The sequence below is a fragment of the Sturnus vulgaris genome, chromosome 10, assembly GCF_052056855.1.
Source record: "Sturnus vulgaris isolate bStuVul1 chromosome 10, bStuVul1.hap1, whole genome shotgun sequence".
Taxonomy (NCBI): domain Eukaryota; kingdom Metazoa; phylum Chordata; class Aves; order Passeriformes; family Sturnidae; genus Sturnus; species Sturnus vulgaris.
In genome coordinates, this window is record NC_142252.1 from 25,051,176 (window position 1) to 25,120,598 (window position 69,423).

Consider the following 69,423-nt stretch of genomic DNA (forward strand, 5'->3'; position numbering starts at 1 on the left):
AAAATCAGACCAAAGGCATTACTGAGCAAAACCCCAAAGCCCAACTTCCTCAGGAACACTAGGAACACTGTTAATGAATTCCAAAGTGGGATGAATAAAACTGCAGTGGAGCTGCCTGTGCAGCAGGCAGGAGCCCAGGCTGTGGGTGAGGGCTGGGATGTGCTGGCAGTGCTGCAGGGAGACCCAAACAATGACTACAAACACTCTGGGATTGAGCACAGGAGCATCCAGAGTGTGCAAAGGTGCAAAGAGAGACCTGCTGAGCCACTGCTGCCTCCCTGCTGGACAGCCCCAGCCCAGCAGCACCCCCTGCACATCAGCAGAGGGAGCAGAGCTGACTGCTGGGGCTGTCTGCACAGCCACACTGCCTCTGCTTCCCCATGAACGGGACACCTGAGAGACAGAACACATTGCACCGGAATCTAAAACAAGTTTAATGTTGATATTCAGCTTAATAAAGATGGAAAACAGCAATCATCCCATTCCACCTGAACAGGTTGCACACATTTGGGAAAAATAACCCAGATTAATTGAAGATTCAGTACCTTTTATGCAAAAGAAAAGCAGGATACATGATGTACCTGCCCAGTGTTTGATTTGCTTAAACTAACAGCCAACCCCTGCATTCATGGTTCAGTCAAAAATTTGAGGGTTTATATTTAACACACAAAACACTCACACAGAGGTTATTTGTTCCATACAGCCAGTTGAACTATGTTTCTTTATCAAGCCTATAAAGCAACCCAGCAAATTCTACTTTTAAGAAATCATACGTAAAATCTGATAAACATTTTTAAGGACAATTAGAACACCCAGTACATGACTTAACAGATAAGCAGAGCACAAACCATGCAGCAGTAAAGCTGGGACCTTCACAGCTTCCTTTTTCCAGTGAATATCCAGTGCTGGTTTGTTTCACTATTTCCTGCTATTTCAAGGATTAAAGAAAGGAAGTAGGAGCAAGATACATGCTTTAAACCCCCCCCAAACAACACAACGAAAAAACCCCGAATAAACAAAACCCCCAAACAAAGCCGAAAACACTTGCTCTATTTTAGGCATCCCCCTGGGCTTCCAGGTGCTCCCCTGGAGCTGTGCAGGGCAGGAGCAGTGGCCCAGCCCAGGCTGCCCCAGCCTCCTGCGGCCTCCCGGAGCTTCTGCTCACCCCATCACCCCAGCAGGGCCCTGCTGCCACATCCCAGAGCCACAGGGCACGTCCTGTGTGCCCACAGTGACCTGGCCCTTGGGCACACAGCCCGGTCTGGAGATGTTGTGATAGGAAGAAAGAAGCATCAGCAGAGATGAGACAGCAAACCCCGGAGGCTGCAGGGCCCGAAGAGGAGCCCCAGGGCAGTGCTGGCAGGTCTGAGGTTCGTATGGCAGCACTGGGGGGACGGTGGGGTGGGATCAGACTGATTTCCTGCAGAGAAGACGGGAAATGCTCCAGCCCCAACACTGCAGAGTTTCAAAGGAGAGGCAATCATGGCCCAAATCCAGCACAGCCCCCACGCCCCAGCCCAGGTGGGGGACGGGAGGGCGGCGAGCAGAGCCCCACGCTCCCTCACAGGTTCTCCTGCAGCCAGCCCAGGCACGTGTTGAGCAGGCGGTGGCCCAGGGCCAGCTCCAGTGGCCAGGACAGGAAGGTGATGGCGCCGTGGAAGGCGTCCTTGGCGTGGTGGTGCGTGACGGGGACGCCGGCGGCGCGCAGCCGGGCCACGTACATGAGCCCGTCGTCCCTCAGCACGTCGTGCTCGCAGGTCAGCACGAAGGCCGGGGGCAGGCGGCGCAGCCGGGCCTCGCCGGCCAGCAGCGGCGACGCGCGCGGGTCCAGCAGGCCGGGATGGCGCCGGGCCAGCTCCTCGTCGCCCCAGGCCGGCCTGCCGGGCCTGTGACCCCTCGTCACGTCCTCGGGCAGCCACACGCTCCAGTTCACAAAGTGCCACAGCTCGCCGGCCTGGGCCGGGACGTGGCTGTTGGAGGCCATGGCCTCCCTGAGCGCGGGCTCCGAGCTGAAGTACTCGCTCCAGAAGCGGACCATGAGCGAGCGCGGCAGGATGGGCTTGTGGGCATTGTCCCGGTAGGACGGCAGGTCCAGGTCCAGCGCCTGCAGCGCGGGGTAGAGCAGAACCTGCGCTCTCAGCTGCGTCTGCACCTCAGGGTCCTCCGAGAGCTGTACGAAAACACCAGAAACCATCGCAAAGCGTCAGTAAAGGTGCCGACCCTCCCACACCGACACATCTTCTGAGGTAAAGAATTCAGGCACGCATTCGGCGATGTGAGCAAAATAGGATTATCTATAAATAAATGGTTTTATTGATATTCTGATATAATCTGAATTTTGAAACTCAGATTTCAAAAGAAATTCCGAATCTATAGGTGGGTCATCTAAAACAGCATGCTGTAATAAAAATTGCCAAACATCAAATATAATTTCATTTTTTTTTCTTATACTGAAGGATAATGATTTTTTTGAAATACTCTGTTTAAAATTTTGGTGCTTTCTGAAGTATTGACAGAAGATTTTCTATAGCTACAGAAAATTTCTATTCTTACATCATTAAACTTTAAGGTTTCTGGGTCTCCTTATCATTCCACATAATTCAGAGCATGTTCATCTGTTTGGTTTTTAACCCTGAGATGTTACAACTCAAGCAATTGCAATTCTGTGCATTTTAGAGATGTAACAAATAAAATGTGATGAACATTGACGTTTCTTATACGTCATCCTTTTCCCCTCTTCACTAATCAATTTTCCATTTTCTCCCTCACCTTCTGCCTTCAGCATCTGCAGCAAATTTGCCACCATTCCCAATGTTTCATTACAGTCCAAACAACTCCTCGAGAGAGCAACAACATCCTGCTGACTTTATTTAATAAAGCTGAAGGAGAAGTGCAAAAGGCACCAAACTGTATGATCAGACACTGCAACGTTTAGTGAGGGTTTTTCCTTTGTTTTCCCTTCTATTTAGATCTTTATGAGTCATGTAGTAAAAATTCTCTTTTCAAACATCATACCTAAACCACTCAATGTGACGTTAGAGTGATGCATGCCCCAGCTGGAGGGCAGAGAGCCTATTTTAGGGGACAGAGGTGTGGATGGCCCTAATGCTGCACCAGTGTCACCGAGTGGCTCAGGCACAGCCTCCTGCCTGGTCCCCGGAGCCCTGTGACATCCTGTGTGCCCAGACCACCAGAGCAGCATGTGCTGTGAGCTGAGCCTCTGTTAGTGGTGGTGAAACTACAGAAATTCTGCTTTAGAGCTTGCAGACCGTTTTTACTGTACCTGCTGTGCCACAGCTGCAGCCAGGTTGCCCCCGGCGCTGTCCCCGGCCACGCAGACCCGAGCAGGGTCCACCCCGTACTGGGACAGGACCTTGCTCTGCAGGAAGAACTTGGTCACCGAGTACACATCCTCAAACTGCACGGGGAAATGGTGTGGAGGGGCCAGCCTGTAGCTGGTGGGGGCAAGAGAAGTGTGTTAGTACCTGCTGTTGATACAGGGAAGAGCTTGCCCACATCTCCCTGTTGGGAGACGTTTATGTCTGTGCCCAGGGAAGCGGGAACTGTCTGTCCCACAGGATTCACTTTATTGCCCACCCGTCTTCAAAAAGCCAAAATAGCCCCCAACTACAACTCTCCACTGCAACCCTGGCAGCCTCTGCTCACAAATGTTCATAAGTCAGCAGAAAAGCACATGAGACCAAATACAGAAACATTGAAAAATCAGAACAATTGAAACAGATTAATTTACTCCAAACCCTCGTGCCACCTGAAGGAGAATGTCTTACTTGACTGACACCACGACAGCGTTGAGCTCGTTTGAAATGCGCCGTGCCAAGACATCGTAGCTGTGCATGCCTGGAATGAGAGCCCAGGGCGTGTGAGGATGGACACACACACAGAACTGCCTGCTCCTCCTGGCACCAGATCCCAGCTGACTTCCCAAACCTCCCCCTGATCTAACTGTGCCACACCAGTCCCCTGCCCCTCCCCGTGGCAGCACTGGACAGGTGAGATCTCTGCCCCAGACCCGGTGTGGGATTCAGCAGAGCTCACCTGCGTCCCCCAGGCACCATCCTCCTCCGTGGAAGTAGAGCATGGCCCTCCTGAGCCCGCCAGGTGCCCTCCTGGGCAGGAACAGGCGGACAGGGACGCTGCTGAACTCTGTGTCTGTCACAGTGATGTTTTCATCAGACGTGGCAGGGACGACCTCCACAACCGTGAACAGCCTCAACACCTCCATGTAGTGCATGAGCCCCAGCACATCAGCTGCCTCGGACTAAAGCACACGACAAGGGGAAACTCTCTCAAGTGCAACCGTATTTACTCTCAGATTAAATTCCCGTGGAGCCATTGATGCTCTGTACAAAGGTGTGAAGTTGCTGTAGCAGTCAGTGCAACAGGCAGAGAGCACCCATGTGAACTTGGCAGTCACCAAACACTGTGACACAGCCCACACTGCCACCAGCTGCCCAGCAGGGCCAGAGCCCAGCCCACAGCCAGGGCTGCTGCTTTGTGCCACACTCACACTCTTGCTCGGTGTTTATGTGGGTCAGCTCCAGAGCCAGTGTCCAGCTCAGTGACCCACCAGCACCAGCATGGGCATCGTGCCACAGAGAGCCACCCACAGCTCTTGGCCTGGGCACAGCCCAGGGAACACACAAAGAGCCACCCACAGTCCCCCACAGCTCCTGGCACCAGCCCCAGCAATGGGACATGACCCTCTTCCCACCCCAGCCTCATCACATCACAATTAAAACAGTAAGAAATAAACCCAAGTTCTCACATATTATCTGAAGGTGAAAACCGATGAAATTCAGAGCAGGTTTGAGTTTTAAAAGAAAGAAAACAGCCAAGCCTGGTGCACGACCTGTTTGAAGTCTGGCTTGCAAGAGATGCTTAATTGTCCCCAGGAAAATGAAACCCCCCCACTGTGACTGATACCTGCTGCCAGGTGTAACCTCCAGCCTTCAGACTGTGACTGTGGGCAGTCATACAGCCTGACCCTGCTTGGTGTACTTTTTTTTCTTCAGGTTGTATTTAAATCAACTGTTTAATCATCATCTACATATAACCAGGTTTTGAGCAACCTGGTCTAGTAGAAGGTGTCCCTGACCTTGGCAGGAGGGTGGAATGAGATGAAATTTAAGATCTTTTCCAACCCAAGCCAGTCTGGGATTCTGGGATTCCATGATATAGCCTTATTTTTCAGGAGCTGGCATAGCACACAGCTCAGCCCTTGCTGGCAGCCTCTGGCAGTGATTGTCACCACGTTTTTGAGTCACCTCTCTCAGAAGGCTCGGAGCGGGTGATGCCAGGAGGAGCCCTGCCAATCCCAGTGTGTTGGAATTGGGATGGAGATGAGTGGGCAGACCCTGGCACACTGAAAAAGGAAACACAGGTCCTTGCCATCAGCTCCATGAAAACAAACAAACACACACACGCCAGAGCTGCCGTTTTAGCCACAACACTGACACAGTTTACATAAACATTTCTCAGTTGTTGCTTTTCCCCCTAGGATTAACATCTTGAGAAAACAAATATCTCACTCAAAGTGAGTCCTGCTGTGACTCCGATGAGCTTGTGAAAGCCTCATGGTGGGAGGAATTCCCTGAGCCCTAGCACTGAGGATTTCCAGTGCCCTTAGAGCTGTGTTTTCCACATCTGGACAATTCACATTGTGGAAAACCACTGGGCTGCTGCCTGCGGTTTCCAGGCCATCATCAATAAAAGGAAATGGTGCCCTCATCTGAAAACCCCTCATTGTCCCAGTGTGAGCTTATTGGGTGTTTGGAGTACCAGGAAAGCCAGCCACTTTGGGGTTTGGGATCCTTGTGCTTTGGAAAGCATTTCCCCAGTCCCTTCCTCCCTCTAGCACAGAGGAGCACTACAGCAAGGACAGACCCCCAAAAGCTGTGGAGGGGAAAGGAGCCTGGCTGTGCCTGGGCAAGGGCAGTGCCCACAGGGCTTCTAGTAGCCCAGCTTTCCAGAGGGGCAGAGCTGGGATGAGGCACCCTGGGGGATGCTCCCCATCAGCCCCACACGGGCAGAGGGGGGGCTGGGAAGGACCCGAGTCTGGGTTTCAGAGGAGGGAGCTTTGGGGGGATGTCACACAAAGACAGCCAGAACGTTCTGCTGTGTTTTGTACTTTCTTCAGGTGTTTCAGACCAAGGGCGTGGGGCACTTCCTGAAATGCCTGAAGGATTTTGGGCCCAAACACCACCTCAAGGGGCAGGTTTGTTCTCAGTGGCTGCTCCCAGCCTGGCAGCACATGGACACAGGACATGAACATCAACAGGCAAGGGGGACATTCCCACCTCCCTGCTGCAGAAAAGGGGGCACCAAGAGACTCAGCACACCCAGCAGGGCTCCCCAGGACCTGGCACAACAGAGGGGATGGGGATGTGCCATGCCATGGTGCTCTTGGCACACCCTGTTGGGAGCTCAGAGAGGATTCTACTGCCCAGGAACCCTCGAGGGTGGCTTTGTTCCCTTGGTTCACACCAACACCAGGGACTCAGACTGGAATAGGGTCCCCCCTGCAAACACAGCCCTGCCCTAAGTGACCACAAGTCCCTACCCTGTAACTGGATGGCCATCCAGAATCTATTTAGGACAATTTAGAGCCACTTAAATCTAATCTGCACTAGTGCAGCTCCAGGGAGGCTGTGGCTGTGTCCATCCCTTGGGGTTATGGTTTCACAGGAGATGAGAGCTCAGTTACAAACTGCCTGCCCACAGCCCTGCTGCTCCCAGGCTGGCAGGACAGCGGGCACCACGGACACAGCTGCGTCTTCCAGGGATCCTGGCACAGAGAGGATGCTTCTGCTGCTGGCAGGGCCACGCTGAGGTGACAGAGGTGACAGCGAGCCCCAGCAGGCTCCAGGCATGCCTGGGCAAGGAGCTGCCCGTGCCCGCCCTGCCTGCAGGCTCCCTCCAGCAGGGGATTGAGCAGGGGAAGCAGCAAGGCAGCACACCAAAGCTACAGACTACAATTTCTTCCTTCTCACCATTGCCATCTTCCATCACCTCAGCCCCTAAAATCTAAACAGGAGTCCTTGACACACATCAAAAACCTCCTCATCCTCCCTCCCCCTGCAGACTCGACAGCCCTGGAAAGGAACCCCCTGCCAGCAAGGGCTGTCTCACACAGAGATGTTGTTTTGTGTGGTTTCCAGGCCTGTTCTGTCAGTGGATTTCTATGAAACCACAAAAATCAATAGAATGTGAGAGCTGCTCTGTCTCCCCTCCCCTGACACCCGGCTGTGAGGGAGCTGAGTACACACGAGCCAGGAGTGATTCAAGCAGCAGTGCTTTATCTGCACAGGGCCACAAAGCAAGAGAAATCTGTCTTTGCTTGTCCATCCAGTCACATCCCACACCTCGTTCGTTGCCTCTTCTCAAGGCTGCAAGATCAAATCTTTTCTACCTTTCTGTATATCATAGTCACAGTCACTTCAGGGTTTCCTTTCACCTACTCCTGTCCTTCAGCGAGTGCAGCACCGTACCTACACAACACCTGCAGCACAGCACACCTGCAGCATGGGGCACACACCTGCACTGCCCTGAGCCCCAGGGCCACAGAACCCCCCTGCCCCGCAGCTCTGCCCTCCCAGCCCCCTCCACCTCACCACGTGTGCCAGGGTTCTCAAGGCAGCCGAGACGAGCACCACGGACCAGGGCTGGCCCAGCTCCTCGGGCAGCGGGCTGTAGATGTAGTAGCCGAGGAGGGCAGTGAGGAGGCACAGGCACAGCAGCCTGGCCCCCATCCTTGCAGGCTGTGCTCTGAGCTGGTGGGAGCCGCTCTCGCCGCTTCCCAACACCCACGAGTCAGTACAGGGCAAAGTTAATTCCGTGTTTGGCTTGGGCCCCGGCCAGGCGGTGATTTCTTGTCTGGTCGGGACAGAGGTTACTCCTCTGTGCAGCTTCCAAAACAACAGGTTTGTCCAGCAGGGCGGGCAGCTCCACTGCCAGCCCCGAACCGACCCCCGAACTCAGAGCAAATCAGTGCAGCCTCGTGCTCTCTCAGGCTGAGCATCCTTTGGAGGAACAGAGCAGGAAACACCACAGAAAGCTGAAAGCTGGGCCATGTGCCACCAGCACAAACACAGATAAATATTGGCCCTTAGTCAAACTTTCGGACTGGGCATCTCCAAACTATTCAAGAATTTTAAAAATCCACCTGTGCTCTCTCTCAGTCCTGTAGCACAGCAGCCAGGGAAAGCCCAATGTTCCAGACCCTGTTCCAGCAAAACCAAGAGAGAACACAGATCCACTCCAGCTGCCCTGGACACCAGTGCCAGTGCTGGGCAGGGGACAGGTGAGCCCATTCTGGCTCAGGTGAGGGTGGGCTGGCCCTGGTCCCAGCACAGTCACACAGGTACACGCAGGGCTGGGCACAGACCAGCACACCCATCTCCTCTTTTGTACAGCTCAGGTGTTTTAGCAGAGGCTGAGAGGTAAAACACGGATAAAGAAGCCACATTTCAGGTGGCATGGGAAGATAAGGCACAGCTGAGTGATGGGGAGTGCAGGACAAAAACCTCTCCTGCCCTGTCCCTCCCCAGGACAGCTCTGGCACAGGCAAACAGCATGGACAAAATGAGGCCACATCTGGAAGCACCACAGAACTGGTGTTTTATTTGGTTGCACTTCAGGAAGGTTTCCCACTCTCCTTCCCTGCTGATCTCCAGATGGAAGCGTGGCTGTGCAGCCACAGCCTGGGCTCTGCTCCTGCCCTGAGCTTGGCTTAGGCAGGAGCTCACAGTGCTTAACCTTGAAAGATCAACCTCTTACCTCAGTGCTAGGGCCACTCCTCTGCCCTCCAGTGAACCATCCCAGCAATCTCCCTGAACCCACAGCAATCCCAGATAAAGTAAATCATAAAATGATTTACCCAAAGGAACCACACAGCATCAACTGCAATATGAAAATGCCCATGTGCCAATTTTAGTAGAGCCCTTTCAGTCAAAGGGACCAGTGGGGACAGCACAAGAACTCTCTCAGACAGGGGATGAGGTGCCAAAATAAGCACGTGGATGTTAAAATCCATCTCAATCCCATGCAGTGATTGCCCTTTGTGCCTCACCCCAGCACCAGACCCTGCACTGCCCCTGCTTTCCAGAGCCTGCACAGCACCCACCACTGCTGGTTTGCTGTGCATCACCTGCTCCCCACCACTCACAGCTTTCTAAAGCAAACAAACATTTGGGTTACTCTTTTTCCTCCTTATTTATTTCATTCACTAAGAATGGATGGAGCTTGGAGCACCTGCTCTAGTGGAAGGTGTTCCTGCCCATGGCATGTGGGTAGAATGACACAATTTTAAGCCATCCCCCCCAGTCCAAAGCATTCTGTATTTATATAAAGATGAAACCTCATTTTGCTGCTTTTCCTGGACACAGTGTACCCAGAGCCATGCAGCATGCTCTGCAAATGCTCTGCATTTTCATGTAGTCCAAGCTACTGATGTTTCAGAAAAAATGAATGCAAAGTTAAGCAGTCTAAAGCCAGGGTTAAAACTGCAATGGGGAGAAGAGCAGCCAGCATGCCACCTTGCTCAGAGGCAGCATTCCCTGCACCCCATGGCACAGACTACAGAGCTAGGATTGCCTGTCCTTGCATCTTGTTCAGCCGTGGGGAGAGTGGCATGGACTCACTCGGGACTCCCCAGGGTGGGGACTGCACTCCTGCCATGTGCAGAGTGGATATTATCTCCCACTGTGCAATCCAAGCCTGCCCTGAGGCTCAGGTGTCCTGCACTACCTGGGCAGGTCTCTGGTGTAGCCCTGGCTGAGCCAGGGGTGCTGCTGGCAGTGGTGGCACCCCCGGGCTGCCAGGGTGGCCCTGCTGTGTCACAGGCACCGTGTGACCCGTGGTGACAGCAGTGGTTTGCACACCCACGCTAACAGGGGTCACATCTCCCTGGGGTACGGGGTGACAGCTGCCCAAAACAGCCCAGTCTGGGCAGTGCCACCCCACGGGTGATGGGTCAGGGCAGCCACAGCCCCATCCTGCCGGGGACAGAGGTGCCCAATCCCCCAGCAGGGCTGTGGGTGAGGGATGGACACTGGGGTGCTGAAGGGGCTGTGGGGAAATGACAGCAGGAGGGGACAGATGTCCCAGCCATGGCCCGGGGTGAAGGGACAGCAGAGGCACTGCAGCTGCCACCCAAGCGCTGGGCTTCCAGGCAGAGGAAGAAATCGTGCAGCTTTCATTGAGGAGAGGAAGGGAGAAGCCACCGGGAGGCAGTGCAGCCCTGCAGAAGCGCTCCTGCCACCCCGGGGACCTCCAAAGCCCGAGGAGCAGCAGCCCTGGCAGGGCAGGACAGGCACCAGGACCCTGCAGGAGGGACAAGGGGACACAGCACAGCCCGGCAGCCGCTGAGTGCTGTCCACATGGGCCTTCAGACAATTAAATTGACTTAATCTGTCATTTATTTAATGCCTGTGATGGACACCCACTGAGCAGCCAGAGCAGCACAGCACTGAAAATCGCCCTTGGGCCCAGGACCAGCTTTGGGCTGATACTCAGAAATCACTGCTGGATTTTGTATTGCTTCACTAAGCTTTAGTTATTTCTGCTTTCTTCATTCTTTTGTATTTTAATGCTACTCATAGGACTGAACACTGGCCTGTTTCTATAGAATGAAGGGATGGCATTCACAAGAAATTTTATACAAGAGAATTTGGGTAGTGCTTTTTCATCTGTTGCTTATTACCAAATTGCAAGTCACACAAATGGAAACAAATGTCTTACTTGACAATACATTCATACCCTGAACTGAAAAAAGCAACTCTTTGAAACTGCAGTAAGCAGAAGTATAGAAATGTATGCATTATTTCTGAACACAGGACAAAGCAGCAGCTTCAGAAATGTACTGTGTTCGTGAAGGTATTAAAGTAGCCAATAAAACTTCTCCCAGCTCTGTCTAAAAAGAATATTATTATCAGGATAAGATAACAGGAGCTTTCAAAGAAGTCAACGTTTCACTTGGACGCTTTCAAACTGAAATCTTGTTTTCAAACATGCAACTTTCCACTGTTTGGCAGGAAGGCAGCAGCACTTTTGCTTTTCACTCTTTCTAGTCCAAGTGAAGCAACAGGCTCAGAGCTGCTCCCTGTGCTCTGAACCAGCACAGAAACATCTGAGCACACACAGAGCCAGGATCTACACTCCCAACCACCTGCACGGATTTTCTCTTCTACATTAAAGTTTATGCTTCAAAGTAATTTAAGGAACCCAAACTTATAATGAGGATTTCATCTAGCTCACACCTCCCACTGCCAGCTTCTCAATGTCCACATAGTTCTGGTTCTCATACAGTTTCCTATTTTTACAAAAATAAAAAAAAAAAAAAAATACAAAAATTAAATAAAAATAAGCACAATTCCTGAATTCTGGATCCAGCAGCAGCTTGCTGGAGTTAGATTTGCCATCCTGGGGGAACAGATAAAGCAGAGAAGGAACCTGAGGGACAAGCAGCAGGAATTTTCCCTCCCTACAGGGCTCTGCCAAAGCCCTCCCTTGCATAAGCAGGTCCTGCTGCACAAAACAAAGACCCAACTGCTGCCCAGACCTCATTTCTATAAAGCTTTTTCTTTCATTTTGTGAGCAGAAAATCTTGACTTTCTTAATTTGTTCCTTTTGTGAATAGGAGAGGCAAAGAAACAACCAGGAGTAATTCTCACCAGCTGCACAAAGGACCCCAGGGATGTTTCTTTATGCAAGAGGAGATTTGGCCAAAGAGCCACAGACACTTGGCCTGTGCATTTGTGAGAGAAAGGCTGAGCTAAAACCAGGCTGTGCTACCAGGTGGCCCCTGGGCCATCCCTGCAGCAGTGCCAGGAGGATGGAATGAAACTGCTCCTGCTGCCCCTGGAAAAGTGGGTGAGTTACACAGCTCAGTGGGGTATAAAATCACCTGACTGACCTTTGGAAGGTCCTGGTGCAGAATCCCAGAATCACAGCGTTTGTACCGATTTGTGCCAGCACTCAGAAATTGCCTTGCCATGGTGGAGTCACGAAATGCTCTGAGGGGTCCTGGGCTGTTTCCCTGCCTGGTTCAGCAGCAGCCCTGTGCTGTGAAGCTGCATCCTGCTGCCCCACAGTGACAATCACACTCCAAAGCAGCAGAACTAGAGCTGCAGCCACGTGTCCAGTGCATCTCACGTGTGCAGTGCAGTCAGACCTGCAACCTGCAGCTTCACCTTGTCTCCACAAAGATCACAGTGCAAGCCTGGCTCTCAGTAAATGCATTTTGAGAGGCAGTCTCACACTAACATTCTAGTTTTCATTCTCTCAACGTGTAACAAAATCACTCATTCAGCTAAAATGGAACACAAAACTGAAAACTTGAACTCCCAATATCCTCATTTGGGGACACATTTTCTCCCTCTCCTTCTGTTTCTCACACCCATTCTCAGCCATCCTGGACCAAGGTTCTCCCAGCATCTGTGGCCAGGCTGGGCTGAGGAGCCCTGGGAATCTCAGGGGGATCCAGGCCACAGAGTTTTGGGTGAGCTGCAGTCAGAGAACACTGCTGAACCAAGCACCCCCCAGGATGGGACACAAACAGCCCAGGGGACACAGAGTGGTGCTGAACAGCTCCTCAGGGGAGATGAATGTCCCTGCTCACACCAGACACACCCCTGTGTTCTCTCAAATCACCCTGCAAAGCCTTTGGGATCGTGGGTCAGCCCTGGCTGCTCAGGGATACAGAAACCCCTCCTGGGATCATCTCAGCACACAAGGTCTAAGGAGGATTCAAGCCAGGACCACACAGAGCACCTCCATCCTTCAATCCACCACAGCTGTACAAAACCAGGAGAAAATACTGCAGAAAATATTTGGTTGATGTTAAAATTGAAACTGTTTAAAACCAAAGCAGAAAATGCATAAATGGGTTCAGTTATGGAAAGCCCTCTGTGTGAGCAGAGTCCTGCCCATCCATCTCCCCTCACCAGAGCAGGGCAGCAGCACAGCTTGTTCTTCACTCCCATCGAGTTCTCAGAATGGACACACAGGGTTTGGCCTCACAAGAATTCTCAGAAGTGGTGCAATGTCAAATACTTTTAATAAGCATCAGGGACGTGAATTTGCAACAACTGATTGTTAGCATTTATTAACTGCAGGTTAATTACAGAGACTTTTATTAATCTTTAAAGCACCTGCAGTGCCCAGTGGGTTGCAGGATCCTGCTCAGTCTCCAGCAGAACACTCCAGATTCTCAAGCTGATATTTCTGCCCTGTTAACGGGGGGCTGTGGCCAGGCAGCAAATGACAAGACAGGGGGAAACAGCCTCAGGCTGCACTGAAGAGGTTGAAGGGACAATTTCTTCACTGAATGGGTTTTAAACATTGGCAGGGGCTGCCCAGGAAGGTGGGGGAGTCTCCATCCCTGGAGGTGTCCAAGGAAAGGTTGGACATGGCACTGAGTGCTCTGGGCTGGGTGGGGATTGGTCAAAGGTTGCATTTTTTATGATCTTAGAGTGATTTTTCAGCCTCATTGATTCTGTGATTCTGAAGCAACTGCAGTGGGTTTGCAATGAAACAGCCAAGCCCCTGGGGCTCCTCACTGCTGCAGCTCAGGTTTCCCCATTCTGCAGAGCAAGTCCCAGTGCTCCCACTGGGTGATTTGAAGTGAAAACCATCTACAATTATAACTCACTAAAAACCTTTAAAAACCCATTTCTGTCTTTAATAATAATAGTGCAAGCTAAGCAAATAGCTCTCAAACCACTTCTCTAAATATTAAATCAGCTCCAAGGCTGTGTTTGGCCTGTGGGAAGGTGAAGGCAGGGGTGGAAAGTGACTCCTGGCTTTGCAGAGTCCAAGGGACAAAGGCAAACCTGGCTGTGGTGCCTGCAGACCCCCTGGCAAGTGTCCCCTTGTGGCCCCATCACTTACAGAAGCACCATGGAAAGTGCATCCCATCATTTCCTCACGTGTAAAACCATTGGAAAGCTGCAAGAGAACCCACAGCCTTTGCCCATAACCAACAGAGCTGAGGAAAACAATTAGAATATTACCAGGACTTAATTAGAATATTACCAGGACGGAGATTTCTGCTGGGATTTGACCAAAACTTCACAGAAGTTGGACGGTGTCAGATTTAAACCCACAGTCCCTGCTTTTTAAACTACCCCAAGAATTGGCAGCTGGTGTTTCTTGCTCCAGCCCATCCCAGCCTGGTGGCCCTGGGACCCTCCTGGTGGCCCTGGGCAGAGCCATGGCTTGCAGTTATCCCCAGACTCCAGCAGGGCTGAATCCAAACGTGGAGCAGTCCTGAGTGACACAGGAAACACTAAATTCCAAAATAAAGGTACCTTTGCCTGCGGTTTTGCTAGCTCTAATAAAACATAATTTTACAACAAAAAGGATTATTTTTTTTTTTTAATTATAAGATGCATTACAGAAGATTTAGCTTCTGCTAAACAGAAAAATCAGCTTCAGGAGGAGGTTGACTTCAAGCCACAAAGAGGCAAATATAAAATTATCAATGTCTGTATTTGAGTGGAAACTCTGAGTTCCTGAGAAATTTCATTCCTGCTGTTATCCTGCTCCAAGCAGGAACTTTCACTGTCAGCCCTGCTGTAATCCTGCCACAACCAGAAACTTTTATGGTTTTTCCATGGACTGCATTCTTTCTGGCTAGAAAGAAATGCTGTCTTTAGCTCCCAGAGCCAGTTTATCCCAGAGGTGTCCACAAGGCAGAGCTGACACCCCAGGAGCAGAGTGGCCACTCAAGCGTGGCTGAATTCCCCATGCACAGAGGCCAGCAGGGGAGCTGGCCCCGGCAGGGACAGGGGCAGGGACCCAGCCCAGCTGCAGCAGCCCGGGTGTCCCATCCCTGCTCACCCCCGTGGGACCCTCAGCAGGCCAGCACTTCCCTTGGTCACATCTTCAGAGGCCAGAGGTGAGAGCTGGATCCCAGGCAGCTGCCCAGCCAGGGAAATTACTGCCTCTGGGAATGAGCCATGAGTTATCAGGTCTTGAAATAAAAGTATTTCAAAAACTACACCTGGAAATGTATCACAGCCTCCTAATGACACCTATGGACAATTTAAACTCAGCCTGTTGTTACAGGGGGAAAAGGCAACAACATCCATCCTCCTTCCATCCACTCCCAGCAGCTCAGGAAGGAAAAACTTCCTGGGATATTCTGGGCTTTACCTCCACAGTGCAAGGAGAGGGCCCCAGGAGATGCCCATGGAAAGGGCACCTGATGCTCACTGGCATCCCCAGAATGCTGCACGTGTGGCAGTGACCACAGGAAGGAAATACAGCAGAAAACCTCCCAGGAAACTGCAAAGAAAAACCAGGATAGCATTGGATATCCCAGGAAGCACCAATGAGTCAAAGTGCTCAGTGCAATGGCTCAACCACTGTGGAAGTGTTTTACATCCAGCATTCCTGGACTCCCTGCTGGCTGCTGTTCCCATGCAGTGCTTTGGTTTTAACACAAAATTACAGCTCATAATACTGGTGAGCAGAAAAATAGCAAAGAACAGTGTGTACATCCAGAAGGACAGAGAAAATCTCCACATCCCCTGACAAGCCAGGCCAGAAAGGAAATGAGGGCAAAACATCCCCACGAGGGGAAAACACACACAGCCCCTCTGCAGCGAGGGTGAAACATTCCCTGCATGCAGCACCAGAGCTGCTGAGCACACAGCCTGAAGGAAGGGACTTTGGTGAAGTTTTTGGTGCAAACCCCTCTCAGCTGTGTGTCCCATTTTCAGTCACACACACCATCAGAACTCGGCACATTCTGGCAGCCCCCTGAGCACCCTGGTCTAGGGAAGGTGTTTATGCTTGGTTTAATGTTCTCCCACCATGTGTGACTCCTACACTCCTGCTGCTGAAAGCACATTTCACCGAGGTGGCTGCTGCTCTCACAGCCACATAGATAAATTTTAATTTCTTTTTAATACATGGAATAAAGTTATTAAAATTGCACACACACATACTGCTGAGCTGGTTTTGGCTGGGGCTTAAACCACAACAGTTGCTTATCTCAATATCAGGATAAACATCACAGTGCTGCACTGCAGGAAAGGCTCTGGCCCCAAATTAGTTTTGCACTGCTTATTACAGACACGTGCCACTAATATCAGTATTTCTCATGCTTCAAAAAGTCACTTCTCCCTACAACAAGGGAGGGTTTTGTCTCAGTATTTCTGCCCACCATAAATTCTGGTGCCATTACAACCTGGTTGCCATCTCAGGCTCGCTGGGGTTAACCCCTGTGCAGATCTGGGAGGTGACAGCCATGGGAGCTCTTAGAAGAAACCTGCACCCTCCCAGCCAGCAGAAACCAGAGCTGTGACACAAGGGCACAAGGGCTCTGCAAGGCTCCTCCAGCTGAGCAGTGCTGATGGCATTTGCTAGATATGTTTAGTTTCATTTATACCCTCAAATATATCCAGACACATCCAGCCTCTTGAGCCAGCAAGCACTCACATAAACATCTGAATTGGGGAAAAAAAACATAATGGAGTGCTGGCAGAAAGTGAGCCAAATGTGTTTGTCAGAGGCACTTGGATTTGCAAAAGCCAGCCCTCTACAGCCAAATTCAGTTTTTGGAAATCAGTGGGAGTTTACCCATGTCATCACTGGATCAGAATGTGGCCCCTCATCCCTGCTTACCACGACCTAGAAATTAAATCCAGCTCATACACAACCAACCAGGTATTTTCTACACGTAGTCACAAGGGAGAACTTGCCAGCAGGAGCAGAGTGAGCCCTGTGGCACTGCCAGCTTGGTTTGTACTTGAACCAGGATTGCCAGGGGAAAGGGAAAAGCCAGCAGGGCACCTTCCACACAGGAATGCCAGGTAGAGCAGGGGCTGAGCACAGGGGAAAGTGCCAGAAATTCCAAGAGCAAAGAGAACACCAGCTCCATATCTGTACACTGCTCTCCCAAGCATCTGCACTTAGCTTTGGGCTACGTGGCCTCTCTGCCAGATGTTTCTTGTTCTTGCAGCATCAGGGGTGGATGGAGGGAGCAGAGCAGCCCCCTGGAACCGGGCTGGGCTCAGCCATGGATCTCCCCATTCCCAGTGCTCCATTCACCTCCCCCAGGGGACGTTTCCCCCTGCCTGGAAAGCAGCTCCAGGAGCCCAGTGGTGCCCCTGGGCAGGCCCTGGGGGGATGTGCAGACATCCAGCCCCAGGAGCACACACAGACACAGCAAAGCAGCTGCAGGGAGCCCCTGTCACCCTGCCTGAGCCAGCAGGATGGATCTTCCCAAGGGCTGGGGGCTGCAGCAGCTCCTCCTCTTGTCCCTGATCCCCCCTCTCCTGCCCTGGGACCCAGGCTGCAGCAACTGCAGCTCCCAGTGGGAATCTCACAGACACTTGGTGCTGCTCTGGGGCTGACACAAGGACCAAACTGGAGTAAGATGTTATTTTTAGTTTTCCATCATGCCATCACACGATCAGGATCTGCCAGTTCTGCCCAACACACACGATGTTAATCTCTGACTGTAACTCCCTTCTGGGGAAGTCACTTTGGACCTCACTTTGTCAGCAAAACCAGAACAAAGCCAAAGGCTCTCTGCTAAACACACAGGAGATAAAGCAAACCAGAGGCCAAGAGCATGTGAATTTACAGCTAAGTACTCCCAGGCAGACACTCTGGTCTTGGATAATTTCAACATCAGAAAATGTTTTTCCAGGAAGGACTCAAATGAGCTGAGTCTCTTAGAAAAGGAAAGAGAAGCCAAGCTGTCCTTTTTCATTCTTATGGTGAAAAAGGAATTCTGAAAGTCCTTTCCTAGAAAAGGAAAGACTGCATTTACTTCAAATGCTGGAAAACCAACAATTTTGGCCAGGTACAGCTTTGGGTTGTCCCATCTATTGACACGTCCTGAGCTGCTCTGAGGGGCACAGGCTCTGCCTGAACAGGGGAGGAAAGGTCAGAATTGCTCTGAGGCTGCTGCCATCCCTGCACGGAGCTGCTTTAGAGCCACCCACTCACTCCTCCCTGCAGGTAACCGGGGCCTGCTGCTCTGCTCTGAAACAAAGCAAAAAATGTGCATGATGTCTGCAAATTCAGACTGAAACCTTCTGTCATTGACTACAACATTTACTGCAAATAAATCCAGTGTTTAGAGTTGTTTTCCAAGTGCTTTGCACATAAACAAGGCTTTATTAACATGCTGGCAGAGGTTTAAAAACTGTTTAATTGCACAAGTCCCTGCTGGCTCAGGACAAACCAGCTGGACTTCGATCTAGACCAGCTTCTGGGCACAGGGCTCCAGCCCAGGGCACAGCACCTGGCAGAGCTGAGCTCCCCTGGGAAATCATTTCTGCACTCATGCTGACAGCTACCTTCAGCCCTGAGACAGCATGGAGAAAAAAAGTCATTTTCTCTTCGACTAAAAAAACGCTGGAAAACAGGAAATTGAGGCAAATGTTGTAGAAATAAGAACAACATTGCTGAGGTTTGTGAACAGAGCTGCTGAACGTGTGGCTCAAGAATTGCTGAAAGAATTAAGGACACATTCCTTTCAGCTTGATTCAACAATTTTCTTTATGTAAAAAACACAGCATTAAGCTGACTGTTGTGGAAAATTTACCAGTTTTTAGCAGAGACTTGCCAGCTTTAAACAGAAAGTTCTCAGCCAGCATTCACAATTTGCTGTAGTTTTACCCAAGACCAGCATTAAAACCTTTATTAATCTGATTATTTCCTGTTGCTAGATTCAGCTATTCAACATGAGAGTCATTGTCATGTCCTGATGAAATAAAGTTTTTTTTTTTACAGCAGTGATTTACTGTGCCTACAGCAGCAATGTGTTGTACCCACAGCCTCTCTGAAATCCATGATTTTTCCTAGTGCAGCAACAGAAGTCAGTCATGCTTTTGGGTCTGACCTGTATTCAATTAAAGCCTCGGTAAGACAGTCAAAGTTTGAGATTCCTAATGCAGCACATTTAATGTCCAGATGCAAGCCAAGGAATAAACAGAAGAGAACATTTATTTTAGTGGCTGTCGAGTTGCTTCCAAGTGCTCTATCCCACATCCCTCACAGGATAAATAAAACCAGATCATGCTGTGCTGAATGAAGGGATCCCAAATCCCTGACTCCTCCCAGGGATCCCTGCTTGTCCCAGGTGTCCCAGGGGACCCTGCAGCCTCTCCTGCCCCAGGGGATGCCAGGCAGGTGAGGAGCTCTGTGCTCCCCCAGCCTGGCTCCAGGGGCTGTCCCTGCCCTGTGCTCCCCAAAATGATGGGATTTGCATTAAGAGTTGTGCCAACAGCAACAGGGAGGCAAGAAACTGGAGTAAGATGTAGGGGGAATAAATGGAGGTTTGTTGTATTTTGATATGTAGGAAAGCATCAGATTTCTTGACTTTCAGCACAGCAGCTGGATATTCCATAGGAGGCTTTTATGGAAGAAAAGGGGGTTTTGGAATAGTGTGCAGCATTCATCCCTGCAGAGTTTATTCTGTTCAGGAATGGAAAGGACATTTGATCCAGCTGACAGCTCTGACACAAACCAACACAGCAAAGTCTGAAACACACTTTCCAAAACACATGGAACATGAGAGCAGTCCCCAGGGACCCCTGCCCTGCCCCTCACCAGTCCCTTCGTGCCCTACCCTGCCCCTAAGAGAAAGCTTTTGTTTCACCCAGCACTGCTGAAGGGTGCCCAGCCCCATCCCCCAGCTCAGGGTCAGAGGGTGGCACCTCCTGCCCCATTCCCCTGACCCCAAAAACACCCAGAGATGGAGCCAGACCCCAGGGCAGGGTTAAAGCTGACAGCCCAGGGCTGGGCACAGCCCTGTAACACACCTCGAGTGCAGTGGAAGCACCAAAGGGCATCCCCAGTAAATAAATAAATGCTGTTATAACTGTAAGTCTGTAAACTTCTTTGGTGTGCCAGGTGGGCCTCTGGTTTCCTGGAATTGGAGGGGAATTCACTTCATTGATGAAAATAAGTTTGTAGGAACCCTGGGCCCAGGGGACCTGGATCTGTGCCATTATCAATACATCCATAGCTTAGAGCTACCACACCAAGACAAAGCTCAGAATGTTCTAGAAATGTGTTTAGTGATACAATTAATTCAAATTTACCCTTTTCCTCGCAGTCAGCAGCACAGGCCTTTAGCCAGCACCCTCACTGGTTCATTGGCAATGTCACAGGTGTCACCCCAGCCCAGCAGGGCTGCTCCTCCATCCTCCTCCGCTTGCCCAGCTCACTCGTGCTGGAGACATGAGCCCTTCAAACCACCCCACCTGTGACTGTGAACTTCTTTATGTGCTTCAGCAGACTCCAGACACTTCTAGCATCACACTTTAGAACACCCATTTTTCAAAATGCCATCACATTACTTTGTGTAACAGCTCAAACGCTTCCCTGCACCAGTATGAGGCTGAACACAACGTGGACAGCCAGCCTGCAGCACACACAGAAAGAAACTGCACAATGTTACTCAGTGCTGGAGCATCAGCAGCCAGCACAGAGCTCAGAAACCTCATCTGGAGATGTTTGTGAGGTGGTTTTATGACTAGATCTTGATTTTTGCCTGTGGTGATCTACTTTAAACCATAACACAAATAAACTTGTTAAGTCTAATAAGTGGCACTGCAGCTTTAGCGTGGTGTAAGTGTTGAACCATCCCACATGCACAGCTCAAAGCAGAGCAGTTCATGAGTGTTTAATTTGCCATAGGACACATTCAGAGCTTTGGAAAGCCAGCAGCCACACAGCAGCCCCTGTGAGCCACAAAAGAAGCCATAGGAAAATATTGCTAAGACAAAAGCAGCAGAAGAGACAGTGGGAGATCATTATCCAGCTATGACCTCATTGTTTCAATTAGGGGAATTACAATTTTTAAAGGATTTTTAATTAGGTATTCTCAACTACTTTAAAGTGGTGAGTTATTCTGCTGAACATACAAATGGAGAAAAAGAGAAAGCTACAAGTCCGAACTCTCTATTTTTCACTTTTTAATCCATATCACACTTTCACATGCCAAACAATTCTTCGTGTGCTATTCCAGAGAACAATTATCCCATCACTCAGAGCCAAAGGTTTGAAAATGGCCCAGCAAGTGACCATCCCCTCTGCCTTCAGCAGCTTTTCAGTGCCAGCTCTCCACAAACCCAGCACTGCTTCATTCAGCACGCCCAGCCCCAGAACACACACATCTGCTTGTGCTGGCATAGCTAGGGCAGGAAAGTTTTCTAATGCAAGTTAAACTTACTGAGGAGAGCCTAGCCCAATTCTGTGTGAGCCACCACGGCGAGTTCAGCAAGTAAATGACATTTCTGGGTAAAACACACTCCTGCTCCCCGTGCTGCCAGCATGAAGAGCCCAGGGCAGCATTCAGGATTCCTTACCTGCAGCACAGGCATCTCTGCTTCCCTTGTCCCCACAGCTCAGCCCAGAAGAACTCTCATTTTCTAGCCTTGACCTTGACTTTTGGAGACTCATATAGGAATTCCGACATTCACGAGGCTCCTCACACCCTGCTATTGCTGGTTTTCAATCACAAGCCCCAAACTGGGACTCAGAGCAGAGAACTCTCACCCCAGCCGAGCAGGGGCTGACCTGTGCCTGCCTTAAATAGTCCTGGGGTTTGCCTGGCAGCACCTGTGCCTCACCCTTCTGACACCTGGAAATAATGCAGGTTGGTCAGAGCTGCTGACAAACCGGGAGCAGCACCAACCAGAGGGGCAGGGGAACACGGGAAAGGCTGCAGCTGACACCTGGACTCTGCTTTGAAATGGTTTATTTAATTGTCACTGGGAAATAAAACATAATTCAGAAACACACTGTGGCCTGCAGCTTGGGAATAAACAGCCATCCCTCATCTCCCCTACCCAGAGGTATCTGCTGCCTTCCTTGGGTGAGGGTGGGGTTGGTGAGGTATTTTTGTTGGGGGTTTCTTCAGCAGATGGCAAATTGATATTCCAGGACAAGCAAAAATTGTGCAGCAAAGATCAGCTTTTGGTTTGTTTTCAGCTGGCTGGGAAGTGTTCAGGTTCTTTGAACTTTAACTGCAGAATGAATGAACTGCAGAGCATTCTCCTTTAACTACTGCATTAACCTATAGGTCATGGGGGCCATGGATTTGTAAGCTTGCTGCCTTATCCCATGGATGTAAATCCATGATGTATAGCAGCCATCAAGAAACAGGAATGTGCCTGATTAATCACCCTCACAAAATAACTCCAGAGAGCAAGACTCTAAAATGTGGTTCAGTGTTGCTTTTGCAATTCAAACCATGAAAAACCACTCCAGCTGATGTTTGAGATGAGTGTTGAAAGCACCCAGCCCACACCTGCAGAAACGCTTTAGGAGTGCCTGCAGTGGTTTGCAGGTGCCTGTCCCTGCTGACAGGAGAGGAAACTGTCCCTGGGAGCACAGGGACACCTGATGGAGCACAGGAACCCCTCGGGGAGTCATTGCAGATCAAACGTGGGATCACCCTGCCTGAGGAGCTTCCCCAGTAATGAGGAGAGCAGATCTCGCTCAGGCACAGCCAGGGTTAAACAGGGTTAAACGCTGTGACCTGGAGGGACACACAGCCCCTCCCTTCATGGCCCCTCTGACACCTGCCCATGTGACAACAAAGGTGTCACAGCTTTCCAGACAGGGAAATCCCGACCTGTCTCAGCTCGGGATGGGATGGGATGGGATGGGATGGGATGGGATGGGATGCACCCAGCAGGAGCTCGGGGTGGCTGCCCACACTGTGCAGGATTTACAGAGCCCAGGTCACCCCTGCTGGATGGAGATGAAAAGCAGCAGCCCTGGGGGTCCCTGGCCCTTCACACCTGGTGTGGACATCAACAGCAGCCCATCCCACGCAGGGGGAGCTGCACTGCCCCCAGCCCAGCCTGAGGGAGCCCAGGGAGCCCAGGAGGGGTCAGGAGGGGACAGGAGGGGACAGCAAGGCAGCTGTGGCCCAGGCCCCTTTACAGCACACTTTCCTCTGATGTGCTGCTTGGTTTCCTGGAGTGCAGCACTCCCTGCCCTGTGCTCAGCACCACTCTGCCCACGCACACAGCTCTGCCTGTCCCAAAATCAATATTTGCACAGATACACCAGCAGCTCCAAACGCTGACCATGCTTCCAGAAGTGGTTGCTGCTTTGTTGGGAGCTTGTCCAGCTCATTACAATGGGACTGAAATGTCTGACTGTGGCCTTGAGCCACAGGAGAGTTGTACCTAAGTGTGCTATTTTGAAAATTCCCAACAAGGCACTGGGAGGGTCATGTCATCCTTTTCAAGGCATCCAGCAACCCACCGAGGCATTGAAAGAATTTGGCCAGCAAGAAGCTGTGAAGGAAAAGAACAACATGAAAACAGTTTGCAAAGGGCCTTTAAGGAGAATTGGCACAATGTAGAGAGAAGAGAGAGCGTGAGGAGGGATAAACTGAGGCAGAGTGGGAATGCTGAACTGCAGGAACAGAGGCACCTGCAGGGCTGGCCTGGGAAACAGCTGGAGCTGTATCACAAAGGAACAGTGGGGTGAGGGAGGGACAGGCAATGTGTGCAATGGAAGAATAAATTAAAAACCAAATATCATCAAACAAAACCCAGATACATATTTCAGATACCTAATTAAGATTGGAATTGCATTTAAAAAAAACCCTTTTGCATGGAACACATCAGGGTAGTGCTCTCCGAAGCTGTGTTCGGCCTCCTTAATATAATTTCTATTGACTCCTGTAAATAAAGAGATCATCCACTATTTCTATCAAGATCCCAGGTCTGTGGATCAGCCCCACCACGATTTTCTTGGAGGAAGCTGAAGATCACCTGGAGAGCCAGAGCCTCCCTCAACAGGTGTGTCCTCGTGCCAGCTCAGGTGTTTGTGCACCCCTGGGCAGGTCCCTGCACACAAAGCACAGGGACGAGCTGGGCAGCAGCTCTGCCTTCCCTCCTGAGCCAGGTCATTCCACAGAAAGGCACATTAGGAATGGAGCTGTGGAAAATGAGCAGGAATTGTGCTCCAGTTCTGACAGGTACGATTTGCTGTGCAGATCCAGTTCACAAACACTTCCTTCACTCAGCTCTCCTGAGCTCACACTCAGTCACACTTTCCTGCCAAAATATAGCTTCACTTAACAAAAAGCTCCCTTCATTCTCCCTAGTAATGAATTCCAGCTAAACCAATGTCTTGAAGTCAGACATGGGCCAGAATTGCCAGCAAAGCAGCGAGCTCAGCTCGGGTTTGTACAACCATTGTGCTCTCCCTAAGGCCGCCCCAGGAAATCCCAGCCACATTATAATAAAATATTCCACATGTTCCTCAGCCACCTTCCCGAGGGAGAGCTTTGTATCTCTTGTAATTTAATGCTCTGCCTCTCAGAAGTGAGAGCTGCAGCTTAGTGACAACAGACAGCATATCCTGAGATGAAAACCCTGTTCTTAAAATATTAACAAGGTCCACGTACATTTTAAATATTTGATTTTTATTTTAACGCAATTTTTCAGATATGTAATTTTGGAAAATGTTCTTAGAAGTTACTTCAGTTCCTTGTCTACCATCTCTACAAATTATGGAGACTGGTACAAATCATTTAAAAATGTCTTTTACCTCATGTTTAAACTCACAGAAGCGCAGCATTGGAATGTGTCGCTCCAGAATCCTTGACCTCTGTCATCCAGAAGAAAAAAATTTATTAACTGAAGGAAAGCAATGATGCTTTGCTTTTCAGACAGTAATGAAGATGGAGAAAATGCACCTACCCACAGCCTTCCAGCACTCAGGGGAGCAGAGTCCAGCGTGGGCTGGCAAGATTTTCCCTGTTCTCAGGGTAGCACCTAAAAATTCCACCTCAGGGTTTGGTGCGGGGCTCAGTTGAGGCGTTGTTGTTATTTCTGAGCCCCAAAGTGCCAGTCCCACGAGGGGGTCAGTGTTCCTTGGCCCAGTCCCCGTGCTGAATCGAGGTGACACCATCTCAGTGTTTCACTGAGATGATAACAAACACCAGCCAAAGAATTCCATGGGTTTCATTATTATTCCAAAGCTCTAACTGGCTCACGCAGAGCACCCCACCCCTGCAGCCCCCCTGAACTCCCACAGCTCACAATGGACTTTGAACCCATCTGAACAATTTTAGAACCTTTAAAAACTTCTTTGAGGCTTTACCTTACCAAATTTTGTATTGCCTTTACCTCTCCCGTCGGACCCCTCCCAGAAGGAGGTTTGCCCTGCAGTGACACACCTGAGGGGCTCCTGTGAGGGGTCACAGTGTAGGGTTCCCATGTGGGGTTATCATGTGGGGTTATTGTGAGGGGTTATTGTGTGGGGTTCCCACGCAGGGTTCCCATGCAGGGTTCCCGTCAGGGGTTCCCGTGCGGGCCGTGCCGGTCCCGCAGCATCCCCGGAGAGGCGGCGGCTGCGGGCGCTTCTCCCGTCCCCCCTCGCAGCGATCCCCGTGCCGGTCAGGCTGCGGGGTCCCGGCTGTCCCCCCGGGAGGACGGGTCTGTGTCGGGTCTGTCCCTGCCCCGCCCGGCCCCGGATCGCGCAGGTGGGAACGTGCGGCCGGTGCCGGTGCCCGTGCCCATGTCGGTGCCGGTGCCGGTGTTGGTGTCGGTGCCGGTGCCGGGGAGGCGCGCAGGGTTTGTGCGAGGGATGCGAAATGAGTTAATTTGGGCTGGAATGGCTCCTGGCGGGGAAGGAGCTGACGTGTGGAGCCGCCCCCGGGGATGAGCCGCCGGCGGGCCGGGAGCGCTCGGCAGAGCCGGGCCAGGTCCGGGCTGGGACGCACGGCCCGCACCGCTGCAGCTCCCGGGATCCCGGCGCGGTTCCAGCTGTTCCTGGCAGCGGCAGCTCCCGCACATCGCGCCGGACAGGGGCAAGCGGGGCAGCTGCGAAATGACAGCGCTTTAGATCATGACACAGATCCCTCGCTGAGGGGAAACCCGAGAGTTTGGGGGGCTGGTCCGTGGGCGGGTTTCTCTTTCAAGTTAAGAATTCTTTTCAGCTAACGGGTTAAACCCGAGCGGCGCTGTGAGTGCCCGTGTGCTCTGTTTCCCTGCAGGAACCCGCCCGCCGCTCCGGGGATGGCAGCGTAGGATCCCCGCAGGATGGGGGGCACGGAGCGGCCCCGCTGGCTGGGGACCCTGCTGGCCTGCCTGGCCACCCTGCCGGCCATCAGCGCCTGTCCCCGGCCCTGCGCCTGCCCCGGCCCCGCCGAGCTCCACTGCACCTTCCGCTACCTGAGCGCCGCCCCTCCGCGCATCCCTCCGGACGTGCAGCGCATCAACCTGGGGTACGTGCAGCGCTCACACCGCTGGCCTTTCTACACCTGGCACAGCAGTGATTAACCTTCCGATTCAGGGCTAGAGAGTCATCAGATAGGTAAGGCTACAGAGTTTCATGTTCTGCAGTGCTCAGCAGTGGCTGCAGCCGCAGCCAGCAAAGCCTGAGACCACCCACAGAAAGGAGAAATCTTGGGGTCTAGCACAGGGCACACGAAAACTTCAGGAAGTTTTGAACTTAACTTTCCTTTGTATTACCTGAATTTGTGGTGTCTGTAGCAGGGAAGAAGTCTGGAATAGATTTCTCTCCAGGAAAGGCCAGTTCAGAGCTCAGAAAGTGGACTGGAAAAGGAGCACATGTATTAAAATCTGCAGAGACGTTGCAGTGATGTAACACCAAGGTCGGGGTTAGATCCCTGTGTGAGCCATTCACCTGAGGGCTGGGCTCCATGATCCTTCTGGGTCCCTCCCGGTTCAGCCTGTTCTGTGATCCTGTCACTTGGAAGGTCCCACAGTGTCGGGGTCCATGCTTTCATCTGCTGAGTTCAGGGGAAATTTCACTTGTCTGGCCTTGCCAGCCTCCATGGTGGTTCTGTTCTCTGTGTGGTTAAAGGAGCAGGGAATAGATCAGACCCAGGCTTGTCTGGCCCCTTCAAGCAGTTTCCAGCAAGTGTCCTCTCTCTTTAATCAAATGATGAAACCATCAGCAATATTTGATACACATAACCTTCCAACCATCCAGATGTGTCTGCAGAAAATACACAAGGAACTTTTCATTGAAGTGGTAGCAAGTGAGCACAGATGTGTTTCATGCTTGCTGTCACTTGCCCCATCCACTGGGAATTTGCCATCAGTCACTGCCCTGGAAAAGTGACCACCTTTTGTGCTAACACGAAGGAATGACTTTGTTTCCTCTTGGCAAGGGGAAGTGCTGCTTACCTTTAGCTGTTCTCAAAGAGTGGTTCTTTTGTTTTGGGCTGGTTGGATTTAAAAGCTGTGAGCTGGGGCTGACTAAACCCATCCCATACAGCTACAACAGCCTGAGGAAACTCAGCCCCACGGACTTTGCTGGCCTGGAGAAACTGGAGATACTGATGCTGCACAGCAATGAGATCAGCACCATCCCTGGGAAGGTGTTCAGTGATTTACATTCACTGCAGGTACAGTGTTACTTTTGTCATGACTTAGCTTTCAGTGATACAGAGCAGCCTTCTGCAGCATTTCAGTTTCCTGTTTCTTACCTCGTTCATGTGAAAGTCAACAGCCTCCAAAATCCAGTCTCCTAATGGAAAATGTCTCCTTCCCAGGTAGGCACTCAGGTACAGGTAAAGAGCATGACAAGCACATTGGTGGATATCTCTCAGCTGTATCTTAGCAGGAAACTGCAGTCAAAGCTCCTTTTCTATAGAGGAGAAAGATTGCAAAGCTTAACTACTGCATCTGAAAAAGGAAACCTGTCATTGTTAAATTGCTAGTCAGTTTGGGGCTTTCTGAGGATTGTTTTCCATTGAGATTTCCCTTTTCCTACAGTACAATCCTGTTCCTTTCTAGCCTTCGTGCAAAAAAAAAAAAAAAAAAAAAAAAAAGCCAAACTGTGCAGAAACTTAGCACACTGCATATAAACAGTTTTTAAAGAAACTCCAGTTCCCTGGCATTCCTGATCTGGTGAAGAGCTTTCACTGCACAGAGTAACCTTCAGCAGCATTTACTGGGGGTCCTATAACTTTAACATGGCTTAATATTATGCATTTATTACTTTTTCATGAACAGGTGTTAAAAATGAGTTACAACAAGGTGAGAGTGCTTCAGCAGGATGTATTTTATGGCCTGAGCAGCTTGGTACGGCTGCATATGGACCACAATCACATTGAATTTGTGAATCCCAATGTTTTCTATGGACTCACTTCCTTGAGGCTGGTCCACCTGGATGGAAATTTGATTCAGCAGCTGCATCCAGACACTTTTGTCACCTTGCGCTACAACCAAATATTCAGAATATCCTTCCTGAAGCACATCTCTCTGTCTGACAATGTGCTGACCTCACTTCCACGAGAAATGTTTTCCTACATGTCAGAGCTCGAGAGCATTTACCTGCATGGAAACCCCTGGTCCTGTGACTGCAGCCTGCAGGGGTTTGCAGAGTGGGCACAGGACAGACCAGGTGAGCTGAAGGCTTTGTTTATGCTCTTTAATCCTCTTGTGTCATCTCACTCTTCCTGATGTAGGTAACTGTCCTTTATCCATCTACTTATTCTCCCAGAAAAGGCTCCCAGGAAGATAGGAGTTTTGTAGGGGTGTGTAATCAGGATAAAGAGATTAATACCACTCCATTTCCCAGATTAATTTAATCTAGTGCATTTAACACATTCCCAAGTGCAGTTTTCTTAACAGAGAATTTTCCTTGGCCAGTCCAAAGCTTCTGTGCACCAGGAAAATCCAGAGGGAACAAGCTAACTTTTATGGAATTGGCAAGAGCAAGGGCCACTTTCACTTGATTCTTTAAAAAGAAAACTTTTTAGGACTTTCTCTTCTGCTGCCATTCATAAGTCACTTCAAGCCTTGGTTTTATCTTATTCAGAAGAACCACTGGTTAGTAGCTGCATGTCATTTTTTATACTAAAACTTGTAGCACAGAAGCTTACTGAAGTTTTCTTCCCTCAGATGTTATAAAGTGCAGGAAAGAGAGAAGTTCTGGTGTTCAGCAATGCCCAGTCTGTGCTGGTCCTAAAAATCACAATGGGAAAAGTTTAGGGGATCTTCCTTCTGCTTCTTTCACCTGCACTAAGCCAGTCATCCATGACTCCCTGAAATCCAGGAACCTCACGGTGCCAGATGATGGAGATTTCAGTTCTGTGTCTCCCAAGGACTTGATAGCCCCGATAGGATCTGTGGTTTTGAATCTGACTGACCAAGCAGGAAATCGAGGCGACTTGGTTTGCGATGTCCAGAAACCAAAAGAAACGTCACCCATCTCATTTGACAAAAACGGCCACAGCACAGTGCTCAAAACCTCGTTCTCAGCATCCCTGGTGTGTGCTATCGATTATGGACACATCCAGCAGCTCTGGAGCATCCTGGCACTGTACAGCAACTCTCCTTTGGAGCTGGAGCAAACCGTGCAGGCAACCCACGTGCCTTTTATCAGCTACGAGTATAAGCAGGTGTACAGTGAGAAGGACGAAGTTTTCACCGATATCCGGGCGGTGCTGCGGGCCGAGCCAGCCTGGCTGATGCAGAGGCGAGTGGCCCTGCAGCTGGACAGGGTGGCTACCACTCTCAGCACGCTGCACGTCCAGCTCTCCACCCGCGCCCAGCTCAGCCTGCCCAGCCACGGCAAAGGCCAGGGCGGCCAGAGCTGGGCCATCATTCCCAGGGACAACAGCACGCAGACGGAGCACGCTGTGCTGGTCGGGGGCACGGTGGAGCTGGGCTGCCAGGCAGCCGGGGAGCCAGCCCCCGCCCTGGAGTGGCTGCTGGCCGACGGCAGCAGAGTGCGAGCCCCTCACATCAGCGAGGACGGCAGGGTCGTGGTGCTGAGCAGCGGCGTGCTGACCCTGAGGACAGCGGATGTGTTCGACACGGGGCTCTACCACTGCATCAGCACCAACCAGCGCGACGCCGACGTGCTCACCTTCCGAATCACGGTGCTGGAGCCGCTGGTGGAGCACGGCGGGGTCAACGGAGCCCGGCTGTCACCTGCTCTGGGCAGCGCGCTCCACCTCCCCTGCGCCTCCGCGGCTGCTCCAGACGCTGCTGTCAGCTGGGTGTTACCTGAGCACACAGTTCTTCGCCGGTCTGCAGGAAACAAACGTGTTTTCGCCAATGGCACCTTGGAAATCCGAGGGGTGACGGAGAGAGACGCGGGCTACTTCCGATGTGTGGCGGCCAACAGGTACGGGGTTGATCTGCTGGTTTTCCAAGTGCTCGTGAGACAGGATGAAACTGCTCTGAAGAAACAGCATGGAGCTCTGGGAGAGTGGGAAGAAGGCTCTGGCAATGAACTGCTGCTCCCTGCTGCAGCACAGAGACATCCCTCAGCCTCCCCGGCAGCTCCTGGGGGATCTGCAGCAGCACAGAGACATCCCTCAGCCACCCCGGCAGCTCCTGGGGGATCTGCAGCAGCACAGAGACATCCCTCAGCCACCCTGGCAGCTCCTGGGGGATCTGCAGCAGCACAGAGACATCCCTCAGCCACCCCGGCAGCTCCTGGGGGATCTGCAGCAGCAGCAGCCAGCAGCCAGGGCACAGGGAGTGCACGCCAGAGGAACAGCCACGGGAAAATGCCCCACTGGCCCAACGGAGACAGAGCAGGCAGGAGGTTCAGGGGACACAGGAGACAGTTTGTTTCCTCAGGCAGGAGAGTTGATCCACAGCGCTGGGCAGCCCTGCTGGAGAAAACCAAGAGGAACCTGACAGGGACAGACAAACGAGGAGAAGTTGCAGCAGAACTTCCCATTCAAGTCCACAAGCTCTCAGAGGTACCCGAGGATGAGGAGGAGACATCTGGTGATCTCATATCTCCAGAAGAAGAATTCATACCAGCAACAGAGAGATCTCCAGTATCTGCTCTGGGGAGAACAACAGAGCCCATGATCACTGCAGGGCCCGAGGAGACTGTGAGTGCCACTCCTGCCTGGAACAGCTCCCTCCTGCTCACAGAGCCATCAGCTCCCCTACCCTCACCTCCTCCACACCCCGCAGCACCTGCCAGAAAAAGGCCACAAACATTTCCAAAACCTACAGACTCATGGGAAAGATCTGATTTGAGTCAAATATCAGCAAATGGCATAAAACAATCAACTGTACCAAGTGGAACATCCACACTCTTCCCTGCTGGGCAAAACTCAATATATTCTGGGGAAAGTAATAACCAGCACTTAAGGTCTGCATCCACAACACCCATGACAGAAGCTGCAGGCACCAGCAAGGCTGTAACTCCCCAAAACACAGCAGACAAGTTACATATTTTTACTGAGTCTATTGACAATGTTCCCACCATAACAGATCACCAGGTCCCTGTGGAGACAGTCAATGCACCAAGCTCTGAAATTGGCCCCATTTATTTTCACAGTACTCAGAAAGGAGGAACCCCATACCCACCACTGGCCCCGACTTTGGCAGCTCATCAGCAAATTCAGCTTATCCAGGACGTTCCAACTCAGCCACCCCAGCTCCAGCAGCACCACGGGAGACGAAGGAAAATTTCTGGTCGGAGACGAATTGTTAGACCAGGACGTACCCCAGGGGTGAAAGAGCATCGATACCATTTTGGGAGGCCAGGGTCTGCCAGAGGAGGTACAGCTGTGGCTGCAGGTGTTCAACTGAATGTGAACTCTGTATCAAATGTACCAACCTCAAATAACTTGAGCATTTCCGTGAATCCATTTAGCCCAGAAGCGCCCCAGTCTTCCCCCTCCACCGTGGATATGGCATTGGAGCACCCTGTGGGTACCCATCAAAACACAGCATTCCTCAGGGAAGAGGAAAAGAAACAAAGTGCAAGGCAAAAATCTGCTACCACAGTCACATCTGTCCCTGCAAAGGACACTGCCACTACTGCAGCCAGTGCATTGGGTGCAATGGGCTTGAAGCCAACAGTTCCACTTGTGGCTGCTCCTCAAACCGACACCAGAGTAACCAAAACTGAAATACTCAGAGTGGGAAGAAGGAGAGGTCAGAGGAGGAAGAGGCCTCCTAAAAAAGCTGCCCCACATCGTGTGGCTGCAGCCCACAGCATTGCAACCACCCCTGCAGCGAGCACAGCCACCCCTGCAGTGAGCACAGCCACCTCTGCAGCCCACAGCATTGCAACCACCCCTGCAGCGAGCACAGCCACCCCTGCAGTGAGCACAGCCACCTCTGCAGCCCACAGCAGTGCAACCACCCCTGCAGCGAGCACAGCCACCCCTGCAGCCCACAGCAGTGCAACCACCCCTGCAGCGAGCACAGCCACCCCTGCAGCCCACAGCAGTGCGGCCCCCCCTGCACCGACAGCTCTCACATCACCAGCTGTGCCTCCGAGCCTTGCACCTGCAAAACCCCTCCCTGGGAGCACCACTGCAGGCTCCATGAGCAAAACAGCAGCACTGGGGGTCCCTGAGAGCCCCCAGGCACCCCAGCACAGGCCCAGGGCAGCCCCACAGACATCAGCAGCCCCGGGCACCTGCAGGAGCACCCAGTCAGCGACGTCCCTGCCTGGCACTGTGACTGCCCAGAGCCCCACCGTGGCACCCCGAAGCACACCAGTCACACAGAGGAACACCCAGCTGGCCACGTCCCCAGCTGCTGGTCCTGCCCAGAGCCCCACCATGGCTCTCCAAACCTCCCCATGGCTGGACCAGCCCCCTGGTGCCACAAGTGCCCGACCTGCTGCAGCCAGTGCCACGCCAGGGCCAGCGCCTGCTCAGCACATCAGAGCCACTGCCACGGCAGGAGACAAACCCTACCTGCGGATGGGGGAGGGAGGTGTCCAGGCAAAGCTGGGAGCACATCCCACAGCCCCAGCACGAGCCGTGCCAAGTCCTGCTGCAGCCACTGCTCCCAGTGCCCGGCACCCCTCCCCTGTGCCAGCCCCCACCACAGCCACCCCCAGAGCCTCCTCGCCCCCACGGGGGGGTGGCCAGCGCCAGCCCCAGCCCAGGCCACCTCCCCAGGGCACAGAGAGGGGGAACACTCTGCACTCACCACAAATCACAGCTCCCCGGGGAAGGGACAAGGACGGGTCTGAAAGGAGACAAGATCAAGGCACCACCGCCATCCCCAAGCCCCTCACCTCAGCCTCTGCAAGCAGAAACCATTTCTCAAAGCCCAGAATAGTCGGAGGGAAATCGGCTGCTTACACTCTGCTGGCGAATTCTGATGCTTCTATTCCTTGTGAAGCTACTGGGAACCCTCCTCCAACAATACAGTGGACCAAGATACCATCAGGTGAGTTTGATAAACCTCTCTAGAATTTACCTTCCATTAGTGCTGTAATTTGCCCCCTCTTCTGTGTGCCAAACTCAAGCATTGCTGCATTTCAGAGTACTGTGAAATATTAGTGAAAGGTAAACTTGGAAACAGTGACAGAGACTCGGTGGAGCATCTTAGTACCGATTCTGGAATAGCTCTTTACTGAAATGATTAAAAAAATCAAACCTATATTTAATTATAATTCCTTGCTTATTGTGGGAGTAATTCAGTATTTGTTGTACATTACCTGCTATTCCGGAACAGTGAGACAAGTGAAAAGAAAAATGTGGTGAAAACTACTCAAACGGAGTCTCAGCTGTGCCAGGTTTGGATTGCAAAGCCCCATGTGCTTTATCCAAACTTTGTCTCTGCTGGAGATTCAGCTTCATTCTGACTTCAAAGCTTTGTCATTCTATGCGCAAAATCCTCTGATTTCTTTCGGCTTTCTCGCTGTTGTCTCGGTCATTTGGGGGAAGCGGAGGCGGGCAGGTATTGGGGCACAGGAGAGCCAGGGGCAGGCAGTGACAGTGACAGTGACGGGCAGTGACAGTGACACACAATGACGGGCAGTGAGAGAGGCAGTGACAGGGACAGTGACAAGGGCAGTGACAGAGGCAGCGATGGGCAGTGACGAGCAGTGACAGTGACAGGCAGTGATGGACAGTGACAGAGGCAGTGACAGAAGCAGCGATGGGCAGTGACGAGCAGTGACAGTGACACACAATGACGGCAGTGACGGGTCCTTGTTCCGCAGGGCGCGGTGCCGCAGGTGTCCCCAGGTGGGCCGTGCTGGCCAACGGGACTCTGTCCATCGCCCGGGCGGGGCCGCAGGACGCGGGTCAGTACCTGTGCACGGCGGCCAACGCGCTGGGCACGGCCCGGCTGCTGGTCACGCTGGCCGTGCTGGCCTCGCCGCCGCGCATCGCCCGCGGCCACCAGCGCCTGCTGACCGCGCACTCCGGGACCAGCGTGGCACTGGCCTGCAGAGCCCAGGGCTGGCCCCCTCCCGGCATCTCCTGGCTGCTGGCAAACAGCACCCACCTGTCGCACTCCTCGTCCTCCTCTGCGAGTGACAGAGCCCGCGTGGAGCCGGACGGCACTCTGGTCATCCGGGCGGTCACCGTGTACGACCGGGGCCTCTACACGTGCCTGGCCAGCAGCCCTGCGGGCTCCGACACGCTGGCCGTGAGGCTGCAGGTGGTCGCGGCCCCTCCCAGCATCCTGGAGGAGAAGAGACAAAGCGTGGCGGCCGCGGTGGGGCAGAGCCTGAGGCTGCCCTGCACCGCGCGAGGGAACCCCGAGCCCACGGTGCACTGGGTGCTCCCCGACGGCACGGCCCTGAGACCCGGCGAAGGTGCGCAGCCGCTGCCGCCCCGGCTGTGGGTGCTCCCCGATGGCACCCTGCACCTGGGCACCACGGCCCCCTCCGACAGCGGCACCTACGAGTGCATCGCCACCAGCTCCACGGGCTCCGACAGGAGGGTGGTCAGCCTCGAGCTGCAGCGCACCGAGACACTCCCGAAAATAGCCAGCGCCTCTCAGCATCTGACCCGGCTGAGCTTTGGGGACAGGCTGCTTCTGAACTGTACGGCAAGTGGGGAGCCCAAGCCCAGGATAATTTGGAGGTTGCCCTCCAAGGCTGTTGTGGACCAGTGGCACAGGTATGACCCTTTTTACCTCCACCTCTTTGGTGCTTCAAACACTGTCCCCTCTGCCCCTCTGTCTCCCTTATGCTCACATAAGAGCCTATTACAGCACTAAAACGCCGTGAACTAAACCAATTTTTAAGCTTTTAGCAGTGGTGAAACATCAGTTCTAATGGCATCTATAGCTAATAACAGACCTACAGAGGTCTCAAAGTACAAATCATATTTGAATTAAGGTTATTACTGTCACCATGCAGTGGCTGACTGCTGTCAGTTTGGAGGAGGAGAAGTTCCTTGTAACAGATTTGTGAAGCAGGGCTCAGGAGGGAGGGAGGGGTTTCTTTCATCTCCGCCCACGTTTGCCTTTGGGAGTCTCCCCACATCCCCTCCCACAGTAACACCTCACCTCCACCTTAGGAGAGACAGCCCCAGCAGGGTCAGCAGCACTCACACCCACACAACATCAAAATTGACAGTGACATCAGGGCAGGACACGCTGGGTGGGCACAGTGCCTTTGGGAAGGGCTGCTGGGTTGTACCGTGCTGTTAACACGTTCAGTCCCTTCCAGCGCTCAGCATTACCCCCAGCACTTACTTCCAGTATTGTTTTCCTCTCTCTCTCCCCACAACAGAATGGGAAGTCGGATCCATGTGTACCCCAATGGATCCTTGGCTATTGAGGCAGTTACAGAAAAGGATGCAGGTGATTATCTGTGCGTGGCCAGAAACAGGATTGGGGATGATCTGATACTGATGAAAGTCGGCATCACAATGAAACCAGCCAAGATTGACCACAAACAGCAGTTCAAGAAACTGGTGCCATATGGGAAGGATTTCAGAGTGGACTGCAAGGCCTCAGGGTCTCCCACACCAGAGATCTCGTGGGGCCTGCCGGACGGGACGGTGGTGAACAATGCCATGCTGGCTGATGACAGCGGGCACAGGGCTCGCAGGTTCGTCCTCTTCGACAACGGCACCCTGTACCTCAACAAAGCCGGAGTGGCAGAGGGAGGGGATTACACTTGCTACGCCCAAAACACTCTGGGGAGGGACGAGATGAAGATCCACGTCACGGTCGTTGTGGCAGCCCCTCAAATAAAGCAGAATTACAAGACACACGTTACAGTGACGGCTGGAGACACGGCCCTGCTGGACTGCGAGGCTGCTGGAGAGCCCAGGGCACAGATATTCTGGTTGCTGCCTTCCAGTGAGATGATCTCCTCATCCACGGACAGGCACTCCCTGCACGCCAATGGCTCGCTGTCCATCAGCCAGGCTGGCCTGCTGGATGCTGGCCAGTACCTGTGTGTGGCCCGGAACCCTGGCGGGGACGACACCAAGCTGTACAAGCTGGATGTGGCTGCTAAACCGCCCATCATAAATGGTGTGTACAGGAACAAAACCATCATGAAGGTGACGGCAGTGAGGCACTCCAAGAAACACATCGACTGCAGGGCAGAAGGGACTCCTCCTCCTCAGATTATGTGGATCATGCCTGATAACATTTTCCTGACGGCCCCGTATTACGGGAGCAGGATTGTGGTGCACAAGAACGGGACACTTGAGATCCGCAACATCCGGCCCTCAGACACAGCGGATTTTATCTGCGTGGCACGAAATGACGGGGGCGAGACTGTGCTGGTGGTGCAGCTGGAGGTCACAGAAATGCTACGGAGACCGATGTTCAGAAACCCTTTCAACGAGAAAATAATAGCAAAACCTGGGAGAGCTATCACACTGAACTGTTCTGTGGATGGAAACCCTCCCCCGGATATCAGCTGGATGCTGCCCAACGGCACGTGGTTTTCCATCGGGACATCCCAGTTTGTCACAGGGAGCAGTGGCACCCTGACCATCCCTAACCCCGAGGGACGCCACGCCGGGCGCTACCGCTGCGCTGCCCGCAACCAGGTGGGCTACATAGAAAAGATGATGGTGCTGGAGGTCGCCCAGAAGCCCAACATCCTCACCCGCCCTGCGGGGCTGGTGAAGGGGGTCAGTGGGGAGCCCTTGTCCCTTCACTGCCTGGCCGAGGGGAGCCCCAAGCCCCGGGTGGAGTGGGCACTGCCCGGGGGGCAGGTGCTGGAGGGGCCGCGGGCCAGCGGGAGGTTCCTGCTGCTGGAGAACGGGACCCTGCTCATCCGGGCGGCCTCGGCCCAGGACTCGGGCAAGTACCTGTGCAGGGCCAGCAACGCCGCTGGGGACTCCTCGCTCAGCATCCCCGTCGTGGTGACAGCCTACGCCCCCCGGATCGTGGGCAGACCCCCGCCGGCCATCCACACCCTGCCAGGGGCGGCAGTTCAGCTCCACTGCGTCGCGCTGGGCATCCCCAAACCAGAAATCACCTGGCACTTACCTGACGGCTCCACGCTCTCCACAGCCCAGCAGGGCCGGGGGTCGGGGGGCGAGCTGCTGCACCCCACGGGCACCCTGCTCCTGCAGAGCCCCCGGGGCTCCAGCTCTGGGCTCTACAGGTGCACAGCCAGGAACGCCCTGGGCACCGACACCGCCCTGGCACACCTGCACGTCCTGTGAGCAGCAGTGCAGCAGCAATGCTGGGGAGCACAGGCTGCAGCTGGGCTGGGGCCGTCCTGCAGCTCTCATCGAGGGCAGCCACAAGCAGCCGAGTGCCCGAGCACATCCGCAGCAGTCAGCCTGCAGGGACTGGGCACCAGGACGGAGCAAGGGGAAAAGCAGCATTGCTCGCTAGCGTCGGTTCTCTCCCTGTGCAGGGGATCTAAATGAAAGCAGAGTTAAGGCACTTCTGCCCTGCAGAGTAATAGCAAACATTGACAATCAAACACGGTAACTGCCTGGAAATGTGCCCAGAGAGCTCCTGTGTGCACACGGTTGTGCATCATCCAATCCTGCCCACCGTGTGTGACTGTCACAAGCACGGGTCAGAGAGGGCAAGCACGCCTGGGAACCAAAGAGCAGCTTTATTGGGATGCAGATTAACTTCCTCACGTGTTTTAATACTTACTATGTTTTTAAAATAAATATTCAATGGTGGAACAAGTATGAAGTATTTTTAATAGCACAGCTGTGGTTGCCACAGTGTTTTCTGCAGAGCTGTGGGATGACACAGAGCAGCTCAGTTTGGAATGAGGGAAGCTCTGCTCAGCACTGTCAGGCCAATGCACACAGGCTGGGTGTAGAATCACTCCAGCTTGGCATCACTTTCTTACTGTCACAAAAGCATTTTTTAAAGATTTCTCAGTAGAATAAAAATCACATCAATTTGAATCTCAATTTAGAATTGTGATTCCTCAATTGAGCAGCCAGGTAGGTTTAAGAAGCAAATTGAGTTAGCACAAAACAGGAAAAAAGTATTACCAGACTATTTTAAATACTCCAACATTTAAAGTTCCTCTTGCAAAATGAATACATTGAAGAAGAATTGTATAGACTAACCCCTAAATTACATAAAATAGGGGTGCTCAGCCTGCACAAGAGAAGGTTCAGGGTGGCCCCACAGCAGCTGTGGCATTGAGCACCATGGGATCAGCACCCCAAACCCCCAAACTCAGCCTCTACCATCCACCTCTGGGCTCTCAGCTTTGCACATCTGCCTCCTAAATCCCCTTTTTTTTGCTCATTAGACCCAGTGAAAATGCACTAATGCTTTTAGTTCAGTGGTTCTTTGGGAACCTGACATGCTGAATAGAGCTGGAGTAATCCTGTACCCAATAACTCCGTGGGTGCTGCAGAAACCGCCCCAGCTTTGCTCAGCAGAACCTGCTGCTTACTGAGGGCAGTTTCAGCCTTTTACAAGACTTCAGCATCTTCTCCCTTTCTGAAACCAAATCCTTCACTTCAAACGTGTTGTGCAATCTCCTGGCTCCAAGGCTGCAGTAACTGCTGAGGTTAGTCACAGGCACTGAGCAGCACACCGGGGTTTTGGGGACATAAACCCAACCCACAGCACCTGTGCAGGTGCTGGCAGGGGATCCTGCACCAGGCAGCGCCCATTGCAGTGGCACTCTGCCATCTGTTTGTTCCAGATATAAGAACTATCTTTTAAAACCTCAAAAATGGACAAAAATAATATAAGATTAATGCTTTTAAACTCAAAAGGTGCAGTTTCAGCACGAGTGTATTTTCTCTACTTTTCTATAGCAAACTTTTCCTAGTTATCCTCACCTACCTTAAAAATGTTTGGGAAAATTGTGGAAATAAAGGAAACAAGTATAATGAGATTGAAATAGGACTTGGCAGTGACAATTGTTGGGTCAAATCATTCCTAGCCCTAACCCAAGGCTCCAATCAGCACAAAGCCGTGTCTCAAAAGTAATTCAGTTTGTTCAGCTGTCTTCATGCAACTCTGACTATTGCAGAATATACATAACATTCACAACTCCAGAAATACTGATTTCATTAAAAAACCCCAGAGACTGAGGGGGAATTGCACAGCTTCATGCATGACACCATATTCTGCTTATGACAACAGAGCTGGGCTATGAATTGGACTTAAAAAAGAAATCTGATTCAAGGCTGTCACTGGAAACTGCTCCACTCTGCCAGCTCTGTAACACCACCTTTGACACACTTCTACCAGGTTGGTCCTATGCTTTCTTGACTAGAGACTTTGGCAAACCTGGAATATTGATTGTTTAGTACCACACACATGCTTGTATAATATGGATCCCACATCTGTGTTTGTAGGGAAATAGGATCCAACAGCCATATTTAAATGGATTTTTGTGCTCCACAAACACCTAGGACAACTGGACTACAGAGTGTGCCAAGATCAACCCAAAATAAAAATTAAATGAGGTGGAAAACAGTGGGATATTGTAGAGAAAGGAGTATTTATTACTAATTAGACCCATTTACCTCATTTAATTAAGGAGCAACCTTAGTGGAAGGTGTTCCTGGCCATGACAGGGGTTGGAGCTGGAAGGTTTTTAAGGTCCTTTCCAACCCAAACCATTCTGGTGCCACAATTCTATTATTGATACAGTTGATTTTAAACAAAGCTGCCCCAGGCTGTCCCCGTGCTCCCCGTGGGGGTACCTGGGGAGCCTCACCTGGAGCAGCTGCTGCAGAGGCAGCACCCCCTGCCCCACCGGGACAGGGCTTGTCTGGGACACAGGAACCACCTGGGAACCACCCAAAACAAAAAAAGCATCCTCTGCCTTCCCCCAGAGTGTCGTGGGGCTGAGCCATCAGCTCTGCACAGTGATGGTAAATGCAGCTCTGCAGAGGCACAGTCTGCATTAAACCCAATTTCTGGCCTCAAAATTTACATGGGCAAAGGAACTTTGAAGACTGCCACTCGTAAATGAGAGTGAAAAAAACCTCAAAACCTCTGGGCTGCTGTATGTCCTGTGTCACATAAAGTGTCTCACTGCTACTGCTGAACAAAAACCACATGTCAGATCAAAAGCAGGACACGAACATCTCCATATGCCAGGCCAATTTTATGAGATGGCAACGGTTTATGCACTCTGCAATTTGATAGAAACCATCTATCTCTCTGTCAGACTTCAAAGGTAATCTTACACATTTGTTTTCTAAAGCAGCATTTCTTTAAACTTTTTAGCCACTCTGGTATTTTCTGAAGAGTTTACACAGTTATAATACAGATTAGTTGAATTTGGAGCTTCAGAAATAAATATTTAGCATTTATAACTGGAACCGAACTTTTAAACGTCTGCTTGGAGAAGTCACAGTAAAGCTTCTCAAATCATCACGAGGTGCTGCCCTCTGGAGCCAGTGAATTGCTGTAAAACTGGAATTTACCGACCAGAGGAAACAAGACAATCGTACTATCAGAAATGCTGAAAAGCTGTGAGCCTGTGGATCTGTTGCATCCAGCAGATGGCAAATCAGCCAACACACAGGACCCGAGTGAGGGTTAGGAGACCCCCTGGTGCATCGACACAGGGTGTGACTCCTGAGCTCAGCACGTTCAGCACAAAGGAGATTGTGCTGGACACAAGCCCAGCCTCCTCCCAGCCACCCCGTGCCCTCCCTTCCCCTGGGACTCACCTCTGCAGGTGCAGAACGCTCTCTGAAGGCACACACAGCACCAGGGGCTCTGGGAGGTGTTCCAGCTGTGGGCACCAAGCCCTCACCTCAGCCCTGCAGCTCCCCTTGCATTTCTGCTCCTGCCCTTTGCCTTCCTCTCACCATCCATGGTGTGCTGTTGGTTCCTGAGACACAGGTGAGGTGAGCTGGGCTCTTCCTCCTCCTCCTCCTCCAGGGAAGGGCAGGGGCTCCAGGCAGGGGCTCTGTGGTTTGGGTTTGGGGTGTGTGTGTGGCACAGCAGCAGCTGCTGCTCCTCACATTTGATCCCTTTCCTGTCGACACCAACGGTCCCAAAGCATGCCCAGGACAGAGGGCAGGGCTCTTATGACCCTCAGAGAAATCCCAAGGGGACACCTTTGGTGTGGTTGACACCTGAAGCCCCTGTTTAGCAATCAGAGGGAAGTCAGGATGTGAGGAAGTTGAACAATGCACTTGCTTTTGGACATGACTGTTTGAGTCAGAAAAAGCCAGTAAGGATGTTTCCCCTCCACAAATTGCACCAGATGCACACGAGTGAGATTTTAACTTCTGTGCAAGGCTTGAGAAAAGCAATTACATTTTTATAGTAGCACTTGCTACCATAGACATGCTAAAAATCTGAAGTGCCATTGGTGATATTTTGGCAGAAAAGACAAATATCTATCAGAAACCACTCATCTGAGAGTAGAAGTTTACATCTCTTGCTAAAAGTTTATACATTCAGTAAGGGGAGGAAGCCTTATTAAATATTTATTAAATACTGTATTACCAAAACACACCTCCCCAGTCTGCAGAATGAAAAGCTCTATCCCTAAGCTCTATCCTTCTTTTAAATAAATTCACATTAAAAAATCATCCAGGGATGGGGCATCCACAGCTCCTCTGAGCGACCAGCCCTAGGCCTGCCCACCCTCCCAGGGCACAATTCCTTCCTCTCTAGCCCTGCCTCTGGCAGGGGGAGCCATTCCCTCTGTCCCTCCTGGGAGGTGACAGTGTCCCCCCGGCAGGTGACAGTGTCCCCCTGGGAGGTGACAGTGTCCCATGTGACAGGTGACAGTGTCCCCCCGGCAGGTGACAGTGTCCCCCCCTGGAAGGTGACAGTGTCCCACGTGAGCCTGGCAGGGGCAGCAGCTGTCGCTGCTCTCGGAGCTCTGTCCCTGCACCCCCTGAGCCAGACAGGGACGGGCACAGGACACCCCAGCACGCTGCTTTCACTATTAGAAAACATCCACTTTCTGCATGAATCATTTCCTTGTGCTTTTACTAAATTTAAGCAAGTGGCTTTGCAAGGGTTTTTTGGGGGTTTTCTCTTGGTTTGAAGAATGGAAGTTTTCTTTTCATCTCTTCTTAAAATGCAACATAGAAAGCAAATAATACAAGTTTAGTGTCACAAAGATGAATAAAAGTCGCTGTCTTTCAGGGTTCCCAATTTTAATCTAACATGAAGAAAAGCCTAGAAATCTCTTCCCATGCCCACATTCCTGTTTTTTTATTTTCTTCTATATTCCCTGTTATCACTAGGAATGTTTTAGCCTCTCCTCTTTTTACAGGAAGCCTTCCCAGACACGGGGAATGACAGGATGAAAAGATGAGCACAGAAAGCATTCAAAAGGAAAGCTGAAAATGAGCATCTGTGACACTTACTTTTAATTTCTTCACTAAATTCACGTAAGCCCCTTTTCCTCTCCTCTGGCCTCCTTGGGAGGTGTTTGACAGGTCTGAGGTGAGTGTCCCATTGCTGAGGGTCCCAGCACATCCAATGCTCTGGGAGTGAGCACGGGTGTTATCCTGGGAACTGTGACTGCCAGGAGCTCCCGAGCTCTGCTCCATGAGAGGAGGCAGCACAGACTGCCAGGGGTCAGCAGGAATCCCAGTGTCCACCTTGGGAAAACGCTCAGGTGAGGAGGAGGGAGAATAAAAGCTCCAGAGCTCTCCCAAATGGAGGCACCCCCACACCAGGCCAGCAGAGAACCCCTAAACCCCACTCAGGCAGTACCAGGATGAAAAGGTGACAATTTCATACCTGTGAGCCGAGGGTAAAGCCCCACAGAGGGGAATCTGAGCAGAGCAGAGGTGCCTGCAGCCCCACAGCCCCTGGGGATGGTCTGGAGGAGCTGCAGGACCCAGCCTGGGCTCCACTGGGTGCCCACCTGCAGCACTGCACACAGGTGAGGGGTGCACAGGTGAGGGGTGCACAGATGAGGGGTGCACAGATGAGGGATGCACAGGTGAGGGGTGCACAGGTGAGGGCTCTGCACGCCCCAGCAGCACAAGGCCCTGGGCTGTCTCCATAGGGGTCACTCAGGAACAAAACAGATATCCAGGAATAAAACAGAGATCCAGATATCCAGAAATAAAACAGATATTCAGCTATCCAGCCCCCCCGAGAGCTGCAAAAAACCAATCAGCTTTGTTATGCATTTCTTAGCAATACTGCTTGAAACTATTTCACACTGCTTAGCCAATATATCTCTAGCACTGGATGCAGTTTCCCAACAGGATCTGGTGGAGACTCCAGATGAGAAATTACCAGAAATTCGGGGAACCTGGACCAGCTGCAAACCAGGGGACAGCCCAGACAGTGAAAGGAAAACTCAAGTGGCAGAAACCGGGGGAGAAAAAACCATCAGAGGAGTGAATTTCCCTGGGATGTGGAGGTGTGTCACAGCCTGGAGCTGAGGGACAATGTGGGAAATGACAATGTACAAACCAGTACCAGTTCTCACTGTCCCAGCAGCTGCTGGGAACCGAACTGAGGGAAAGGAGCACGAGTCAGTGCTCTGGGTGTGCTCGGCCCGAGGGGCTGCTGGAGGCTGGGCAGGAGCTTTGGAGCACGATGAGCAGAGACTGGGAGGAAACTCCAGAGACCCAGAGGAGAGCTGCAGGCAGTGGCCAGTCTGGGACCAGGAATTTGCTTTTTACAACATGCAAAACTCTTAATCTGGGCCAGCCAGAGAGGGTGATGGGATTTCCTAAAGAAGGACAGTTTTAAACTTATAAAACTTCCCAGGATCGAGCAAGGGACTAGGAAGACTTGCTCTCAGGACTAACACCTTTACTGTTTTTTTCCTGGAAAGAACTGAAATCAGACTCCAGTTCATTCCATTTCTCTGTAACAATTTAGGAGAAAAGATGCATTCACACTCAAAAGAGGAACAAGACCTGCCCATTTTCCCCTCCTGGGACTGCTCCTTTTGGCACAGCACTGTAATTTTCCTGGGTTTACACCATGGCACACTCATAAAACTGCTGACACACAGCCAGCTGACTGAGGGTGCTCAGGGCTCTGTGCTTGTCTTACCTGAGTAACTCGACTCTGCAGGGCTGTGGGGAGCCCTTCCCTCTGCCCATCCTGACCCCCCAGGCGAGTGAGTGCCGGTGAGGGAAGGGCTGCTGCCTCAGCAGGGACACGCTCTAGGAGAAGCCAACACAGCACTTCATTAGTGAAGTTATTTTGATACTTCCCATCCTCAGTCCCTTCCTTGTTTTGTCTGCTCTCTTTCCCCTGCAGTGGCCCTGCTGCATCCACGTGTGTTTCTGTTTTAGTCAAAGTCTGGCAGAGGTGTTCGAGCCCATTCTCCCAGGCAGGGAGGGTCCCAGCCAGCCCAGCTGGAACGGAGACCCCCCAGCCCAGGGGGATCAGCACACCTGGAGGCCCGAGCCAGGAACACTGCAGCTTATTCCAGGACTGCTCTGACTAACCAGGGATGCCATTTCCGTGGAGACAAGGCAGTTAAAGTTTCTAATCCATGCTCGTGGTCTGAAGTGTGTCCCAAGGAAGGTTCCCTAAAGGCTCTGGTTAAAACAAGAGCTGCCTGATTTGCTCTAAAGTTCCAGCATGGATTTAATTCAGTAGAATGTCTGGCACCCCAAGAATGTACAAACACATTTCAGTCATTGTGGAAGAATATTTTACCGAAGGAAAATCAGTAACCATTAAGTAATTAAAGTTCTCATACATTCGGAGCTAGAGCTGAGCTTAAGCTTAATTCCCAACAGGAGGCAGTGACACGACCATGGTGGGACCTTGATAGCAAGGAAATCTCCTACAGCCACAGAAGGGAAGAGACAACAAGTGTTCCTTTAGATCCCTAACATTTCCCATCATCAAGCTGCAAAGTAGCCCCGGGGTGGGTTACAAAGCTGCCCCGTTTCTGCCTCTGAAAGCATTTTGTGAGACCAAATAACATCTGAACCCCCTCTGGGGCTGATAACATTTTGTGAGGCCAGAATCCAGTGCTCAGCAAACACCTCCTGCACAGCTCTGTGTGCAGGGCTCCCCAGTGCCATTCCTCCTCTGTTCTGTCTGTCCTCTGGCTTCAGGTAGCAAAGCATCTTCCTAATGGGATTTCAGAAGTAGGAAAAGGTTTGTACAAATCAAACTAAAGGCACCACTCCCAACCAGAGAAGGGGGGGTGAAAGGAATTGCTTTGGCAGAGAAGGGACAGCTGAGTTACCCACTCTGCTCAGATTCCCTTTTCCAAGTCCTATCTCTTACTTTGATTTATTAACATTCTGTAGTGCAAGAGAGAAGTTTGACCAGTGGTGCCTCAATCTTACTTTGAGCCCACACCTTTATCCAGGAAGGATGAGAGGGAAGAACCTGGCAGGGAGATAATCCAATGAAGACACTGGCACCAAACCCACCCCAGAATGCTCTGATAAAACTGGAGCTACTTCCTCAGCACAGAACTGCAACAGCTCCCCTTTATCTGATGTTTTCTTCAGCAAAGCAAGTAAAAAGTTTGCATTTCTAGTGCAGGTGCCAACAAGCTGAATTTGTGCCAAACCAAGGGCAGTTATTTGTTTGGAAAACAACACTCACCATGTGTGGAGAGCTCAGAGTGATGCTTCTGCAGCTTCCACAAGGGCAGACACCTGGGATTTGTGGCAAAACACAGAAAACTCCTCTGAGACCCTATTTCCTATCAGTATGTGAGAGGGACTTGCCTGAGTTGAAATGTACTGGGACTGGAGGTCGGGGTCAACATCTGAAATCGTCCCAAGAGCCTCAAGGCTCTGCAGGGAAGGATCTGACCTGGAGTGCTCTCCCTGAATGTGCAGCCACATTCTGCCCTTGTTCTCAGGGCTTTCCTTCCCAGGAGCATTCCCCCAGAGTGAACCAGCACGAGCTGTTTCCCACACAAACACATCCCACGGGGCTCTGCACACCCTTACCATCACCAAAATTGCTTTCAATACACAAATTGCTTTTCAGACACAGCTCCCACCTCGATGCTGCTGTGAGCAGCAGCCAAAAGGTGACCATCACAAGAAGAACAAATTCCAGGAAATAATTTATCTGGCAAGAAGAGGAAATCTTGTAAAAAATGGGTGTTATTTACCAACTAAAATCTCCTTTGTAAGAAATTCTCCTCAGCTAGAACAACTACAGAAATTAAAGAACTGAAGACAGAACTGAATCTTCTGACATTGAAACTGCAGCCTAGCAGGTAAGTGATTAATCCAGCTGGGATATGTGGTTATGATGGATTCATATCAAAATAAGCTGTGGGCACTGAAATAGAAAAGCCTGTTGGTATAAAAATAACCTGTTGGTTCACTGTGCCCATGTGGACAGTGAGCCACAAGGAGACACTGAAGCCCATGTTGGTTTTGACATCACAGATTCAGGGAATTATTTCCCTTATTATCCTCGTTACCTGCACACCAAATGAGGCAAAATGAAATTTTGTAAATGCTTGAAATCACACTTACTCTGCATTTCCATGTAAGGCTCCACTGTGTGTATCCCTGTTAGTGCCTCTGCCCTTCTCAACACTGCCAGGTGCAGAGAAGGAATAAATTTCAGAAAATTCCTGTAGTTTTACCTGCATCCAAACCACTTTCACCCATGAAAATCTGCAGCCACCAAAATCCAGTCACGGGTTCATTTCTGCAGTGGAAGGGCCAGGCTGACAACTCACCTGTCTGCCGGGAAAGGCACACCTGGGGTGTCCTGGAGAGCTGCAGGAGCAGCCTCGGGTCATCCTCACCCCAGGCTCAGCACTGGGGTCCCCACAGGCTGTGGGAGGTGGGACATGGACAAAAGGATCTGCCCAGGACTCACAGCCCCAGGAAATGTTCTTCCTCACAGCCCCATTTTAAATGGAAATGCAATGATTTCAGCAACAGGAATTAGCATTTATTTATATTATTTATATGCTCAAATTTCGTATTAATCCTGAAGATATAAAAGCTAATAAAAATCAATCAGGAATCTCATAAAAAGACTTGAAAATTCAGCTGGACACAAGATTGAATTTGTGCTCCACATTTTGTGTGGAATGGAAGCCCAAGCACCTCCCTAAGGAAACCTGGGGTAAACAGGTGCCCCAGGCATTGAGGAGGTTCCTGCTGTCACTGATCCTGGCAGGGACAGAACACTCTTACAGAGATTCAAGGCAATAAATATTCGGGCCAAAGCAGAGCAGAGCTTGGCAGCAGAGCTGGTGTTTCCTTACTCCAGGTGGGTGCTCATGTCCAGTGTGATCAGGGCACTGCTCACACACCCCAGGGCTGCTCCTGGTGAGTAAAGAGCACCTGGGACAGGCTCAGGACAGGGGTGTGAGCTCTCCTGGCCAGCTCAGTGTCCCTGTGCCAGCTCACTGCAGGACCCCTCCCTCTGCAGCTCTGCCATCACGGGGGACACAACCCACGGGATAACTGGCACTGAGGAATTTCACTTCAGAGATCCCACAGGCTGTAATGTGGGATCTGGGGCATGATTCAGGGTTATGTAACAGCTTAAGAAACAGCAGAGTTGACTCACCCCACTGCAAGTTATTTTCTCTCTGTTCCAGAGTGAAACTCATTTGGCTGCATTTAGATGTTCCCTTTATGCTCTTACAAAACTGCTTCCCCTCATCTGCTCTGCCCTGCCAAGGATGCCCCACGCTCCAGAGAATCACAGACTGCTTTGGAAGGAGCTGTCAAGGTCATCCCATCCCAGCCCTGCATGGCAGGGACACTCCCACTGTCCCAGGTGGATCCAAGCCCTGTCCAGCCTGGCCTTGGGCACTGCCAGGGATCCAGGGGCAGCCACAGCTGCTCTGGGATCCTGTGCCAGGGCCTGCCACCCTCAGGGAAGAATGCCTTCCCCTTATCCAATGTAAACCAAGTCTCTGTCAGTTTAAAGCCATTTCCCCAATAAAAACTCTTAATTCTTTTAAAAACCAGATTTTTCAAAACTCTATGTAGATAAAATCCATAATCTATAAATTACACATTTAATGAACAAAACATCCATTGCAACAGGAGGCAATGACCTAATGCAGAACCTTCCCTCATCTCCAGACTTCAAAGATTGTCCTGAGCTCAGTCTGAAGCAGCACAATTGCTGCTACCAAAGTGTCCCTGATGGTCTGACAGGAGTGCCTGCTGCTCCTTCTCCCCTCTGGGAACTGCACAGGCTCATCTCGCCAAGCAACTCAGACTGCTTCACTCAGTGCATCTTCAGCAACAGGGATGAAAATGAAAACTACTGAATAAATAAATAAATAAAGACACAGAACAAGCAGGTGAAGGGAAACGTCTGCAGAGCCCAGGATCCCACCCTGGCCCCTGGCCCAGGGCTCACTTGCCCCAGCCCTGGTGGCCCCTGCCCGTGCTGCACACCGAGCTGAGCACCAACCCCTGAGCTGCCCGAAAATGCACACTGCAGGAAAGCTGCTGGCATGGCAAAACCCGGGTGGGTGAGCTCTGCACACACATTTCCCAAATCCCGGGTGGGTGAGCACTGCACACACATTTCCCAAATTCTGGGTGGGTGAGCACTGCACACACATTTCCAGAATCCTGGGTGGGTGAGCACTGCACACACATTTCCCAAATCCCGGGTGGGTGAGCACTGCACACACATTTCCCAAATCCCGGGTGGGTGAGCACTGCACATACATTTCCCAAATCCCGGGTGGGTGAGCACTGCACATACATTTCCCAAATCCCGGGTGGGTGAGCTCTGCTCACACGTTTCCAGAATCCCGGGTGGGTGAGCACTGCACACACATTTCCCAAATCCCGGGTGGGTGAGCTCTGCTCACACGTTTCCAGAATCCCGGGTGGGTTAGCTCTGCTCACACATTTCCAAGCTCATTTTGGATAAAGCAGCATTTACCAGATAATAAGGCTAATACACCCAGTTCATCCAAGTTTTCCTGCAAACAAAATCTTGAATTTCCAAATCACTTCTTGGACATTTCTAGGACTGAAATTGTGAGCAGCTGGGTGAGGCCCAACATCCTCCCCCCCAGACTCTTCCTGGGACATCAGGTGTCCCTGCAGGACATGTAACCTCAGTGCCCAGCACTGCCACCCCCTCCAGGTGTCATCACCCAGGCAGCTGCACTGGGGCACAGGGAATTCACTACAGAGAAAGGAGAACATTTATCCAAATTAAAAGCTGCATTTCATAATAAGGTGGCTTTCCAGGGTCTGGAAATCAGTAAATAGAGAAAAGATATTTAAAGCTCATATTTTGACATTAATAATTGGACAAAAGGGCAAGAACTGTCCCAGGCCAGGAACACCAATATGTGAAGTGGTTTTCTTCAGGGAGAAAAAAAGGTGTTAGTGAGGAATGCACATTTCACACCCAAAATATTCCGAGGAGTGTTTGTCTCCAGCATGGGGTTTTATATCACAGGGACAAATGTCACTAATTAGCCCAACTGGGAAGACTTCCTCATTACTGAAAAGAATCTATGAATTGAAGTTAAAATAAGTCCTGCAGCCCTGGGCCCCTGTCACTGCAGCCCTTGCCTGCTGCTCCACTCCTGACACCCCAGGACAGGAGGATGGGGCCATTAACAGGGTAATTAATTACAAGGACAGTGCCTGATTAAACGCTCTGCTCTGACAGCCAGTGCAACAGCAAAGACACAAACCCAGCCAGTGCTCCCCTCTCAGACAGCACTTGCACCAGAAGCAATGCTGAAGGAGTGGTCAGGAGATATAATTTTTTTAAAAGTGAAAGAATTATTTAAAAAGAGGAAGTTTAGGGAAGATAAGTAACTGTTCCAGGCACACAAAACCAAACAAACCCCTCCCTCAGTGACACAGTCAGAAAACACTGCAGAGGAGAGCAGAGCACAGAATCCACAGAGGGTGAGTCTCTACTGTGAGCATTTGTGAATTGTCATTTATTATTGCTTCACACTGACTGAGAGAAAGAGCTGTGCTTACAGCAGGCTGGAAAGGAGCTGGAAATGTTACTGAGAACGTGCAGTGGGCTTGGGTGTTTGAAATGTAGCAACGAGACCAGCATGAATGTAATGTTATTACCTTAAATACAGCTGTTGCCAAATGTATGCATACATTTTATTAACAGTTTTCAGGAATTTCTAACTCCACTTGATAAAAAAAAGAGGTGCTTCCAAACAAGTTCTGTGTATCATATCTTTAAGAAATTATTTAATACCTTGTATTATTACTAGATGCTGTTTTGACTTGTTATTATAGATTAACGTTAACAAAACTTATTTTTATTGTGTTACTGAACTTTAGCTTGTAAGCAGAAGAAATTTCCATAGAGCTCAGACACCTGTGTAGTCCTTCTATATTTCCTGTTTCTTTCTCCCTAGCGTTTCTGATTAAATGCTACTGCTGCCAGGTGTCTGTAAATCTGTTAGAATATTATTACTGAGAAACACTTTCCTGCTCGCTATGAAGTGAAACCACAAATCTGAACTATGCAGCCCCAAACTAGGAACACAATCCAGGAGGGGAAACAGCAGCTGACAAAGTTTGTGAGTATCACAGGACGTGCATTTGCACCTGACAGGTTTCCACTCCTCCTTTACAAAGTAAAAGCCGAAAATACTTCATACAGGAACCTAATTCATTTTTAATGTGAAAATCAATGAACTGAAGGCTCAAGCATAAAACTTCAAAAACTCAAACCCGTTGGTGCCTTTGCCCACATCAAAGGAAAGGTTCACAGAGCACCACAGGCGCGGCAGCTGAGATTTGCAGGTTTTCCATCCAGCAGAGCCTGTGCTGAGTCGAGGTGCCCAGAACCGAACCGGGCACCCCGACCCGACGGGCAGCGGGTGAGGGGTGAGGAAGGTGAGGGATGAGGAAGGTGAGGGATGAGGAAGGTGAGGGATGAAGAGTGAGGGGCTCGGCTGCACACACACCAGAGGGTCCCGCACTGCGGGCACAGCAGCCCCGGAGCTGAGCCAGACGGGAGCGGGCTCAGCCCCTGCTCCCCGCAGCACAGCCCCGCACAGCCCCGAGGACCGAACATCCTCAGGAGACAACACATCCTCGGACTGAACATCCCCCATGGACTGCACATCCTCCAGGGACCGAACATTGCCCAGATCGAGCATTCCCCCGGCACCGCACATCCTCAGGAGACAGCACATCCTCAGACGGAACATCCCCAGGAGACCGAACATTCCCAGACCGAACATCTCCCGGGTACCAAACATCCTCAGGAGGCAGCACATCCTCACACTGAACATCCCCCGGGGACCGCGTATCTCCAGGGACCGCGTATCTCCAGGGACCAGACATCCTCCAAGGACCAAACGTCCCCAGACCGAACATTCCCCCGGCCCCGCACATCCCCAGGGACTGCCCCTCCCCAGGAAAAGGCGCATCCTGCAGGGACCGCACATCCTCAGACCGAGCATCCCCGGCCCCGCACGGAGGAGCTGCGCCAGAGGAGCGAAGGCTGCAAAGGCCACGGACATTTCCACGGGATGCAAAGCAAAGGGAAACCCCAGCAGCCCGCATCAGCCTGTGAGCTGGGTGACAGCAATTCTGTCCCCACCCACCTGAACAGGTGTCCAGACTCGCTCCCCAGGTGGCTGCAGGACACGCACAGGTCGCACAGGTAAGCTAAAACACACTGTTCTGGGGAGGAGCACTGACAGGGATTCACCACCCCACACAACCTGCAAACAAAAACACCCCAGGTTTGTCCCAATGCACCTGAGAAACGTGTCCCACAGTGTCACAGACCGGATAAACCCCTCTGTCACCTGGGAACGTGTCCCACAGTGTCACAGACAGGATAAACCCCTCTGTCACCTGGGAACGGGACAGAGCCTCACCAGGCTGACAGGGTCACATTCGGTGTCACATTCGGTGTCACCTGTGGCTGACGCCCCCAGGGAGCCCAGGGCAGCGTGGGCCAGTGGGCAGGTGTGGTAGCCTGCAGCACCACCACAGTGCAGACAGACAGACAGACACACAGCCCTGCTGTGCAGCTCCCAGCTCAGCCTCCACCAAGCTCAGCTAATTCAGCAGCTGAGAATATCCACACAAATAACAAACTGAAAGTAATGCCCAAGTTAAGCACCTAAAACAGAAGGGGAAAAAAGATTCAGGATAAACTGTGTGGCAAACAAAAGTGCAACTCTCTATTCACTAGAGAACAAGGAGAAGAGGGAACTAAATAAATGGTTAAAGTAGAAAAACCATCCCTCAGAGCTACTCCTCAGAAATCCACAGTCTTTCAGGCTACCAGATGTCTTACTGAGTAATATAATGGTTCAGTCCTGTAATCCTAAAATCCCTTGTGTTAAAATAATCCAGAACTTTATTAATTTTGGAAGATTTAAAAGTAAAATGCATGTATTGATTCTCCACAAGTATCACAGTACAACAGAATGGGGAAGTGCCCAGCACTCAGTTGAAGAGGACAGGAAACTGAAACAGATACGAGCACATGGCATCAAACCTGGGGAATTCGCAGTCTTGTTTTTCTGGCTTCACAGAAAACGTGCAGCAGCTTTGTCCCGATGTCACTGCCCAGAACGAACTCTGCTCACCTGTCCTGCAGGGGCTGTAAGCCCAGCGATGCTCAGTGCTGGCTCCATGAGATCCGGGCTGAGCTGGCTGTGGGGAGCCAAGGGCAGCTGTGACATTCCTGAGGAAAAGCTGGTGACCTGCTCTGGGACTCTGCTGGAGATCTGGGAGCAGGAGCAGCCAGAGTCAGAGTGACTGACTGAGGGCTCTCAGCTGCAGCCCAGGGTCACCACTTGTCACACTGCCTGAGATGTCACCTGGTGCTGATCAGCTGCTGCAGTGTTGTGAGCACTGTCCCCAGGGTCAGGAATGCCTCAGTTTGGTCATTGTCACCTGACCAGATACAACAGGTTACCTCACTAATTTTATATTTAATGGAGCCCTAGCAGGTTTCCAGCGTTATTGATTTAAAAGACAATAAAACCTCAGTAAGTTCTACTCGTGACTGAACAAACCCTACTTGCCCCAGTTTTCCATTATACCTGGGGCAGATACAGCAGAGCATGAGACACTCAAAAGCCACTGTGAGGTTATTCCAGTGCAGAGGTGACACCCCAGAAGAGCTGCAGGCGTCCCTCGGTGCTGCAGGAGGGTAAGGGACAGGGATCCCTCACTTTCCAGGCTTCAGCCCAGCACAAGTGGTGGCAGCCCGGTGCTCCAATGTAAAATGGGATTTGGGCACCCCCAGGCACCAGTGACTGCCAGGTGGAGGAAATCCAGGTGATGGGATGATGTGCACAGCTCCCAGCTCGCTCACAGCAGTGTTGGAGCAGTCAGCATCATTTGTGCTCAGGATTTGCAGGATGTCTTTGGTAATCTGCAGCTGCTGCCTCGCTCCATCCCCACCACAGAGCAGGATCGTGCACTGGTGACAGCTCCAGGACTCATCCTGGAAAGAGCAGAGACAAGTGAAACCCCTTTGCCTGGCCCTGTCATCACCTGCAGGAACCTGAGGGGAAACAACCAACAATGACCCAGAAACACCTCCCGTGGCTGCCACCAGGGAGCCAACAGTGCCAGAGGGAGTCACTGCAGGGTGGGGTAAAAACACAGCAGGGAAAATGCAATATTATTATGAACTCCGTGTGTATTTACAAGGGCAGAGTCAGAGGACACAAACAAATGTCCCTCCAAACTGTCCCCTGGATCAATATTCGGCAGTAAATAGAACTCAGATCTTTAGAAACTGTGACACTTATTACATACAAATCCATTGAAAAAATGATGCAACTCTGAAAGTTGTGTCTTGCACGTCCCAAAGAAATTGAAATGTGTGGTTTATTTCATTGTAACTGTTTATATTTAGTCTTTCAATTACATGAATATATCATATAATGTTGACTTACCGTACATAGCTTAAAAACTTGAAGCACAGCTCTGCAAGTCACATAAGGAAGAAATATTTCCTTCAATAATAACCTTCTCCAAAGTAAAAAATCGATTTCCTTCAAGTGCTTTAAAAGTTTAAGAAACGAGGCTGTGTACAGAAATAACACTTAGGACTGACAAGGGCAGGAGGGGCAGACAGGAACACAGCTCTGTGCTCAGCAAAGTTGCACAACCTGAAAAATCCCTGCTCCCTTTACAAATAGTGCCTCTGGGAGTCAGTCAAAGGCAGGAAGCAAACTGCTAATTATTTCTTAAAATTTCATTTCTCTGTCCTTTCTAGAGAAAACAGAAGCAGAAGCTCACAGTGCATCATCTGCAATCTGCAGCTGAGAAAGCAGAGGAAGGTGCAAGCCCCAGGCCTGGGATGCTCAGCTGCTCCTGCTGGCCCTGCCTGCCCCGAGGGATTCCACAGGGACACTGCCCAGCCCAGGGGGCAGAGCTGCAGGAGCTGCCAAGGACCCGCTGATGGGCAGAGCCCTGTGCCCAGGGGATGCTCCTGGCACCCTGCCCTGGCTCCTGGGGGACACCAGGCCTGGTCCCATAGGACTGGACTTGGCACACGAACCTGCTTCATTCTTCAAAAGCCAATTGTTTCTGCCTTCTAAGAAGAAATAAAGCTTTGTCAGAGATTTGGGCATGAGCTGGGAGCACATCAACTCCCCTGAGTGTGTGTTTTACACACACAGACACACTCACATGAACAACTGCATCCCCACACACTGGGGCCAGCTCAGTGCATTGGTCCACAGCAACTCAAAGCTGACTGAAAAGGCTGAAGCCTCATAACAGATAAAACTCTCAATTCCTTCTTTTTTTTTTCCCTGTTTGTTTCTCCAGGGAGAGGGAGCACCACAATGCAAATGAAAGCCACAACCCAATTCAGCTCCTCCAGGAACGACAGCAACTGCACCAGCGACAGCAGGGTCAGCCAAGTCATCTTCCCTTTGCTCTACACATTTCTGTTCCTGGTGGGGCTCACCATGAACGGCCTGGCAATGTGGGTCTTCTTTAAAATATCCAGTAAATCCAATTTCATCATCTTCCTCAAGAACACTGTAATTTCTGACCTGCTCATGATCTTGACTTTCCCATTTAAAATCCTCAGCGATGCAAAGCTGGTGTCCTGGGTGCTGCGGGGCTTTGTGTGCCAGGTCACCCAGGTCGTGTTTTACTTCACCATGTACATCAGCATCCTGTTCCTTGGTCTGATAACCATTGATCGCTACCAGAAAGCCACGGCACCGTTCAGGACAGCGACCCCACGGAGCCTGCTGGCTGCCAAGGTCCTGTCCACAGCAATCTGGCTCTCAATGTTTGCTCTCTCGCTGCCCAACATGATTCTAAACAACAAGAAGAAAACGCCCGGGAGCGTAAGGAAGTGTGCTCTCCTGAAATCAGAGTTTGGCTTAGTCTGGCACGAAATTGTGAATTACATTTGTCAGCTCATCTTCTGGGTTAACCTAGCAGTCATAGTGGTGTGTTACATCCTCATCAGCAGGGAGCTGTACAAATCCTACAAAAGGACACGATGCACAGGGAAGGCATCCAAAAAGACTGTCAATCTCAAGGTTTTCATAATAATTGCTGTGTTCTTCATTTGTTTTGTGCCATTCCACTTTACCAGGATCCCCTACACCTTGAGCCAAACGAGAGATGTGTTTGACTGCTCTGCCCAGAACACCCTGTTCTACCTGAAGGAGACCACGCTGTGGCTGACATCCCTCAACGCCTGCCTGGATCCATTCATATACTTTTTCCTTTGCAAATCGTTTAGGAAATCCTTGCTAGACATGCTGTGCCAGCACAGGGCAGTGTCAGGGCTCGGGGCACACACAAAGAACGAGGGGGATGACACTGATGAGACACCACTCTAGATCTCAGTGTGCCACACACCCAGGAGGAGCATCCAGAACCTCACTGGCTGCTTTAGAAACAGTCCTGCAGATGAAGCACGAGCACCCTGGAACCACTGCCTGCAAAAACAGAAATCTGGAATAACAGAGGAGTCCCCTCACCCCCAGCCTCCACCCTTGGCAAAACAGGAGCTCCCCTTACCCCAACCTCCACACCTGCCACAACTGCTGGGAAGAAGTCTGAACTTCAAGGTGGAACTGTGGGGAAAAACTTAAGACAGAATCATGAAATGTAAAGATTTTGCAGAAATAGCTAAACTTGGGCCAGAGCAAAGTCCATGACAACACAGGATCTGAGAAACGCAGATAAAATCCACAGTAGATGTGAATTTTCAATACAAGGAGTTGTCACTTTGTATGCAACTGGCAGACAAACAGAAACCTAGGCCAGATGAAGAGGACCCATTTGTGCAGATTTTTGGTAACAGAATAACACTTTGCTTATCTCATTCTGTGCTTGCAATTCCTAATCCATTGACCAATAATTAATAGTTGTATGTCAGAGGAAATGATTTCATAATCAGGCTTATCTTGATAAGAATTAAATCCCCAAATCCTTCCCCTTACTGCACAAATAAACAGAACTGTATGTTTTCACAGAGAACATTGTATTAGAAAACACACAAACACTCGATTTACATCATACTGAGCTCTTGGGGAAAGACAAGCTCATGGTGACTCCTTTACTGATGATCAAGGGCAGCTTTTTGCACTACACAAAATACTCAACCACTTCCCTTTTTGTACTTGGAAAACTTGGGAAAAAAAAACAGGGAAGTATTTTCAAGTACATGACATTTTGAGGTGTCACAGCAATTGCACATGGAATAGACTGTGGGCTGTTGGAATTAATTGAGGTTCATTTATCAGCCCTGCAAACAGCCCCAGTTGAGCAGAGTGTGTCCCCATCACTCAGGAGCTCGTCCTGCCAAAGCCATCGCCTGCACCCTCCCAGGACGTGTCCCTGCCTGCCAGGGCACTTCTGCACCTGAAACCCCATTTCCAAAGCAGTCAGAAGGCAGCTCACCTGTTGCTCACCTGTTGCTCACCTGTTGCTCACCTGTTGCTCACTCACTGCCACACTCAGCCATGGGGTTTGTGCATCTCTGATCACTCCCTGGGATGAATTCACCCTGCACAAACTGCTTGGTGCCCTGCTCCAGCTGAGCCCATCAGTGACTGGGGTCCAGCATAGAGCACAGGGCACCAGGATTTCCCTGGAATCAGTGTCCAGTCAGTTTCCAGGAATGCCCAGGGAGGGAAGTGCCAAATGTCCCACTCCCACCCAGTACTCATTCCACACACGTTTTGCACCTGCACATGGAGAGAGAGTGGCAATGACGCAGGAGCTGCTTTCCCTGAGCAGGTGAGCTGTGCAGAGAGCAGGCACCCCTGTCCCCAGAGCAGCACTGGGGGGTGTGCAGAGGAACAGCTGGGAACAGCACCCAGAGCTGGGAAGAAAACGTGGAGGGCACTGCCTTGGACATCCTGGGGTGCTGCAATGGGCTGTGACACCTTACCTGGTCACCATGGGTGCACAGAGGGCAGGTCGGGCAGCCAGGGACACGTCACACTGGTGACAGGGCTGAGGTGACCTCATCCCGGCCCTCCTCAAGGCTGTTTGCTCTCAGCAGCCATTTAACACTGACACCAGCACCTGCATTAACCAAAATGTCCCAGGCACTGATGCACAAACTCCCTGCCACAGCTGCAGCCTGGGCACCTCACAGAGCAGCCCACCCCTGTCCCAGGAAAGGGCTGGAGCCACTGCCCACATGGCAGCGAGCCCTGAGCCAGAGCTGCCACAGCCAGGCAGAAAAAACCCGACACAACCAGCTGTGCTCACAGAGAAATGCACCCAATTCCAGAGTTATACCCAACAACCAGCTGTGCTCACAGAGAAATGCACCCAATTCCAGAGTTATACCCAGCAAACAGCTGTGCTCACAGAGAAATGTGTTTGTTCTTCCTGCCAGTGCAGGGGCACCAGGTCTGTCCCACGCACACACAAACCCAGAAAGGTGTCTGTCCTGAGAGATGGTCAGGTTTCCTTTTCCAGTTTAGGAGAAGATGGGGTGTCTGTCCTGAGAGATGGTCAGGTTTCCTTTTCCAGTTTAGGAGAAGATGGGGTGCCTTCTCATGCAGGGCAAGGGGAACAGACAAAAGCAATAGAAAATACAACTAAGTCAGGCGACATGTGAAAATGAGGAAGGAAACCACACACGAACAGAAAAAGTCTCATCTTTCTACACATTTCCCCACTCTTAACACTTTGCTCGAGGCTCCTGCTGGCAGAGGAGCAGCAGATGAGACAGGGACAGCACAGAGGCCTCTGCTGCAGGTTTGCCCAGGTACCTGCCCAGTCCAAGTGTTTGGGGGTGGGATGGGGTGAGATGGGATGGGATGGGGTGTTTGGGGGTGTTTGGGGGTGTTCAGGAATGGGGTGGGATGTGATGGGATGTGCTGGGATATGATGGGGTGTTCAGGGGTGTGATGGGGTGCTGGGCTAGCTGGTGCCCAGGGCTGGGAGCCACCTATGTGCATCTGACCTTGGAGATGCTGTCTGAAGCTGTGCTGAGAAAGGAAAACAGTGGGTGCTTGGAAAGCATTACCAGAAGTCACTTACCCAGAAGTGGCTGGCTTTAGGGATCTAACATTTCTATTCAATGCTAAAATACATTTCCATGGAAAGATCAACCAGTCTGCTCTTATACCCTGCTATGGCATTACCCTGGGCCTCCAAAATAAGCATGAATATTTTTAACTCTTCAGTGCATGTCAGCTTATCAAAAGTTTAAATTTCAGATCTATATAGATCTATATTTTCAATGAACCAGAAGAGAAATTGGTTGGTGTGGTCATGCTCAGGGTTTGTGTTTATTCCTGCAAACTGGCTGTCACTGTGAGGATCATGTAACATTATACACGGGCTGTGTTTTGTGTTCTCTCCCTCCTTTCCAAGTCTGTTCCCAGAGATGGGAGACCCTGCAAACACGAGCACAGTTGCTAACAGCAGTGGAGCCCCCTCCCCTGCCCCGTGCCCCCGTGACACCACCATCACCCATCTGCTCTTCCCCGTGCTCTACACCCTCATCTTCCTCCTGGGACTCGTGCTCAACAGCCTGGCTTGCTGGGCTTTCTTCCACATTCCAAGCACCTCAACTTTCATTGTCTACTTGAAGAATATCCTAGTTTCTGACTTCATAATGACCCTGATGCTGCCTCTGAAGATCCTGGCAGACTCTGGCCTGGCCCCGTGGCAGCTCAAAGCCTTTGTGTGTCGCTTCTCAGCCGTGGTGTTCTATGACACCATGTACATCAGCATCGTGCTGCTGGGGCTCATCGCTTTCGACAGATTTCTCAAGATTGTGAGGCCTTTTGGGAAGTTCTGGGTGCAAAACCTGACCTCAGCAAAGATCCTGGCGAGCCTGGTCTGGCTCTTCTTCCTCGTTCTGTCTCTGCCCAACATGATCCTGTCCAACAAGGCGGCGACGCCGCAGTCCGTGAGGAAGTGTGCCTCCCTGAAGAGCCCCCTCGGGCTCAGGTGGCACGAGGCTGTCAACTACATCTGCCAGCTCATCTTCTGGACCGTCCTCATCCTCATGCTGCTGTTTTACGTCATTATTGCCAAAAAGGTGTACGAGTCCTACAGAAAAACACAGAAGAAAGACAACAGAAGCGAAAAACGGATCAAGGGGAAAGTGTTCATCATTTTTACCGTGTTCTTCTTATGCTTTGCCCCCTTCCACTTCAGCAGGGTGCCCTACACTCTGAGCCAAACCAGCGGCCTCATGGGCTGCCGCCTGCAGAACCAGCTCTTCGTGGCCAAGGAGAGCACGCTGTGGCTGGCAGCCACCAACGTCTGCATGGACCCCCTGATCTACCTGCTCCTGTGCAAGCCCTTCGTGGAGAAGGTGCTGTGCAGGAGGGTGAAGGCTCTGCACAGAACAGTCCACCCCAGCCCAAACACCGAGCTGGACACGAGGGTGTCCCCCACTGAGTCCTGATTCTGCACTGCACGCCCTGCTCTGCGTGTTCATAGAGAACTGGGGAAATAGCTTGGTCTTCTTCTGCTGAAGAACACAGAAAGCGTTTGCCAAGTCATATTAACAGTCAATAAATGCAGCAAAATGGATTTTCTATGTACACTCACTGCATGGCCTCGATGGGCAAAAGGCTCCTGCTCAAACTAAGACAATCCCCAGGTTAATTCTACCTGCTTTAAACTGAAATAACTTACTTGCTAAACCTGAGCAGCTTACTGACCCCAGCTGCTCCAAAGGGCAATTCAGCTTTATTTGGGAGAAAACCCCAGAGCTGTTCACTGTGTTTGTCAGTGATCCCTGCCCTGAGTGCCAGCCTGGCTGCACATCAGAGCAAGGAGGAGGAGGAGCAGAGGGAAGGACAGGATCCCTTCCCATCCCTCCTCACCTCTCTCACACATGTCATTCCTTTCCTGCCACCCTCACTGTTCCAGCACCCTTCCTCTCTGCTCCCAGCAGGGCTCTGGTGCAGGGCAGTGCTGGAACACCCCAGTTTCCCCCAGGACATGCTCCTGCAGCCCCACAGAGGGACCCCAGAGCCATGGGGTGCTGAGCCCACCCTACACTCAGCAGGGAGGAGCACCCAGAGATGTCCCCCGTGGTGGCACCTTCACCCTTCCCAGTCCCAAGGCCAGAAGGGAGCAGGGGACACTCCTGAGCCTCCCCAGCCAGAGAATCCCTCCCCACCCACAGAGCTCTCCCCTGGCTGTTCCACAGGGATTGTGCCTGCACAGAAATACTTTGTATTTCAAAATTCTGGAATTTATGTCACTGTCTCAAGACAGCAGTGTCCCTTATCCCCAACCATCCCTTCTCCTCCAGCTTTACACTCTCTCACATGTGCCAGACACTTTGATCACCACTTGACTGCTATTTTTAGAAATTCACTGTTTACAGCAGCCTAATCCAATCCAGCAGGTTGCTCCCTACAGCTTGATTTTTTTCAAAGTTGTTTCAGATTGCTGTGCATCAATTACATCTGCCTCTGGGTTTGCCCAGCCTCTGCCATATAGGGAGATAGATGTATGTCTTATTTAGCAACTTTTACCCACTACATCTTCTTCAGCAGGCATGTTACATCCCTCCCACAGCTGTAACTCCCTTCCGAACTGGAAACTGAACTAATCTCCAATCAATGGGTTCTGAATTTCCCTAATAATAAATCAGTGTTATCTCAGCCATTGTCTACCTCTCAGGTTGAATGCTGTTGCATTAAAGGCTCTCCCCACACACTGTTAGCAGGATTAACTCTGCTCCTTTAGGAAAAGCAAATATAATAAATCCTTAGCTGCTGAAATAGTCAGCACTTTAGTAACTGCTCAGAGGAACATGCAGGAGGCTGGAAATGCTCCTCTCAACCTGCTGGCACAGCGTGACAATTAACAGAGGGGCCTGGGCTAAACACTGGGAGAAGGGGGTGTGTAAACCTGCTGTGACCTTCCCCAAAGCAGCTGAAAAACCTCTGAAACCTGTGCTCCCAAACCTGGCATGTGAGGGAGGAATTCAGGACAAAACTCCATCCAGTCCTCCCTTCTGACCACACCAGCACAGCCAACACAGAGCCCCAGGACTCCCAGCCCTGACTGCAGCCAGCTCTGCATCCACGCAGCAGTGTGGCAGCGAGAAAATAAGAAGATGCTGAGGAGCAGAATTTTCTTTCCTTTTCTGATCTGTGCTTGTGCTCGAGGCTCACCCAGCGCTGTGCACACACACGGGCAGCTCAGGGCTGTGTTAGGGTGGGTGTAACCACAAAATGGGATGAGCTGGTCCTTAAATAAAGGGTGTGCCAAAGTTTTCTGAGGAGTCTTAATCATCTGTTTTTCAGCTGTTGCTTCTCAGGTAGGTAAAAGGGAGCCAAAGCCACCAAACTCTGTAGCAAAGCAGTGAAGGTGATAGCAAGGACACAAGACCTGCTTGATCCACTCAGGGGAAAAAGTCCCTGAATTCTAGCACTTGGGATTTTGCACACTTTTTCTACAAAGTTTAGATCACTGCCTCCAGATGGAGTAAAAATCACAGCAGTTAAAACGCCTCAAAGTTTAGGTCTCTGTTTTTTAAGGTTCAGAGAAATACCCCAAGCAGCATTTTGCTTTTGTGATCAAACAGAGCCGTGTTTGGAGAGCAGATCTCCCCTGGCAGGAGGCCCAGAGCTCAGCAGTGTGCCGTGGAGATTCCTGCACTCCCAGATTCCTTCAGTGCGCCCAAGGGATTTATGGAATTCAGCAGAGTTTACCAGCATATTCAACACAGCAGTCACCATTTTTCCAAACCTGCTTTGTCTCCCCACGCAGCTGGAACGTGCTGGGGCTGCCCTGAGCAGAGCCCTGGCTGTGAGCTGGCACAGCTGGAGCAGCTGGGCAGGGCAGCAAACACCAGCACATCCCATTGCCACCCTCCCTGTGCCCCTCCAGCCCTGCACACCACGGGGCAGCACCAGGGCTCTCCCTTCCCACACTCCAATGTTCCCTTGCATGGCTTGTCCTCACTCCAGACAACCCAAAAACTGAAAACTGGCACGAGGCTTTGAACCCATGTGCAGAAGTGATCTTTGTGCCATGGGCCAGCTCCACACAAAGTACTGACACTTGCCCTAAATATCTCTGCAGGTTCCTGGAAAGGGAACTACAGGGCACTCAGCAGGTGAGTTTAATAGGAAATCACTCATTTGTGTACGTAGGCTTACACAAATTTTTTATTTTACTTGTGTTTCAGAAAAAGGAAGTATTTTATACCTTCACCTAACACTGGCCTGCCTCTCCTCAGAGGGACACCTGGCAATTCCTGAGTGCCCAGAGACAAGCTGCTCTTCAGGGGCATCCTGACCCTTGGCACAGCTCCAACATCCCCAGCCAGGCTCCCTCAGAAAACCCTCACAGCACACAGCAGTGCTTCAATTAATTGGAAATGCAAAGCAATCATTTGCATCCTGAACAAGAGCTGGGCAGACAAGTCAAGCAGCCAAGCTCTGACCCACATGATGGCACATGCACAGAGCCAGGAGGGCACTGCAGGGCAGCACTGAGGGCACCAGGGCAGGATCAGCCAGCCAAGGCCTGGAACTGCAGGCTCCAGGATACACAGGTATGCAGGGACAGGGACAGCAGCACACAGTGGGGAACCTGAGCACAGAGGGAAAAGCAACTGAGCTTTTAAAGTCACTTCTTAATTAGGTACTTTCCTCCTTCCTCCCCTGTTAGTGGCAGGCATCACACTGGAGCAATCCACATCAGGAGAGGGGAAATGTCAGCTCTGCCAAGACTCTTCCCTGACAAAAGCTCCTCCACCTTCAATCTGCAGCTGGAACACTGCAGAATCCTCCCCATGCTGCAAGCTCTGATCTTGCTGACACTTTTCTGCTTAAAAAACAGAATCAGCCAGTCCTGTGCACTACCCAGGTGATGAATCTGCTTTAGCACAACCTTGCACTTCACATTGCTAAATATGGCAGTGAAGGCATCTCAGAATGAAGCAACACAGTAATTGTTGTAATAACGTAGTTCAGGCTCTTATGAAACCTGAGAGCTGCTCTCTAATCATCAGAACACAAGAAGGGACGTCCAGCCTGTAAATAATGTGAACAATAGTTAAGTTACAGGTTACCTTCAGCTCTTCTTTACATCAGACCTTGGCGTTTCTCTGTGCTGGTTTTACGATGAGCTCCCCACGTTTCAGAGTTTCGTGTGCCAGCTCGTCCTGACCTGCTGCAGCCTGGGAGCAGCCAGCAGCACGTCTGCACTGGAGCCTGCTCCAACCCAGCACGGCTTAGCTACACCAAAATACCGAGATTTTAAAGAAAAGTTAATGTTACTTCAACCATATTCAAAAACTAAACAAACCAAAACCCCATTCTGGTGCAGATTTTATTTTGAATTTGACCATTACTAACACACCTGTGTGTGAGCTCTACCCCTTGAGTGCCAACCCCTAAACACTTGGGTCTCTGTAAACAATTAAATTACATTCTTTAAACATTTCAGTTTTCACTTTCATTTTCTCCTCTCTTTCCCCACGGCACATCCTGCTGCTCTGGATCTTGGACTCCAGCCTGGGACACCACCAGCACAGGCAGTGTCAAAAAGCAGCAGCACAAATAAAGGCAGCACGTGCTGCTGTGCCTGGACTGCAGGAGAGGCTGCATTCCCTGGATCCAGCTGTGCCCCGGATCCAGCTGTGCCCAGCTGTGCCCCCGGATCCAGCTGTGTCCCTGGGCAGGGAAGCCCTGGCTCTGGAGCTCGGTGCCCCGTGCAGGGCACAGAGCGTGCAGGGGCTGGTTCCAGGAGGGCACAGAGCCCTCCACACCCTCTGAGCTTTGTTCCCCATCTCCAGCAGGAGTTTGGCCGCTGCCAAGCCCCAGAGCACAGGGACAGGCGGCAGCAGGTGCAGTGGAGGCTGGCACACACAGCCACGTGCAAGGCAAAGGCTTCACCAGGTCTGCTCTCCCTGCCTGCAGGGAAAGCCTTCCCCATCCTCAGGGGTGCCGTGTGCTGCAGCAGCGACCATCCCCTGCTGCCAGGATATCCGGGGATGATTTGGCAGCCTGTGATAATAAAGAAAACACAACAGAGTGAATCTGTGTTCCTGCAGCTTCATCTGCATGGGTTTGCTTTGCCTTGCAAAGCCTGGGCTTCAAAGCTGTGCCAGCAGTCTCCTGTGATCAGGGACTGTGCCTGGCTCAAGGCAGAGGTCCCGAGGCAAGAGGAAATGTTGCAGTCTGCCCACAAGCAGAAATGTGGGATTTAGCCCAGGGTTCCTGGCCAGAGGCCAGCAGAAGCTGCTCAGCACTGCAGGAGCAGCAGGTGGGTCCTGCCCTGGCCCCTCGCAGCTGCCTGGGCTCCTGTGCACAGGGGGGTCCAGCCTCAGCACAGGGACACCAGGGGCTCGGTCCCTCACATAGCTGAGAAAATTAATTTAAAATGTCTATGGAAAAGTCCACGCAGAACAGACAGAAAATGGCCTTGGCAGACTCTGCTCCCAGAGCACTGGGATTATTTTTTCTTTTTGCCTGAATTTTTAATGAGAGAGATGGGAATTTGCTTTCTTTAAAAAAAAAGGCAGCAGATATGGAAAATTACCCACTTCATCCTCCACTGACAGGAAGGAGAACTTTGTCCCAGTAGAACAGTCCCAGTATAATATGTCCCAGTTTCATCTCATGATTATTTCAGTGCTCTAAAGGCACTAAATAGTCTGTAAACATATGTAAATAGATTTCTATTTAGAAAACTAAATAGACTGTAAACATATGTGCAGCCAGGACGACTGAGGGCAGGCTGGGAGAGGCAGTGGGCTCAGCCAGTCCTAAGGAGCACCATGGCAGGAAACACACTCGGGTCATTTCAGCTGACATTGAGTGACAGACTCAGTGCTCTACTTTCATCCTACACATTTAGAAGGAAGGATCTGCTCAAAGCACAACACTAAATACAACCTAAATATAATCAAATTAATAATCAAGATACTCTTGATAAGCAGATATTTTCATCTGTCCAGTACCAGATTTTTTTGGGTCACAAGAAATCCATGTAGGCTCTGCATGGCCCGGGAGGCAAAGGCAGGGCAGCAGAGCAGGGAGCACCCTGCAGGCTCTGCACAGAGCAGAGCTGCCTCCCCTGGCTCATCCCCCTCCAGGTGAGTGTGCACAGAGCAGAGCTGCCTCCCCTGGCTCATCCCCCTCCAGGTGAGTGTGCACAGAGCAGAGCTGCCTCCCCAGGCTCATCCCCCTCCAGGTGAGTGTGCACAGAGCAGAGCTGCCTCCCCAGGCTCATCCCCCTCCAGGTGAGTGTGCACAGAGCAGAGCTGCCTCCCCTGGCTCATCCCCCTCCAGGTGAGTGTGCACAGAGCAGAGCTGCCTCCCCAGGCTCATCCCCCTCCAGGTGAGTGTGCACAGAGCAGAGCTGCCTCCCCTGGCTGATTCCCCTCCAGGTGAGTGTGCACAGAGCAGAGCTGCCTCCCCTGGCTGATTCCCCTCCAGGTGAGTGTGCACAGAGCAGAGCTGCCTCCCCAGGCTCATCCCCCTCCAGGTGAATCACTGTCTGCGTGCTGGGCGCCCCAGCTGCTCCGGAGCCAGGAAGTGAGCAGGAGCTCCCCTGCCCTGCCATGTGAGTCATTCCCAGCAATGAGAAAGCCAGTTGCTCCAGTTGCTCCTGGCCAGGGGAATTTTGACTCTCTGATCGGGTATCACCAAAAAAAAGCCATCGGAAGCCCCAAAATCTTCCTGCCAGACATGGTTTGTCCATCCATCCTCTCCCAGGAAATGCTCTGCTGCCTGCTGTAGTCCCAGGATGTGTTCTGGAGGAGTCTGAGGCACGCTCGGGATGCAGCTCCCAGACAAGAGGGCGACGATGCTGACAGGTAAGTGAGCTCTGACCATTCCATAAGCTGTTCAGTGAATCTGCTAGCACATTCTCACCCTTGGGTGGAAAAACAGGAATTAAGATATTGTTGAAAACCAGACTTGGAACCATGAACAGAATGTCGGGGCAATTCAAAGCGTGAGAAGGTCTCCAAAGAGCATGTCTTTACCAACCTTTTACTCTCTCATACGTTGTGTTCATTGTGGCAAAAAAAAAATAATCAGTTTCTGCTAATCGTTCCTTCTAAGATACAGCTCAAAGTGCAGGTGGGTCCATTGTTCCAGTAACTCACTTCCTGACAGAGCCTAACTCATATAAAGTACAATTCAGTAACTGCAAGATCTGAATTTGCTTTAAAAGAGTTTGTACTCCATTCCCTTTCACCTCTTTCAGTACAGAAAAGCAAACTTGAGCTCTCTTCACTCTATGAAGAGAATAAATGTTCTCTTCCCTCGTACTTCGTTCAAGTCATGTTAAAACTTGTCAGGTTCACTGGAAAAACCACATAGCTCTGAATGAGCAGACTGGATCTGATGAGTCTCACAGCTTGGGAAACATCTGAGGTGCTTGTAAAAACCTCTGTCTTTGAGGGAGATTTCATTTGGAAAAGGTTGTTCTTGGTTATGGAGCACTGGGAGGGTTTGTTAAACCCTCAGCAGTGTGATCTAAGGGTTTGAAATTTCCTTGTTTGTGCACTATAGGGCCTGCAGCCACTCTCCTCTGTGCTCCATCTGCAAACTGGCAGCATTTCACACTTCTTTCCATCCTTTTAAAGAATTCTGCTACCCTCTTTAGAAAGGGAAACCAGGAAACTTTGGCTGGTGTTGCTGATTCACTCGCAGGCACTGGCCCTGAGCGTGGAGGACACCAGCACTGCTCTGGTCAAGAGAAGCCTCCCCTGCTCTCCTGCGGGGGGACCAGCAGCCCTGGGGCACCTGAGAGCCTCTCCTGCCTCACTGCCCGGGAGGAGGGAGGGCAGCACCTGACAGGAGCTGCAGGAGGGGCTGGAGGGCGTGAGGGGATCCCACACACACAAACCAAGCGTTTGCACTGGGGGCTGGCACAGAAAAACAGCACATTTTCAGCAGCATCAGCCTCCTCCCTCCCCAGCTGCTCAGGGCTGCGGGTCCCAGCTCAGCCCCGTGTCTGTGTCTCACCTCCTCCCTCCCAGGCTGAGGAGCCCTGCAGGGCAGGGAGGGAGCAGGGAGGGAGCAGGGAAGGGAACAGGGAAGGCAGCAGGGAAGGCAGCAGGGAAGGCAGCAGGGAAGGCAGCAGGGGATCAGCTCACCCAGAGCCCGTCCTGTGCCAGGGTTCCAGAGCTGCCCCACAGGTCCTGGGAGGGGTCCAGGGCTCCCCAGGGCACCAGGCACCATCCAGGCTGCTCCACACCACAGCAGCTCTTCAGAGGCCACAGCTCCTTCCCACTCCCCTGGGCACTGAGCCCTGGCTGGCACAGGGAATGCTCCTTCTCCCCGGTTATGAGCAGTCCCTTGCTCGCCTTCACAAAGTTCAGACAGAGCCTCCTCTTTGATCCAGTGAGCACCAGAAGAAGCCAGGCACAGCCCTGTGGTCCTGCAGCTCTGAACTCGAGCTGTGCAGTACTTATCAGCAGTTTGGAGCTGAGTGAAAACACACCTGGCACACACCTGTGAGCTCCAGACCCTCTGCAGGAGCTCAGGGCTGCAGCACTCCAGCCCCAGGGCTGCCAGGAGAACTCTAGAGGAAAGAGGCAAGATTTATCCCTACATCTCAGCAGTCTAAATCCTTTCCAACTTTAAAAATTACCATCACATCTTCAATAAATTAAAACATTGCACTGTCGATTACCCGAAGCTGGGTTTCCACTTCTGGCCAACAATGAACCTCACACAAGGTACTGCAGCAACCACTGCTCCTGGTTCTTCCTGGAGAAAATGTCAGTGCTGTACCAAAGGGACAGCAACCTGTCCATCCCCACAGGGGCAGGGAACTCTCTGGGCTGTGCAGGAAAAAGCAGCTTTGCACCAGCCTGGAGTTCTCCCTAAAAATCCTTTTCCTTCATCCTTCGAGCAGTGGTGCTGCTGCAAGCAGCAAACAGGGCAGTGTGTGGCAGCAGGATGCACTGGGGCACAGAGGAGCCAGCTGACACAGGCACACGAGGATTTCTTGGTGTTTCTGTGATGAGAATTAGGATTGCATACCAAAAAAATCAATAGAAGTTCCTTCAGCACAAAGAAAAGTGCCTGGAAGTTAGACTGGAATTACTGAAAGACTTAAATGGCACTGGCTACATGCACGTACCAATAATTATTTTGATTTTCCAATATGTTTTCTCACAGTGGCCCCTGAGGGATGTGATAGAGGCACAACAGACACAGGTCCAAGAGATGAAGGTGCAATGCCACCAATTACACATCTGCATTTTTGTGTTTATGCCCCAGACATCTTCATTATTTTTAAAGTGTCATTTTGAAATTTTTACTTGATGTTTTTCACTGCACAGTACAAGCAATCAAATCTAAAAGCTGATCTTGTCAGTAAAAGCCTCTGACTCAAGCCTGGCCAGCCCAGCCTGACCTTGGCTGGTGGTTGCAGAGTGTGGTAGCCACACTCCCCCCATGGTAGCCACAGCTCCCCCCATGGCAGCTGTGCCACCAGGGACATGGCACGGGACACACCTGCTCACCTGGTGCATGCAGGGGAATCCTCTCTGCAGGGCTGCACACAGCTCCCAGTGCAGCAGTTTGTGCACCCACAGCCCACCAGCAGCACCTTCTAGAGAGGGGCAAAGGGCACATCCCAGAGCTCCTTTCCTCCTCACTAATTAGAGGCTGCCTTTCTGAGAAAACATTCATTATCCCAGCTCTGCCAACCTCTGTGTTGAGCTCTCTTATTTTTTTCGTATCCCCCCCCAAAAAGCAGCCAGCAATTGCAACCCAGCTTGTCCTGCAGACAGAGCAGCAGCTCCCCAGCTGCCCAGTGAGCCCAGTCCTGGTGGCACAAGTCTCAGCTTCTCCTGCAGAGCCCACTGCAGTCCTCAGGAGCTGTTCCTTGCCACTTCAGAGGGGGCAGTGAGGTGCTGGGCCCCTCTGAGCCCCTGCACAGCCCAGCACACCTGAACAGACTCACCTGGAGCACTGAACAACTCC

The 69,423-nt window shown here is 51.4% G+C and overlaps 4 protein-coding genes across 9 annotated transcripts; 3 read left to right on the forward strand and 1 right to left on the reverse strand.

The window, feature by feature from the left end:
- Nucleotides 1-415: 415 nt before the first annotated feature.
- AADAC (arylacetamide deacetylase) lies at nt 416-28,988 on the reverse strand. 4 transcript variants are annotated; one of them, XM_088171136.1, is made up of 9 exons: nt 28,323-28,988; nt 27,473-27,633; nt 26,665-26,830; nt 26,490-26,573; nt 24,562-24,621; nt 4,057-4,279; nt 3,789-3,858; nt 3,284-3,455; nt 416-2,170 (listed from the first exon to the last, which is right to left on the reverse strand). In XM_088171136.1, exons 5-9 carry the CDS (start codon nt 24,589-24,591, stop codon nt 1,562-1,564), a joined length of 1,104 nt encoding a protein of 367 aa, XP_088027262.1. In that variant the 5' UTR covers nt 24,592-24,621; nt 26,490-26,573; nt 26,665-26,830; nt 27,473-27,633; nt 28,323-28,988; the 3' UTR covers nt 416-1,561. The 4 variants fall into 4 exon arrangements, with proteins under 4 accessions (XP_088027262.1, XP_088027264.1, XP_088027263.1 ...); XM_088171138.1 differs by lacking the exon at nt 24,562-24,621; XM_088171137.1 differs by lacking the exons at nt 26,490-26,573; nt 26,665-26,830; nt 27,473-27,633; nt 28,323-28,988 and adding an exon at nt 24,714-25,316.
- IGSF10 (immunoglobulin superfamily member 10) lies at nt 26,058-37,846 on the forward strand. The gene is made up of 6 exons (XM_088170393.1): nt 26,058-26,242; nt 27,262-27,391; nt 28,002-28,392; nt 28,893-33,158; nt 33,952-34,843; nt 35,461-37,846. The coding sequence occupies exons 1-6, from the start codon at nt 26,058-26,060 to the stop codon at nt 37,361-37,363; spliced, it is 7,767 nt and encodes a 2,588-aa protein (XP_088026519.1). The 3' UTR covers nt 37,364-37,846.
- An 11,951-nt stretch (nt 37,847-49,797) lies between these two features.
- P2RY12 (purinergic receptor P2Y12) lies at nt 49,798-56,503 on the forward strand. 3 transcript variants are annotated; one of them, XM_088171140.1, is made up of 3 exons: nt 49,844-49,945; nt 50,422-51,680; nt 54,824-56,503. In XM_088171140.1, the coding sequence occupies exon 3, from the start codon at nt 54,841-54,843 to the stop codon at nt 55,858-55,860; it is 1,020 nt and encodes a 339-aa protein (XP_088027266.1). In that variant the 5' UTR covers nt 49,844-49,945; nt 50,422-51,680; nt 54,824-54,840; the 3' UTR covers nt 55,861-56,503. The 3 variants fall into 3 exon arrangements, with proteins under 3 accessions (XP_014741682.1, XP_088027266.1, XP_088027265.1); XM_014886196.2 differs by lacking the exon at nt 50,422-51,680 and having other exon boundaries at nt 49,798-49,945; XM_088171139.1 differs by lacking the exon at nt 49,844-49,945 and having other exon boundaries at nt 51,034-51,680; nt 54,267-56,503.
- A 1,628-nt stretch (nt 56,504-58,131) lies between these two features.
- On the forward strand, nt 58,132-60,034 carry P2RY13 (purinergic receptor P2Y13). The gene is made up of 2 exons (XM_014886119.2): nt 58,132-58,250; nt 58,862-60,034. The coding sequence occupies exon 2, from the start codon at nt 58,875-58,877 to the stop codon at nt 59,904-59,906; it is 1,032 nt and encodes a 343-aa protein (XP_014741605.1). The 5' UTR covers nt 58,132-58,250; nt 58,862-58,874; the 3' UTR covers nt 59,907-60,034.
- The last annotated feature ends 9,389 nt before the right edge of the window (nt 60,035-69,423 follow it).

Coding starts and splice junctions, on each gene's coding strand:
- AADAC (XM_014886177.2), bottom strand. CDS start 7,769: ATGGGGGCCAGGCTGCTGTGCCTGTGCCTCCTCACTGCCCTCCTCGGC. Junction 4,280..7,631: donor TGAGAACCCTGGCACACGTG/GTGAGGTGGAGG, acceptor CGTGTGCTTTAG/TCCGAGGCAGCTGATGTGCT. Junction 3,859..4,056: donor ATGGTGCCTGGGGGACGCAG/GTGAGCTCTGCT, acceptor CTCTCATTCCAG/GCATGCACAGCTACGATGTC.
- IGSF10 (XM_088170393.1), top strand. CDS start 26,058: ATGGGGGGCACGGAGCGGCCCCGCTGGCTGGGGACCCTGCTGGCCTGC. Junction 28,393..28,892: donor GTGGGCACAGGACAGACCAG/GTGAGCTGAAGG, acceptor TTCTTCCCTCAG/ATGTTATAAAGTGCAGGAAA. Junction 33,159..33,951: donor GTGGACCAAGATACCATCAG/GTGAGTTTGATA, acceptor GCGGTGCCGCAG/GTGTCCCCAGGTGGGCCGTG.
- P2RY12 (XM_014886196.2), top strand. CDS start 54,841: ATGCAAATGAAAGCCACAACCCAATTCAGCTCCTCCAGGAACGACAGC.
- P2RY13 (XM_014886119.2), top strand. CDS start 58,875: ATGGGAGACCCTGCAAACACGAGCACAGTTGCTAACAGCAGTGGAGCC.